Genomic DNA, 72089 nt, shown 5'->3' with positions numbered 1-72089 from the left:
TCAGTGTTTTTGGGTTAAAGGTAACTATACATGGGCTAACAACAGATCAGATCACTCTTTCACAAAGGAAAGCTTAGACAGAGCTATAGAAATATCTGAATGGTGTGCAGAATTTGCGGGTGGCGAGGTTCATGTGTTGGCATCATCCATATCTGATCACTGTCCTATTTTAAGCTAATTAAACAGCCAAAATGAGATGGCAAAGAAATACAATTATGTGAGTAGATATGAGGATAGATGGTCAACCTTCTCTCATTGTAAAGAAATAATTTCTAAGGCATGGCAGCAAGATGGGACTCATACAGATGGATTAGGAACAATAAAGCAGAAATTGGAAGGTTGCATGAGGGAATTAAAGAAGTGGAGCGACAAAAAGGAATATGATTCAAAAGGGAGATTAACACAAAAAATTCAAAGACTGCAGGAACTGTAGCAATCAAAAATAGCAAATACAATGCACCAAGCCAAACAATTGCAATAGGAAATTGAAGATATGCTTGAAAGGGACCATTTGACATGGAAGCAAAGAGCAAAAGTTATATGGTTACAACAAGGAGATCGAAACACTAAATATTATCATTTACGTGCAAGTCAAAAAAAGAAAAGGGATACAACTAAGCATATTACAAATGAGAATGGGGGTATGTCTTTCAGATCCTAGACTAATAGGGAAGGCCTTAACTAATTACTATATAGGTCTGTTTATAACCTCTCAACCTTGCAATATAGAGGCTTCTCTCAATGCAACTCCCAAAAAAGTTACTCAAACCATGAATGAAGAACTGCTTTTACCTTTCAGCAAAGAAGAGATCAAGAATGCAATCTTTTAAATGGGTCCGCATAAAGCACCTGATCTAGATGAATATGGGGCCTGCTTTTATCAAAAGTATTGGTCAATAGTGGGAGAAGAGATATGTCAAGCATGAATTCTATCTTTTTTAAACTCTAAACAAGATATGGCAGCCATCAACTTCACATACCTAGTGATGATTCCAAAGCACTCTAATCCACAGAACATTACAGAGTATAGACCTATAAGCCTTTGTAATGTTTTGTACAAAATCATCACAAAAGTGTTGGCTAATGGACTGAAACAGATTCTTCCATCAGTAATCTCACAAAACTAGTGTGTCTTTGTCCCAGTGAGACTTATTTCTGATAACATCTTAGCTGTATATGAAACACTTCACACAATGAGAACAACGATGCATGGACAAAAAGGATACATGGCATTAAAGTTGGATATGAGCAAGGCATATGATAGGATATAATGGATTTTTCTACAAACAACATGTTGAAAATGGGGTTTGATGTAAGGTGGACGGATCTAATTCAACGGTGTATAAACTCCTCTTCATTCCCAGTTTTGCTTAATGGGGTTCCTCAAGAAGTGTTCAAACCTTCAAGAGGATTAAGACAAAGATGCCCTTTATCTCATTTTCTATTTATAATATGTGTTGAAGCCTTAATTACAAAGCTTCATGAGGTAGAAATGAATGGCATAATTTAAGGGGTTCTATTGATAAGAGGAAAAGAAAGAATGAATCATGTGTTCTTTGCAGATGATAGTTTGCTAATTTGTCAAGAAAATATGCAGGAGTGGAAGGGATTTGTAACGCCCGTCCTTGTGGTGGGACTTTTTACAAAATATTTTTATAAAAGGACGAGGGGAATTACCGTCCGATTTAAAACTTTTCACTTGCATACCCAGGGTACGAGATTCCATATTTATAAATAAAATGTGCTTTGATAATAAAAGAGGTTTACAGCGGGAAAACATAAATCTTGAAATAAAAAGGCCTCTTGTACGTTTAAAACTTGTGCCTAGACTTCCATGCTCTTCCCCATGGGCCGTGTCCATCCTGATCATGCAGTTCCTATGAGGGGAGGGACATGCATAAAAACTAAAATGAGTCGAAGACTCGTAAGCATTACTTCATACAGTTAAAATATAACAATATAGGTTTTCATTCATGCATTCATCACTCATACATACTATTACATGCATGCATACGTGCGTTCGTTTGAAAACTTCACTAGACGGGGTTTTTCTCTTTTAAACATGGGCATCCTTTTCGTAAAACGTTTCTCCTGTCAGTGCCTTCATTTCTTCAAGAGTTCGTGGATGTTTACGCGCATACGTGCATTCTTTTGAAAACGTCACTGGACGTAGTTTTTCCTTTCAAAAGGCTTTCCTTTCTTTAAAACGTGTCCCCCATCAGTGCCTTCATTTCTTAAAGGTTCGTGCATTCGTGCATTCATACATACATGCATACATTCATTCATTCTTATTACTTTCATAGGCCAGTACACACTATTACGCCCCGTGTGTTGGGGTTAGCGGTCTTCCTTTGGACTCGGGATTCTGCCCGTGGCCACGAGTTGGGAATCCATTTCATAGGGGGCAGCACTGGGTGCACTTCCAGTACTACTTACCCGGCATGGCAATCTGCCCAGTCATTGGTACCCTTTTCATTCATTCATATGGCTGTTACGTATCTTCATACATTCATGCTTTCATTTCTTTCTTTCTTGCTTTTCATTCATTCATGTCAACTCGAAAGAGCTGGAGCTTTCATTCAGTTCATTCTTTCATTTAACAGTCCTTTCATGAGAAAACATTTCTTTTCATGAGAAAACATTTCTTTTCATGTATAAACATCGTTCGAGGCGTGAGCCCGAAAATCATCTTTTCATTTTTCAGTTCATTTCAGTTCTATCATTTCTTTAACAGTTCGTTCGTGCATACGTCATTTAAGAAGATACATGGGCTTAAACGTCAGCTTTCATGGCATCCCATAAGTGTCACCTTGAACATCGTCAATCATGGCATCCACAAGCATCACCTCATAGCGCACATGAGAGCGTCGGTTCATAGGATCCATAAAAACATCCATTGTCATGCCTTTCATGCATTTTCATCAGTTTATAGATTTTCTTAGAAAATACATACAATAGATACAACGTATAGTTATCCATTCACATGCGTACAATTAATACTTTGGTTACGTAAATAGGGTTGTCAAGGAGGGGCCGTACATACTTATACCTTTGAACATTTAGCATTTTCTTTCTTAAAGCGTCTTTCGTTTCTTTTCGTGAGCATCTTAAAAGAAAATCGTTTCTTGTATCTTGGAAAACTCTAGAAGAGTATGAACGTAACACTTATCTAGACTCCATGCTATTTGCATGTCATGCAGTCCATTCATGTGCTTGTCAGATGGCAACCTACATGCATACACATACCTTAGCATCATTCTCTATCTAATGCATAAGCAACTTGAACTATAAATAGAACTACGCTATACTTGGAACACTCTCCTTCTATCCCATGCACTTACGTGCCCTTTACTATGTTAAACCCTTCGAGGACCACTTACGGTTACCACATCTTCCAACTCAAAGTCTTGCCTCGAGTGCTCATCCACTAAAGTGAACCCATGATTCACTTTAGGATTAAGACACTACGACATCCGTCTTACTCTTCTTACAACCACATTCTGACGCATGATTCCGACCGATGGACTCACGCATCACAATCCTAACAATACGCCCATCATTACCTTCTTGCATCTTAGCCGACACTAAATCCTCATTCCTATCCATACAAGCCACACGGCTCTAAGCCAACTCTGAGGCTCAAGCACCGTGTAACTGTACTTAGGATAGATTACTCATTACATATGGTGAATCCGTCCGGCACATGTGCCTCACCATGTTATACATGTACCTTACCCCTTTATCAACTAAGATCAACATATAACATGTTGATCACCTGCTTGTATAAACAAGCATCATACTCTGATACCAATCTTCTCTTAACCCGGCTAGCATGACTCTTCATGCTACCCGTCTCTTTTGACAGTTCATCCCAGCACTTGACATGATAGGACTCCATTCACAACTACGCCTTATGTCATGTCATATAGCTCGAGATTTCTCCCAAGCTACATCATGACCTTGTCACATCACCTGATATCCCGTTACATCATTTCTATGCCAACTCCTAACCCATCACGAGTACGGTTCCTCACGTACTCCTGTCACATCGTGACATCTCATCACGTTTCTATTACGCCATTTCTACATTTTAACACTTTATCCATCATAAGCATGACTTCCAATAACCACATCACTTCGTGACGTTGCCCAGTCATGCTTCCGCTGCGTACTCTTATACTTGTTCCACTACTTTGCCCATCACAAGCACGACTGTTAGTAGTCACGTCACTTCGTGACATTCCTCAATCATGCTTCCTCAATCTGCCACTTCACGTATACTCATAGCCATAAGTCCATCATGGTGACACCCGTCACCTTAGACTACAGGTTTCGCCATAACTTCTTCGGGACACTGTTCCACAGTTCCCGACACTACCCATCATGTTCCACGCCCATCAATCACATAACCATCCTTATCTCTACGACACGCCACACGGAGTGTCGCTGCCACGTGGAGTACATTCCACGTATACTCCCTTCACATATGCCACATCACCACTATGACATACTCGCCATATAGTGCATTACTCCATCACATGGAGTACACTCCACGTGTACTCCATTTACATACGCTACATCACCATTATGACATATCCTCCACATGGTGTATCACTCCATCAAATGGAGTACATTCTACATGTACTCCATTCATACACATCACGCTACATCACCATTATGGCGTACCCGTCATATGGTGCATCACCATACCACATGGAGTACATTCCACGTGTACTCCATTCACATGTATTACGTCACATCACCATTATGGCATACACGCCATATGGTGCATCAATCCACCACATGGAGTACACTCACGTGTACTCCTTTTACACGCACTACGTCACTGAGTACACTCCACTCGTACTCATCCTGTTCCACAATACGCCAGGAGGGTATATTTTACATATACTCTCCTTATCTCACATTACGCCACACACAAAGTATACCCAGCGTGTACTATTCCTATTCCATCTGCCACGTCACCAATACAACACATACTCCACAACCACACTATACGGCACAGCCCACAACACTTCCCATCTACACCCAACACATCACAGCGCACTACACGGCACAATGCACCTCCATACAACACAGATATGCCCAACACTTCACTACACAGAATGCCCAACACTTCGTTACACAACACCACATCACAATACCACAACTCCACAAAACCAACAGCACAGTCCACAACCTAGTCAACTAATCAATATCTAACATAAATACAAGGGATAGAGAGTTATACCATCGACGGAATAACCCATGCGTTGCCCGTTGACCGTCACGGTCGATGCCTTCGGAAGGGTCGTACGTGGTGGCTAACCCACGTACGTTAACTCTTTAGGCATTTGGATAGCTAGGTGTGGTCTTGGAATGGCTCATGGTGGCCTTGTGATGGCGGTGAAAGGTAGTACACAGCATATCTAGCCTTGTACAGTGGCGGTCAGTCACGCGTAGTGACTGTCCATCACGTGCAGTGGTTACCCACCACATAAAATGGTGGTTTGGACCTAGGGCTCGGCTAAGGGAGGTGCGGTGGATCTTGTGGTGGCGTCGAGGTGGCGCCACGGTGGCTCATGGTGGCGGTTCAAGGCCGTGAAATTGATGAGAGGCCGTGGGAGAGTGAGAGAGAGTGTGCATGTGTGGGTGGCAGATCGGGGCCATAGGTGGTTGGGATGGCTTAGTGGTGGCTTGAGGAGGTCAAAGGTGGCAGTCATCTGTCGTGGGTGGCAGTGCACGGCGGTGCATGGTGTGCAACCCGTGCGTGTGAAGAGAGGAAGCCCGTGCGGTGGAGAAGGGCTTCTGGCCAGGGGTCACGTGGAGGAGGAAGGGGAAGGGGAGAGGAGGTCTATGGCGTTGCTTGGTGGCCGTGGGTGCCGCGTACGGCGGCGCTAGAGGCCGCGCACGGTGAAGCTGTGCGTGGGTCTCCTTGTGCGTGCGTGTGCGCGACAGAGGGGGAAGGTGGCTGCATGGGAGGTGCTGGTTTTGCTGGAGAGTGGTGGCCGGTGGCAGAGGAAGCTGCCGTGGGAGTGGTGGCGCTAGAAGACGGCGCACAGTGGCGCTAAGGATAGCAAGCCCATTCGGGCTTTGCACTTCCAGCGGAGAGGAAGAAGGATCGTGAGGGAGAGGGGCTGAGCTAGGGAGGCTCGCTGGAGTGGGAGCAAGCCATTGGTGGTGGAGGTGATGTTCACCGGCGCACAGCGGTGCCAGGCTATGCGTGGAATCGTTCAGGCGAGAGGGAAGCCGCGTATTGCGTACGCTGGGGAGAGGGAGGAGAGAGAGAGAGAGCTGAGGGAAAAGTGAGGGGGTCTGGGTATTTAACCCAGTCACTTCATCCAGGGATCCACGTAATGATCTAACGGTGGATCTGAAATACTGATTCAAAATGCATGAACTATTAACTTAATTAAAAGCACTTAAAGGAATTAAGGTAGAATATTATTTTAAACTAACTTTAGTTTATAAAATAATATTCTTCATCATTAATAAAATGATAAAGTCTCACTTAACATATTAAAGAGAATAAAACCATTTGATTAATAAAAGTTTTCAATATAATTTAAATCCCATAATATCTTAAATAATTGAAATTATTTTAATAATAATATTAAAATGATTTCTGACCATTATAATATTTTTAGAGCTATTCAAGAATATTATGATTGTCGTATTTAAGATAAATCTTAATTCAATAACAATGGAAATATTTCTTATAAATATTTCCAGCATATTTAAAACACTGGGCGTGCCCTATAAGTCACACGATATCTTTCGAAACACGCCATCATGGTTTGACATGCATGACGAGTCTCGCAGTCGCTAGATAGAAGGGGTAGAAAATCACAAAATATCTGCCCACGGGATTTGCTTACGTCATAAAGACGGAACATACGTCAGAAAGAAGAAGCGTACGTAAGAAGGAAGGAGCAGGGTATGACAGGATTAAACCAGATTCTCTATGGATATGAGTAGGCATCTGGACAAAACTCAATAGGGAGAAGACAACTATTTTTTTAGCACAAATTCCAAGCAACCAGTAAGGAATTACATAAAACAGGTTGCTGGATTAAGAGATTCATCCAACTTGGAGAAATACTTGGGATTGCCATCTCTTATAGGCAGGTCTAAGGTAAGATAATTTCAAGGCATACTTGACAGAGTCAGCAAAAGAATAGGAAATTGGAAAACAAAATTACTCTCACAAGCTGGAAAGGAAATCCTGTTCAAGGCTGTCATTCAAGCTATTCCAACATATAGCATGAGTGTATTTCTATTACCAAATCTTCTATGTAACAAGCTCAACTCTTTGATGTCTAATTTCTAGTGGGGTTTTCAAGATAATCCTACTAAAATACATTGGAAAAATTGGGATAGTTTAAGTTTTAGTAAGACAAAGGGTGGGCTTGGCTTTAGAGACTTACTAAGTTTCAACTTAGCCCTCTTGGCGAAACAAGTATGGAGGATGCTCACAACTGAAACATACTTGCAACCAGAATTCAAAAAGCCATTTACTATCCACACACTTTTATTTTACAGGCTAAAGAAGGCTCAAGACCTTCCTTTGCATGGAAGAGTGTATGTTCAACAATTAATATTGTCAAGGAAGGAACTATATGGGGAGTTGGGGATGGAAAGAACATCAAAGTGTGGCAAGACAAATGGATCCATAGGGAAGGATCATGCACAGTTCAATCACCAAGGAAAATTCTATCAGAAGATGCAGTGGTAGCTGACTTAATTGATTAACAAGGAGGGTGGTGGAACATCTAGCTTTTAAAAGAAATATTCAATGAAGGTGAGGTACTGGAAATTTTACAAATACCTGTATCACAAATTGGTTCTCCAGATATAATGGTTTGGAAAGGCACATCAAATGGCCGCTTCTCAGTAAGGAGTGCTTACCACCTACAAAAATAGAAACAAGGAAGCAAACAAAGGTAGCACGTTACCAAGGGCATTTTAGTGGGCCTATTACCAAGTGTTATTACTTGGAAATTATGGCATCGACGCTGTCAAGCTAGGATGGAGGGAGTTCATTCCAGTGCTATGGAAATTTGGAGAGCTGTTCAAATATGGCTGGGTATTTTGGTTAATGGTTTGCATGCCAAGAAGGTCTCCAAAGTTGATGCACAGGTCTTGAAGGCTTTGGATATGAATATTCCGGAACAGGTAGCACGTAATCCACTGCAAGTTGTTTGGTTAAAACCACGTATGGGATGGTGGAAATTAAATTTGGATGGAAGTTGTCGTGGTAATCCAAGGAATTGTGGTGGGGGTGGTGTGTTGCGAGACCATAGGGGGCGGATGATAGCAGGATTTTCTGCTCACTATGGGTTTGGAACGAACAATGAGGCTGAGTTAAGAGCCTTACTTCAAGGGGTCCGGCTTTGTAAAGAGATGAATTGTCTAAATGTTATTTTCGAGTGTGATTCTAAGGTAGTGGTTGATTGGGTGAAGAAGCGAGGTTGTAATTTATGGTATCTTTGGGATTATTGAGATTTTCTCCTTCAAGAATTAGATGGATTTCAATTCTTAGTGGTGCATCAATTTAAAGAAGGTAACAAAGCAACGGATTTTTTGGCAAGGAAAGGTGAGGAGGGCCTCACTAGGATTTTTTTACCTGGTGAGTGCTTACCGAAGCTATTGAGGGGCATTATTGGGATGTCCTTCCTTAAGGAAGTAATGGTTTCAAAGTTATCTTTAGTTTTACATGGTTTTGGGGGTTGGGTTTGTGTTTTGTTGTTTTTTGGTGTTGGATATTTTTTGTTTGTTCAATGGTATTCCTCCGCCATAAGTGAGATTTTTCTTCAATAAAATTGGGACGGGGCTGCGGATTGAGTGGATTCCGGCTCTTTCAAAAAAAAAAAAAAAAAAGGAATCATCAAACACATGTGACAAAAGAGAAATGTGGAAGAATATATGGAACATGAAGACCACTAATGCTGTCAAAGTATTCATATGGTGTGCATGTAACGATGCTCTGCCTACCAAACAAAATTTATACAAAAAGGAAATCACCACAGATCCTTTATGTCCCATTTGCCACAATTCACAAGAAACACCAAGACATATTCTATGGTCATGCCCCTCTACACAAGATGTTTGGTTGTTGGGAAATAGAAAAAGGCAAAAAGCTTCAATAACATATGAGGATTTTGGGAATATATTTAGGCAAGTTTTTAACAAAATTGGTCCAGAAGAGATAAGTTTGTTTGCAGAGATAGCAAGGTCAATATGGATAAGAAGAAACAAGTGGATATTTGAAGATAGCTTCTTACCTCCATCAATTATGTTCAACAAATATATACAAGCACATGAAGAGTTTTATCTATCCCAAAGACAGATGATAAGCGTAAGCATGATACAAAACCAGCAATCAAGCATACAATGGCAACCTCCACCATCAGACTGGCTAAAATTGAATTGGGATGTTGCTATTAGGAATGCAGAGCAGAAGATAGGTGTTGGAGTGGTTTTAAGGGATAAAGAAGGGGAAGTTTTGGCTACACTAATGCAACCAGTAACATTTTGTCTACAACCTATTCTTGCAGAAGCTATGGGATTAGTTACAGCAGCATTTTGGTGTAAAGCAATGGGACTGCAAAATGTGATTTTTGAAGGGGACTCGAGCAAGAAAGAATCATAAAGAGTAACATGGTATCCTAAGGTGCTTGGTGAAGAATGCAAAATCCATCTTGGCTGATACCAACTCAGAGTCAAATACACCAAGAAGTAGGCAAATAAGGTGGCACATCAATTGGCTCAACAAGCAGCTTCACTATATACTAGAATCATAGACTTAGACCATGTACTAGAATCATAGACTTAGATCATGTACTACATGTACCTTGTCTCTTGTAATTGTTAAATGCCATGTAACAGTTTGATGAAATGAAATTTGAATGGTTTCCCAAACAAAAAAAAAAAATATGGTTCACTTTATAAAAGCAATGCAGTTGGGGCGTATTCTAGAAGAGTCTTTCAACGTCTTATAAAACCCTACTGCTAACTGCTCCAGGGTTTTATCCTCTCAAACTGCTACAGATAGACAAAACAAGTTTCTGATTCCCTCTTCTTACATCCTTAAAAAGGTATAGACTAGATGTTCGTATCTCTGTGTTTCTGTGCATTTGGCAAGCTCAATTCTAATCCATAGACTGTCGGATTCTACTTAGTAATCTGATTCTCAAGTCTTTTTTTTTTTTTTTTGTCTTTTTCTTTTTCGGTTTTTGCTCTTATGGCTCTTCAGAGTAGATCCAGAAATGGCTACAGCTCAGTTGACGGTATCGTCTATCTCAACGAGGAACTTGGCGTCGTTTCAGGGACTTCGGCCTACTGAAGCTGCGAAGTTCGGCCCTTCGGTGGGGCATTTGACAGTAGGGCGTGGTCTCTCTCAGAGGTCGTTTAAGGGCCTGGTTGTCAAAGCCGCAACAGTTGTCGCACCCAAGGTGCTAAATTTCGAGACCATTTCTGCTTTCTTGTTGATTAGTGTTATTTTTTTGCCAGTGCTTTGGTTTTGCCACGTATATTTTGTCTGGTGAATATGGGGCCATTTTTTGTACCATGTAGGGTTGCTGTGACTGTAAAATTCTTTAGAGCTGTGTTCTTATGAAAGTATCGTTTCGTTGAAGTTTCTTTTTCATCTTTCTTGTTTTACTTTAATTAGGGGAACACTTATTGATGTAGCGATATCATGGTTATTTTTCGTGATATCTCTGCTGATTCTTTGATACTTTTGCTTTTGCCATCATCTGTTTGATTAAAGTCTTCAACCAAGATTCGGGCTCTACCTTTCATTCACTTCATTCTCGGCAATTCAACTGCGAGTAGCTATGGTTGAATGATCTGTGAAGATTTTGGTGATCTTCGGGTCATTATGTTGTGGAGTAGTTGTTGTTTAAAGTTAGATGCATTGCTGACTACGTAAGAAGAAGAAACCCGCGTGTGGTCACGTCACAATGCATTTTTTTAAGTTTGAAAGATTTCTATGGTGTTTTTCGGCAATCTTCATGGTCTTTCATGAGTTTCTTGTGGTTGCTACGGCAGGTTATGCGGTGATTGCTGCGGTTGTTGTGATACACCCTTTAGATAGGGATGGGCTTAGTTGTTACAAGCTTTATATAAATGGGTTTAGGTTTGTTATGGACCTTGTGGTAAATTTTGATTGTAAGGTCCAGCCCATAGTTAGGATTAGTTAGGTCCATGTGGTTGAATAAATACTAGCCTGAGCTCTGTAATGAGGCATTTGAAAAGTTCATGAAATTTCCCAGTATTCTCTCAATTCTGGAGTCGGTTATCTTCGAATTTAACCAAATTTTTCCTCATTTACTTTCATTCTCCATCCATCCAAACACATTCCATCGGGTATGTTACAGTTGTAAGGGCTGGAAATTGTGATTGGAAATATCTCAAGGTAGAAGAAGAGTGGTGTCTGGTTGCAGCTGCAGGTGCATAGCGTTATCTTGGATAATGATAGCCTTGTTTCATTTTTTAGGTTAAACCCATTCCCATTCAATTTGGACTCACTATTAGTCATTTAACCCAGCTCGGTTATATTAAGCCCACAGTAGTTGTTCAGATCCAAGCCTCAGAGATGGTATTTTTCTATACTTAATTTTGTTTTACTTATCGAAAAATGTTTTCTTAACACATCTTATTCAGTAGCCATCTTGTTTAAAAGCCCATCTAGTTCAATTTGCATAAATCTGGTTTCAACTTCTCTGTTAAATCTATCTTCAACTTCATTCTTTCTTTTGTCAATTCAGTACAAGATCAGAATATACAAGATTCTCGCTTCGATTTTCTCTCTTCTTCTTTCTCTTTCAACTCTGTTACTTCTTTCTTTTCCCTGCTCAGTAAATTTATGACCGATACAGGCATGTGCTTTCCGGTTCAGGGCATTTTCTGCAGGTTTAGCATTATTCCAGCTATGTTATGATGTTTTTCAGATAATTTCCAGCATAGTTATGGTGAAATTTAAAAAAAAAAATATCATTGCTTTCAGGTGTCACCTGGCCTTTTCTGGTATTTTCTCAACATTTTGCAGTACTTAAAGTGCTCCCCTCCCCCTTTTTTTTCCTCTCTTTTTCTCCAATTAACTAAATTGGTTAATTCCTTTTTCCTGTTCTCTTTCTCTGTTTCAACAAGAATTTATTTGTTTCTTGTTTTTCACTCATTCTCTATTTCCATCAGTATTTTTCTATTTTTCATCTTAAAGCTATGGGCTTCAATTCATCAAGGCCTTCAGTGGATTCACTTCCTTTTCCTTGGGCTACTGAGTGGTTTCTCTACCTTGTCATTTTGTCACTTCTCAGCTTCAAGCTATGGATATTTCTGTTCTTACTTTGTCTACTTCAAGCTGTTGCAGCTTGATGGGGAAGTATTAGAGAGTATTATCAGTTGTAATTTCTGTTAACTGATTCTGTTAGTATTATTTTGTTAACCAATTGTAATTAACTATTGGATTTGTCAGTTTTTTAGCAAAGAGCTACAGCTCTAACACTTGTATAAGTAGATGTACTAATTGAGTGAATAAAAGCATCCAAAATTCCTTTCCTCCATTTCTCTTCTCTCTCCTGGCATCTCCTCTCCCCAACTCCATTTTTGACATGATGCAATGTAATTCTGTCAAACATCTGCCTTGATCAAGTCTAGTACAAATAAGTAATCTATCTTTCATTGTACCTGCAAATTTTAGACGGTTAAATATTTCTAGTTGTAAGGTTGTGTGCTAATGAAACCTTAAAAGCTGCAATTCAGCTCCAAAGTGGGGAGAACAGAATTGCTTTGCATGTTTGGTATAGGCACTTCAATAGTTAGCTCTTTGTGCTTGGAGGTATTGTGATTTATTTGGCTTGGTTAGAAGGCTTGACTTATGATCAAACCGCTATTTATACACAGTAGTGTTGTATCTACATTTTTTTTGTTTACCATTAAAAAAAAGTTGTGTACCTCTATTTTGAACTCTGATAAGTTCAAGTACTTATTGGATTCTTAATTTGCTGGCTTATCTAAAGTCATGGTTGTATGTTCTCATTTCTGCAGTACACATCGATTAAGCCTTTGGGCGATAGAGTGTTGGTGAAGATCAAAACTGCAGAAGAAAAGACTGAGGGAGGAATTTTACTTCCAACAACTGCTCAAACAAAGCCTCAAGGAGGTGAGGTGGTTGCAATTGGAGATGGTAAAACTGCCGGGAAGAACAAAGTGGACCTCAGTGTCAAGGTAACTTTTTCTTTTTCTTTTTTTGATCAGTGAACTTTTTTGTATATATATCATATATGTGTGTGTGTGGGTGTAGTTCCAAATTCCATTCTATTTTGGCTGGAATTTTCTGTTCCGGTGTACTACCTGATACACTATACCTCTTCATTCCATTTTGTTCCAAATTCTAGCAATTCTGTCAATTCTGGCCAGAATTTGCATTATGGACCACATTCCATTCTGGACTATTTTAATGATAATTTTGTAATTTTCTTGAGTTTGGAGGGCACTTTTGTAAATCTCAAATTTAGATGGCATTTATGTAGTTTTAAAATCTAAAAGACATTTATATAATTTTAATTTCTTTATAACTTTAAATATGTCCCCTCGTTCTCTCTTTTTTTAAAGCACAATGTTGGTGTGCACTCCAAATATGCACACCAATGCAAATGATTTTTTTCTTTTATTTTTATTTTTCTTTTAAGCATTCTTTAAATATCCTTAACCATTAAAAAAAAAATACAAATTCACTAAGTCACTTCCTTAACCATTAAGAAAAATAAATAAAATATATGAGTGGGCACATTTGGAAGTCATACTAGCATTTTCCTTTCTTAAATCTCATTTATAATAATTTCTCAACTCTTTTACTTTTTTTTCTTTGTTTCTTTTTGTGTCTCAACTCAAGTTTGTGATTAATATTATCTTTTTACACCAATATCTCTACTTTTTTTATTTAATGTTTTCAACTTATATTCATTTTATAAAAATATTCAATTCTTCCACACACACACATGCATGATGCATACTTACATATACATGTATTTATTTATTAATTATCAGTATATATATATATATAACTAATCCCGGAATGCACCGGTACTGAAATATTATGTTCCAATGCTTAAACCAGAATGATCACCTGAACGGAATTTAAAAAATTGGTGGGTGTGTATCTGCCAGTTCCCATTGTTTATTCCTTTCTGCAATTCATCTTTTTTGTAGACTGGCAACCAAGTTGTGTATTCTCAGTACGCTGGGACTGAGCTGGAGTTCAATGGTTCAAAGCATCTTATTCTGAAGGACGATAATATTGTTGGTATTCTTGAAACAGATGATGTGAAAGATCTCAAACCCCTGAATGATAGAGTTTTAATCAAGGTTTGCATACCTTTCATGTCCATTACACATATTTTCATAAACTGTATATTTTCGATTTTGGAAAAGCATAAATCATAATGTCCATATGACAGTTCTAATCCTTTGTTGTTATCAGTAAGCTGCCTTTGGCATATACTGGATAAATAATCCTGGAAATGGGTGTAATGGGGTTTTGCACTTGTATGTACGTTGTCGCTGTAAGTAGGAAGTAGGTACCTGCACATGAGATGTCCTGCCTGTTATCTCTCATTATGTTTTGCTTTAGTTCTTTTTCTGGTTCTTGCGTGCTTCTCTTAGTACCTAAAGGTAATTCTGGCATTCTACATTCTACGTTTGAACTTTTGTGTGCAGGTTGCTGAGGCTGAAGAAAAGACTGCTGGTGGTCTGTTGCTGACAGAGGCATCTAAAGAGAGACCTTCCATTGGCACAGTAAGGGGATTATAGCATCATCCTGCATTCTTCTTCTTCTTCTTTATTTTATATTATTTTATTTTATTTTATTTTTTTCTCAGTCAATAATTGCCTACTCATGAAAGGATTGTATTAGGATGAGATTGATATCTGGTGTGTATTTTGCCTTGGGATGTGATAGGTGGTTGCAGTTGGGCCTGGTACTTTTGATGAGGAGGGCAACAGGAAACCATTAACCCTCACCCCAGGGAACACAGTTATGTACTCCAAATATGCTGGGAACGACTTTAAGGGTAAAGACGGATTGGATTACATTACTTTGAGGGCTTCAGATGTTATTGCTGTTCTTTCTTAGCTGCCAGTTAAATGTGCTTGGAATGTTACGGGAATTTCTTTTGGTGAAGCTGCCCCAAAAGCATATGGATTTTGAATGTAGTTGCCCATAGAGTATGTTTTGATTGCGGTGCTCTGTCAAATTACGGTATTTTTTGGTTAAGTGCTTAGCTAGGTAAAATGCCAGGTCCATTTGGTATTTTGAATGCATGCATCTCTAGACTCTAGACTGGCCAATCCATCCATGCAAGGCCCTGCATGATCAAGGAAAACTCAACCTCCATACACTCCAGATGTCTTCCTCAGTCCTCTCTCACGTTTTTATACAACTAACAAATGATTCAAGATACACCGTTTTTTACTAAAAATACGAAACACATCGCCGTTTTACTAATTCTCTGCACACCGTTTCGTTGCCTCATTAATCCATGAGCACTATTTTGGCCTCAGGTCTCTGCATTACTTCTTCGATCATTTCCTCCTCAATTAACTACATTAACTACTATTTTTCTCCACACATAACATCTCCCCTTTTTCAAAGAGCCTTGACCACGAGGCTGACTGATGGCTGAGCTCCTTCTACGCTACAAGACCTTGCCCACAAGGTGAGGTAAAGATATCTCAGTTTCCATAAGGATTCCCAAATACTGTCCTAAGTAAGAGTGCCACTCCACTTTATTAGAACTTCAATCATTGCATGATTTCCGACTTTTTTCATAAACCTATCCAAAATAGCTTCTGGTTCTAGCTGAATCCTGCCTTCCTTGTCAATAGACGATAAGGATGGTAGATGTGTAATGTTCTGGCCCAACTTCTTCTTGAGGCATGAAACATGAAAAACAAGATGTATCTTTGATGTTGTTGGTAGATTATGCTTATAAGCTACAATCTCTACCTTGGCTATAATCTGAAAGGAACCATAATGACGAGGGGTCTGCTTCAAATTGTGGCGCGTAGATGGGGGTGTAATCAGTTCGATTTTGGACAAATTTTAGAATCGAACTAGTATACATTAGTTTTGAAAATTTAATTATCGATACAGATCGATTCATCACTGAAACTAGAACTTTTGATTTTTTCTATTTTTGTCCGGTCTAGTCTGTTCTAGTTTTCCAGTTTAAAGTTTAATATTATAATTTTTTCAATACTAACTTAATTGTTAGAATTTAATATTTATTATTAACAACTACTAATTCATTAATGTTGAATTATATGTAATATATAACTCATTATTGAGATTAATAAACTTGAATAATAAGACTAGAATAATATAATTAGTATCTAATTATACTAGTATAAGTAGGTCACATAAAATGTTATATTAATTTAATGTTAGACTTTAATAATAAGATTATAATTTCATTTTATATTAATTACCAATTTAGCAATAAATATATAAAAAAAAATTATATATAATATAAAAAAACTTCGTTTGGATTATTAATTCATCTCAACTCATCATTACAACTTTTGCAAATTTCAACATAAAATATAATAAACAATTCAACATTTTTAAATCTCAAAATAAAAATAATATTAAAAAATAATATTCTAATAATATTTTATCATCTTAACTCAACTCAATTCAACTCACTTCAACATCCAAATATATAAATATATACAGCAATCCAATTTGGTTTAAACCAATTTTCAAAATATAAAAACTCGTATCGCACCTGACCGAATCCACCCCTAGGCTCTAGAGCCATTGTTTTCTATCCATAAGGATGCAACCTTAGAAAAATCCAATCTCTCTCTTCAAAACTTATGTCAACTCTCTTCTTATTTGCGAAAAACTCCATTCTTTGTTGTGCTCTATGTAAATTCTCCTTCACTCCTTCAATAGCCTCATTAGCTTATCCCTGGTCCTCAATTCTTGATCCACAACCTCATTGGTAGTTGTCCCATGGATATATGACAAAAGCCTTGGGGGTGGACAATCAAACAATGCCTCAAAAGGGGACAATCCAGTGGAAAAATGGACTATGATGTTGTAGCACCATTCACCCATTGGAAGCCACAAACTCCAATCTCTTGGTCTGGACCCAATGTAGCATCTCAAATAAGTCTCTACACACTTATTAAAAGCCTCAGTTTGGCCATCAGTCTGCGGGTGATAGGCAGAACTGAATGCCAAGGTAGTATTCTATAGTTAGAACATCTCATTCCAAAACGAACTTGTGAAGATAGGATCCACGTCTGAAACTATAGACTTAGGCATACAATGGAATTTGAAAACCCCAGCAAAGAAAGCCTAGGCCACTCTCACTGTTGTATAGGGATGAGCAAGTGTGAAGAAATGGGCATGCTTGTAAGTTTGTCAATCACAGAAAAAATACACTCGATTCGTGAGACAATGTCAGACCTTCAATGAAGTCCATTGAAATGTCTATCCAAGGTAAAACTAGTATAGGCAAGGGTTGCAGTAGCCCTATAGGGTGAAGTGTCTCATGCTTTATAGTTTGACAAACATCAATCTCTAACAAACCTCCTTATGTCTCCTCTCATTTCGACCCAATAAAAATCCAGTTTGGCCTTTTGTAGAGTTTTATGATACCATACATGTCCAGACTATGGGTTGTTGTGTATATGCTACATAATTTTGTCTTTGAAAGGGGAAAAAGGTACCACCATCATTTTTCCTTTCCTAAGTAGAAAACCTTGTTGCACAAAATAGTATTTGTCAGATTCCACTCCAACTTGCAATCTATCATATATCTGTAGTATCTGTGGAGATGGTGCATAACTAGCCTTAAATTCATCAAAATCCATAAAGGGGTAAGGAAAAAAATAATGCCAAAGTGGCATTATGCTCCTCTCTCCTTGAAACCCCATCAGCTATTTCATTATCTCTCTCTTTCTTGTAGTCCTAGCAACTTTGTGATCCACTTTTGCTATGCTTCTGTACCCACCTTCTGCTCTAATAGGAACTTGAATGCTTGTTGGTCAGTTTTAATTTGGAATGACTGACCCAACAAGTAGGGTCTCCACTTCTAAACAGTAGTGGCCAATGCAAACAGCACTTTTTCATAAGTTGACAATAATAAACATCTTCCCTAAAAAGCCTTGCTGAAATAAGCAATTGGTTGATCCTCTTGCATAAGGACTACTCCCAAATTAGTACCACTAGCATCACACTCCACTGTGAGAAGTGCTTAGAGAAATCTGGTAGTCTCAACACTAGTGGTTGTGTCACAGCTTGTTTCTATTCTCTAAATGCTATTTCTGCTGATTCGCACAAATCAAATGCATTATTCTTCAAGAGGGTCATCAAAGGTGCTGAAATAGATCCATATCCTTTGATAAATTTCCAATAATACCCAATAAGTCAAAGAAAATGAATTTGGAATTGGTCATTCCCTCATGGAAGTGATTTTAGCAAGATCAGTTTTAACCCCAGAACTTGATATGAGATGCCCCAAATAACCCACCTCAACCACCTCAAATCTACACTTGGACATCTTAGCAAATAGTTTGTGCTAAATCAATGTATCCAATACTAGCCTTAAATACTTCAAATGGTCAGAATAGGACTTGTTATATAAGAGTGATGCCATCAAAACATACAAGGACAAACTTCTTAAGATAGGGCTTAAAAACATCATTCATCAGCCCTTGAAATGGCTCTAATACCAACTATTAGGGAATTCTAGATATACGAAGAAATAAGAGAATGGAAGATGGAAAGAAAGAAAGAAGAATAAAGAAACTAAGTTTTATTCGAGGAAAACTCAACCTCCACTTCAGGAATCACAATACACTTCAGATGCCTTCCTCAGTTCTCTCCCATGTTTTTATACAACTAACAAATGACTTAAAATGCACCGATTTACTCAAAATACAAAACACATCATTTAACTTCTAATAAAAATACTAAGGCTCCGTTTGGATTGAGAAACATTCTCAACCATCTCATCTCATTATTACAATTTTCACAAATTCTTACACAAAATACAATAAATAATTCAACTTTTTCAAATTTTAAAATAATAATAATATTAAAAAATAATATTCAAATTGTTAATATCGTGTTTCGTATGCCTTTGGGTCAGGTTATAGCAACTCAAGTCTTCAGGACTAGGCTTGTGAAAATAGAGAAGAAAGAAACTGTGAGAAGGTGGCCTTGGGGCAGGGGAGTCTCCGATGCGAAAAAAGTATTTTGGAAGTTTGTAAATAATCAGAGATTCTAGAGACGAGAGCTTTCTCGTACCTGAAAATTACTATTTATACCGGGAGCCTGGGGGGATAGATCATGCATGCCCTCGTGGAGTCTATGCCCTCTTTACTGTTCATTTTGTCAGAGTCTTTTAATGCGGCGTGCCTTTGCGACGGCATCATTAATGTGGCGTGTAGGTCAGGTAATGGTATCATTAATGTGGCGTGGTTTCCCTATTTGCCTTATCCTACTGGTGTCCTCGGTGGTCCATCGATATCACCTTGTCAAATGATCAAGGGTCCTCCTTACTTCCCGCTTGTTTACGTAGGCAGAGATACTCAAGGGCTAGACCTTGTTCGAGTTTTCAGGATGGCGAGTCTCATCCCTTGCAGTAAGCTCCCATATGGGGGTTGCGTCCAAGAGAGTCAACCTGTGGGCCGAGCCGAAGAGTTTATTTATTCTGGGCTGGGCCTTTGTTTCTTATTCTCTTAGTTGCTCGTCTCAGGCCCATCAAGAAAGTGGGAAAAAATCCATTTACACAAATAATATTTTATTCAACTTTCAGCTCTCTTCTCATCTCAACTCACTGTCTAAACTTAATCTAAAATCAACCCTTTCCAAAACTCGTCGTTTCACTAACTCGCTACGCACTGTTTTGTTGCCTCGTTGATCCATGTGCATCGTTTTGGCTTCAAGTCTTCTACATTACTTCTTTGATGGTTTCCCCCTCAATTAACTACTTTAACTATCATTTCCCTCCACACATAACAAAAAACGGCAGAGTAACAGAACAGAGAAGATGACCGTACTCTCTCTCGTTTCTATCTGTGCGTGAACGCTATATCAGTTTTAGCCAGCATACTCTCTTCTCAACTTGGGTGTGATGTAGCAATCTGGTCAACGTTATTTTGCTTCTAGAAGAGTTGAAACGCATTCAAGTCATGATTGTACCGAGATTAAGACCTCTAGGAAAAGACTTACCCCCGAGGAAAATGCAGTGATATATGGCTTATGTTTACCCAAGTGCCCCCATCGTTTTTGTTAACGCAAGCTATTATAGTGGGAAAATTTCAGGTGTGAGAGAGAGAGAGATCAGTACTATTAGTATGTTTATCTCCTTTTTGTTTTTTGTTTTTCTAGGATAGCATTACTATATTGGAGGAAGATCACAATGGCAATTTCCAGGTAATTATAACTTGGGAAAAGAGCAAGTAGTGGCTACAAAACTTACAAATAGCACTAAAGCATGGTGCATGATCTACTCTTAAATATCCTTTGCAAGTTCCAGATGGGCCAATTACAAGATCAAGGGCCAAGAAGATCAAGGAAGCAATGCAAGGATTGGTGCAATCCACCTGGGATGAAGCCAGCAAGAGCCCAACATTGAAGATGGGTCTGAAAGAAGAAGAACCAGTTTTGATCCACTTTATTCAAGCTGTGGAAGGCATGACTTAAAGATACGGCCTATTGTTATTGGAGGCTTCCAATTTGGTTAAATGATTTATTTTATTAGTTTAGAATAAGTGGGCTTGAAGATGCTTGACTCACATGTCTTATTTCTTTTGAACTATGTTTTTGGGAAGGCCTTGTATTTTGGCCAATGGCTTATTTGGAAAATTACATTTTAGGAACTAGGGTTTCATCAATTTACTGTTGGGGTTACTGTAGCCGCGCGTACTGTAGCTGCTACTGTTCATCAAGGGTAATTTTGGGTAAAAGGGGCATTATTTTGGCTAGGATTTTGATTAGGTTTGGCTTTAAAAACTCTTTGTAGCCTCATTTGAGATGTAGACAATATTGAATTTTATTTGTGAGTTCAGTTTTCTCCTCTTGTTCTTGATTGAACTCTTGAACTTATCAAAGGTAAATCACAACCTTTGTGGCGTTCCTCCTTTGTAATCTGGGTTCTTGAGACGGGTTCTTCAACGGGTCTAGATTTTAATATAATCTAGGTTCTTGAAACGAGTTCTCATTGGGTCTAGATTCTCCATCCTTGACTGGATTTTGGCTTTCTTGGGGAGTTTTCAAATTGATTGTGGGTTCAATGGAATTCATTCCCACGGGTTCATATCATTTGGTATTCAGAGCAAGGTTTCCAATCAGGTCTTATTCTATTTTTTATTTCTTGCATATTTAATTCTAGGGCGTCATTGTTCTAGGATTGATTACAAAAAAAAAAAAAAAATAGTGGTGGTTAGTAGGGTTGCTGAAATTCATTGTTCTAGGGTTTGTGTTGGCTGAAATCTCTTGTTCTAGGGGCTGCCGTATATCACTTGCCCAAGGGTTTTTGAGTTATTGTTAGGGTTTTTCTCAACTGCTTATTCTTGATTGTGATCAAATCAGTTGGTGAAAGGAAAAGAAAAGAAAAGAAAAGAAAAGAAAGAAAAAAAAAAAAAATCGTGAAAAAAAAAATTCGAGATTTTTTTTTTCTTGATCCTTATCATCAAAGGGGGTGATTCTAGTTGATATCTTGTCTTATTGCTACTGTTTCATTCGTATAATTTCCTTGATTCACGTGCCATTTTTTTTTTTCATTCCTTCCGTGTTTCTCTTGTTCTTGTTTCTTGGACTTAATTACTAGTTGGGATAAAACAAGGTTGCTTTGTCTTGATTGAGTCAATTAGTTCTTAAAGAACTTGAGTGGGAAAACTCTTGAGGTAAAAGGCAAAGAGAGTGTGAGACTATTATCGAAAAAAGCCAATTAAGAGTGAAACACGAGTGGAGTGTCATTATTCGAGTGTAAACACGTGAGGGAGTGTGTGAGGTTTACTTTTTTTTTTTTTTTTTGCCACTAACTTTCTCTTGTGTAGCGCCTGATAATGTCTCATCGGAGTAGCGCATCACCAAGGGGGAGAGCAGATAACTCATCATTTGTGTTGCAAGCCATGCAACAACAGTTTGAGCGGTTGAACATGGTGTTGGGTGAAGTGAGGGATAGGATGGATCATCAAGAAGCAGCGATTAGAAATCTACAAGATAGGAGGGATAGGAGGCGACGTGAGCATAGAGTTGAAAATCAGTATGAGAATGAAGGAGATGGTGAGGAAGAGGAAGATATAGCATCTGACGTTGGGTCGGGTAGAAATAGAGGAGTTAGGCATGAAAGAGGACTTGAGGGGAATCTAAGGGGTCGGGATGGTGTAGATAGAGACCTTGGTAGCATCAAAATGAAAATACCATCTTTCCAAGGTAGAACTGACCCTGAGGTTTATCTAGAGTGGGAGAAAAAAATAGAGTTGGTGTTTGATTGCCATAATTACTCTGAGGAGAAGAAAGTGAAGTTGGCGGTAATTGAGTTCACTGATTATGCTATTATTTGGTGGGATCAATTAGTGACCAATAGGAGAAGGAATTATGAGAGGCCTATAGAGACATGGGGAGAGTTGAAAGCTCTCATGAGGCGGAGATTTGTTCCTAGCCATTACTATAGAGACCTTTTCCAGAAATTACAAAATCTTACACAGGGGTCTAGGAGTGTGGAGGATTACCATAAGGAGATGGAGGTGGCGATGATTCGGGCTAATGTAGAGGAGGACCGAGAGGCCACCATGGCTAGATTTTTGAGTGGGTTGAATAGGGACATAGCCAATGTAATTGAATTGCAGCATTATGTGGAGATAGAGGACATGGTGCACATGGCTATGAAGGTGGAGAGGCAATTAAAGAGAAAAGGGACAGCAAGGTACACTACGGTTTCTAGCACTACTTGGAAATCAAAATGGGATAGGAATGATCCAGCTGAAGCAAAGAGAAAGACCGAACCACCTAAGGGAAAAGATGAGGGAACTAGCAACAAACCCAAGGTAGAATCCCAACCTTCACGGAATAGAGATATCAAATGTTTTAAGTGTTTGGGTTCAGGGCACATTGCTTCTCAATGTCCAAATAGGAGGGTGATGATTATGCGTGACAATGGGGAGGTGATGACTGAGAGTGAGGATGATAGTGATGAGGTGCCCGAGTTGGATGATGCTAGTGATGATGATGGAGTGGTATACCCTGTGACAGGTGAGTCTCTTGTTGCCAGGCGTGCTCTTAATGCACACATTAAGGTGGATGATGCAGAGCAACAGAGAGAGAACATTTTCCATACTAGATGCCATGTCAACAATAAGGTATGTAGTATGATCATTGATGGAGGGAGTTGTACTAATGTGGCTAGCACTACTTTGGTTGAGAAATTGAATTTACCAACCTTAAAACACTCTAGACCATACAAATTGCAGTGGTTGAATGATTGTGGAGAGGTTAGGGTGGATAAACAAGTGTTAGTTACTTTTTCTATTGGGAAGTATCAAGATGAGGTGCTTTGTGATGTTGTGCCTATGCATGCGGGCCATATTTTGTTGGGGAGGCCGTGGCAGTATGATAGGAGAGTGACACATGATGGGTTCAAGAACATGTACAGCTTTGAAAATGAGGGCAAAACAATTAAACTTGCTCCTTTAACTCCAAGCCAGGTCTATGAAGACCAATTGAAATTGAAAAGTGAGGTTGCTCAAAAAAGAAAGAGTGAAAATGAGAGTGATCAGAAGAGAAAGAGTGAAAATGAGAGTGATCAAAAAAGGAAGAGTGAAAAAGAGATTGAGCAAAAAAGAAAGAGTGAGAGTGAATATGAGCATAAAAGAAAGAGTGAGAAAAAAAGTAGAGAGGTGGCTGAGAGTAAAGAAAAAATAGTGGAGCCACGAGAGAAAAAAGAAAGAGAGTCTTCTGAGAGAAAAGGAAAGGCAAAAGTGAGTTTCTATGCAAGAGAGAGTGAGGTTAAGAGGGCTTTCTTCGCAGATCGCCCTATGATTTTTCTTGTCTATAAAGAGTCTTATCTTACTCTTGATGAAACTAACCAGTCTCTTCCTAGTTTGGCTGTTTCTTTGTTGCAGGAGTTTGAGGATGTATTCCCGGAGGAGATGCCAAATGAGTTGCCACCCATTAGAGGCATTGAGCACCAGATTGATTTTGTGCCCGGGGCTGCTATTCCAAACCGACCAGCCTATAGGAGTAATCCAGAGGAGACAAAGGAGCTTCAGAGGCAAGTTGAGGATTTGATGAGCAAGGGGTACGTGAGGGAGAGCATGAGCCCTTGTGCAGTACCAGTGCTACTAGTGCCAAAGAAGGATGGGACGTGGAGGATGTGCATTGATTGCAGGGCGGTCAACAATATCACGGTAAAGTATCGCCATCCCATTCCTAGATTGGATGATATGCTTGATGAATTGCATGGTTCATGTATTTTCAGTAAAATTGATCTTAAAAGTGGGTACCATCAAATTAGAATGAAAGAGGGTGATGAATGGAAAACTGCTTTTAAGACTAAGTATGGGCTTTATGAATGGTTGGTTATGCCATTTGGACTTACAAATGCGCCCAGTACTTTCATGAGATTAATGAACCATGTCCTACGTGCATTCATAGGCAAGTTTGTGGTTGTGTACTTTGATGATATCTTAGTGTACAGCAAGAACTTAAATGAACATATTGAGCATTTGAGATATGTGTTTGATGTGTTGAGATGTGAAAAGTTGTATGCTAATTTCAAGAAATGTGCCTTTTGCATGGAAAAAGTTGTTTTTCTTGGTTACGTTGTTAGTACAAAGGGTATTGAGGTGGATGAAGAGAAAGTCAAGGCCATCAAGGAGTGGCCAACGCCAAAAAGCATCACTGAGGTAAGAAGCTTTCATGGGTTAGCTAGCTTTTATCGGCGTTTTGTTAAAGACTTTAGCACCATTGCTGCACCACTCACTGAAGTAATTAAAAAGAATGTTGGGTTTCATTGGGGCGCTAATCAAGAGAATGCTTTTGCCACTATTAAAGAAAGGTTGTGCTCTGCACCTGTGTTAGCATTACCTGATTTTAACAAAGCTTTTGAGATTGAATGTGATGCCTCAGGAATAGGGATTGGAGCCGTTTTGATGCAGGATAGGCGGCCCATAGCCTTCTTCAGTGAAAAGTTAAGTGGGGCATCCCTGAAGTACCCTACTTATGACAAAGAGCTTTATGCTCTTGTTCGTGCATTAGAGACTTGGCAGCACTACCTATGGCCAAGGGAATTTGTGATCCACACCGATCATGAATCATTGAAGCATCTCAAGGGTCAAGGTAAGTTGAATAAAAGGCATGCTAGATGGATGGAATACATTGAGACCTTTCCCTATGTCATCCGTTACAAGCAAGGTAAGGAGAACATTGTTGCTGATGCTCTATCCCGGAGGTATGTACTTCTTACTTCTATGAGTGCCAAAATGCTTGGGTTTGAATACGTGAAAGACATGTATGCCGATGATGCTGATTTTTCAAATGTGTATGTGGCATGTGATAAGGCGGCATTTGGTAAGTTTTACAAGCATGATGGTTATTTGTTTAAAGAAAGCAAACTTTGTCTGCCAAATTGTTCTATGCGTGAGTTATTGGTGCGTGAGGCACATGGTGGGGGATTAATGGGACACTTTGGTGTCAAGAAAACTTTAGACATTTTGCATGAACATTTCTTTTGGCCTAAGATGAAGAGAGATGTTAACCGTATTTGTGGAAGGTGCATTACATGTAGAAAGGCCAAATCTAAGGTTTTGCCACATGGGTTGTATACACCCTTACCCGTTCCTAGTGAGCCATGGGTAGACATATCTATGGACTTTGTTTTGGGGCTGCCTAGGACCAAAAGGGGTAGAGATTCTATTTTTGTTGTTGTGGATAGATTCAGTAAGATGGCACATTTCATTCCATGCCATAAAACAGATGATGCAACAAATATAGCTGACTTGTTTTTCAGGGAGATAGTGCGACTCCATGGTGTACCTAGGAGTATTGTTTCTGATAGGGATGTTAAATTCCTTAGCTACTTTTGGAAGGTGTTGTGGGGGAAATTGGGTACTAAGCTCTTATTTTCCACTACTTGTCATCCACAGACTGATGGTCAGACTGAAGTAGTTAATAGGACTTTAACTCAGCTTTTACGCACTGTTGTTCATAAGAATTTAAAAACTTGGGAGGATTGTTTGCCATTTATAGAATTTGCATATAATAGGACGATGCATACTACTACTTCATACTCTCCTTTTGAAATTGTTTATGGATTTAATCCACTTACTCCTTTGGATTTGATGCCTTTACCTGTTGATGACAGGAGTAGTTTGGATGGACAAAAGAAGGCGGAGTTGGTGAAGTCACTTCATGAGAGGGTACGGCTTCAAATTGCCCAAAAGAATGAAAGGGTTGCTTCCCAAGCCAATAAAGGACGAAGGCGTGTCATCTTTGAACCAGGAGATTGGGTTTGGGTTCACATGCGCAAAGAAAGATTCCCAGCCCATAGAAGGACTAAGTTGCATCCTCGAGGAGATGGACCTTTCCAAATTCTTGAGAAAATTAATGACAATGCATATAAAGTGGATCTTCCAGGTTAGTATAAAGTTTCTGCAACTTTCAATGTTTCTGATCTTTCTCCTTTTGATGTAGGTGAAGATTCGAGGTCGAATCCTTTTGATGAGAGGGGGAATGATAGGAACCAAGGTGGGCCTACTCTTAAAGATCCTTTGCAAGTTCCAGATGGGCCAATTACAAGATCAAGGGCCAAGAAGATCAAGGAAGCAATGCAAGGATTGGTGTAATCCACTTGGGATGAAGCCAGCAAGAGCCCAACATTGAAGATGGGTCTGAAAGAAGAAGAACCAGTTTTGATCCACTTTATTCAAGCTGTGGAAGGCATGACTTAAGATACGGCCTATTGTTATTGGAGGCTTCCAATTTGGTTAAATAATTTATTTTATTAGTTTAGAATAAGTGGGCTTGAAGATGCTTGACTCACATGTCTTATTTCTTTTGAACTATGTTTTTGGGAAGGCCTTGTATTTTGGCCAAGGGCTTATTTGGAAAATTACATTTTAGGAACTAGGGTTTCATCAATTTACTGTTGGGGTTACTATAGCCGCGCGTACTGTAGCTGCTATTGTTCATCAAGGGTAATTTTGGGTAAAAGGGGCATTATTTTGGCTAGGGTTTTGATTAGGTTTGGCTTTAAAAACTTTTTGTAGCCTCATTTGAGATGTAGACAATATTGAATTTTATTTGTGAGTTCAGTTTTCTCCTCTTGTTCTTGATTGAACTCTTGAACTTATCAAAGGTAAATCACAACCTTTGTGGCGTTCCTCCTTTGTAATCTGGCTTCTTGAGACGGGTTCTTCAACGGGTCTAGATTTTAATATAATCTAAGTTCTTGAAACGAGTTCTCATCGGGTCTAGATTCTCCATCCTTGACTTGATTTTAGCTTTCTTGGGGAGTTTTCAAATTGATTGTGAGTTCAAGATAATTCATTCCCACGGGTTCATATCAAGCATGGTGCATGATCTATATCTGGTCTGGTCACAAACTACACTACAAATTCTTCAATTCCACATTTGTCTCTATTTTTGTTAGCATATATACAAACATCCATGAAAATAGTAATACTAGATACAGTCTTATGATATACAAGTTCTGCTCACTCATTTCGAAAAAAGTTAAACCTGTGGGTTTCATATTTGAGGCCACTTTTCTTTTTAAAAAATTAGTACATAGAACTTGCACACCTTAACACCGTATAAATCATTTCTAAATAAGGTGTGCTACCATTTTGAGCTCCATCTCACCCAAGAACAATAGCATTTTTAGGATCAACATCACTCCAAGACTAGCAACATATTTTCTCCTCTCTGCCTTTGTTATTAGCAGCATTCTCCTGTTACAGAATAACACTTCACCGCTCTCCTTTTTCATCTTCTATTAGAACTAGATGAGGCCAACTAGTCTCAGATGGTCTTTAAGAAACCCAGAGTTAAGTCAAAGAAACCACTTCATTTTCAATCTTGGAACCCTCATAGATTATATGAGGCAGCAGAGTTATCGTCATACCCTCCATGCACCACCAGTCCATCCCATTACAACCGACAGGCTTGATTTTGAACCCCTGGGATGTGACCCAGATCTCCATCCAAACTCATCTGCTCTACTTCAGCAGATGACAATATCTTTATGCTTTGAACACAGCTTACGAATTCCCTGAGACCAATTAAGAATGTGTAGTTAAAAAACACTGATAAAACAAAAGAATGTATAGTTAAAAAAAAAAAAAAACTGGAGAATCAATACACACTAAAGCAGATTTGGGGGTCTGCACTTACTCCCAAGGATCATCACCAACAAGAAGAATATCATTTTCATGGTCCACATAAACAAGTTTCCAGTCATTACGTTGTGGATCGTGTAGTTGCCCTTCAATTCCAAACATGAGGGCAAGATCATGCTTGAGTTCATCATACCCTTTGTAACGGGTTACATCAATACATCTTCCCACAGAGCCACGCTTTTGAACCTTCAAGAGTTTGAATCAATATTAGGTATCTGAGAATCTCATTAAAAACACGCCTTGTGTATAATAATGATACATTTTTCAATTAAATGGTTGCTACGTGGACAATAAAATGGTAATTGCAAAGCATTCTCTCTTATATATAAATGAAAAACCTGCCTGAATAATTCTAAGCATATAATCTTGAAAGCATGAAACTTTGCTCCTTTGAAGCAACATCAACCTTCAGAGAACGCACCTTGTGTTATTTCTATGAGACATTTTTCAACTAGATGATTGCTAAATGAACAATAATTTCTTTTATAGGTGAAGTAAAATTTTATTGATAGAAGTAAATAGGCATAGTCAAAGTACATAGGGACAAAAATGGACGATAAAATGGCAATTAATAAGCATTTATCTTTAATATGAATGTAAAACCTGCCTGAAATAAAATCTATAATAAAAGTATATAATCTTGAAAGCGTGACACTTTGCTCCTGCATGATATAGAATCGAAAACGAAATAATTATGACCACTTCAATCATGAACCCTAACTGATAAATTTAGGAAGTTTCCTACTTCAAGTTGATATTCCTCCATTCGGCAAAAATAATTTAATTTAATTTACAATAAATTATATACTATACATGTGCAAAGTCATATAAACTTATGTTCATCCTATGGGTATAGTTTCTTGCTAATACCATTATATATTCATCCATAAAAGTCAATCCGAATCACTATTGTTCCAGAGGACAGTATGCAATACTTACTCAACAACCCCTTGAGAAGATGGGCAAGATAGGAGGACAATGGGTAAGAAAAATGGAGGTTTGGGCTCTAAAGGGGTTTTGGTGTTGCTCGTATATTCGAAGAAATTCTTTTAAATTTTATCATATAGAGCTACCTCACCAAGAAATGCTTGGAACGATAATTGGAAGAACAATACCTAAACCTAAGGATGCTACAAACTCTTTTTGATTGCTCACGTGAGAACTATGATCTTTGGCTTTAGGATTTAATCATTTCCTTGTATTTTGGAAGAACTTCCAAAGTAATCTGAAGGAAGCTTAATCAATATGAATCAGGATTCTCCTTCGATGATTGATCGGTATAAACATCAACAATTTCAAATTGGATCAGTTTCTTCTCAACAAATAAATACTTGGGCTAATACAATCCTGACCACCGGGGTATAGGATCTATTCGAAGCTGCCACTGGCATGAGAATGATGCAAATCCCAAAATTCTCCAGAGGGGAATACGTTCAATAAAATAATTTCTAGGAGGTATTATTCTCACTATTAAAGTCATGGAACCAATTCAATGCAGTGGGCTACACTTGTAATAAGGCAAATATATTACCTTTGGAAAAGCATGAACATTCTAGAGCATTGGAGAATGGCTCTGCCGAATCACATTGCAACAGAGAGAATAAATAGACTTGCTAGGTGTCACAATATTAGTGGTCATTCAATTCAATTTTGTTATGTACATATTCTATAAATAGTCACTACTGTACAGAGCACTGTGTGTGCGAAAATATATGAGAATACAAAAAAATGTTCTACTTTTTCACAAGCACTTGGCGTGCATTTCTTCTCTGTTTTAGCATGGTATCAAGAGCTTAAAGGACCCACGTCCTTCATACATATTTTTTTTTTCTCTCTTCTCTTCGTCTTACAGATTTACACTCATGGCTCCATCAAAATCAACCAATACTTCTAACTCTCCCTCCCTTCTTAACTCTGCAAGTCATTTTGTAAAAATACAACCCACCATTGAAAATTTTCTTCTCTGGAAGGCGCAAATAGTACCGTATTTGAAGGGGCATCAAGTCTTCGGACATGTTGATGGTTCTCTTCTCATGCCGCCTGCTACTATTGATAATCTTCCTAATCCTGCCTATCTTCAATGGCTTCATCAAGATCAGTTGGTGATTTCGGCCATTAACTCTTCCTTATCTGATTCGGTCTTAGCCCAAGTTATCGATTGTTCTACTGCATCTGAAATCTGGAAAACTCTCACCGATCTTTTTGTAGCAAAATCGTCTGCTCACCTTACTCAAACAAAATTCCAACTTGCTACTATAAAAAAGGGATCTGACTCAATCACCGATTATTACAACAAAGTAAAAGCTCTTGCAGCTACTCTGAATGTTGCGGGCCATCCCTTAGCCAATTCTGAAATCTCCATCATTATTTTAGCTGGTCTAGGCACAGATTATGAGTCTTTGGTCACCTCTCTCACAACACGACCTGACTCTCTCTCTTCAAACTAGATCTACAGCTATCTCTTAAACTATGGGTCTCGCCTTTCTCATCAAATCAACACTCTCTTATCTGGCACCTCCATCACAACTAATACCACTGTCAAAACACTACCATCGAGTCACTTTAATTTCTCTCGTGGCCGTAACAACTTTTCTCGTGGTCGTGGCCGTGGCCGTGGACGTCATAATGGACGTGGAATTCTACTTGGACCCCGACCTCCCTTTTCTCCTTTCTACAACAGATCTGTCTGTCAAGTGTGTCAAAAAGGGGGTCATATTACGGTTACCTGTTCCTATCGTTTTGATCAGTGCTATCAATCTCCTCCACCTCAATCACTCACGGCTAATTATACGGCCATTACTCTAGCTCCCTCTCACATGAATACTTGGTTTCCAGATTCAGCTGCTTCACATCATTTTAAATCTGAATTACAGAACCTCAATTTGGACTTGTCTACTTATCAGGGCCCTGAAACAATGAGCCTTGGTGATGGTTTCAGTCTTCCTATTCACAACACAGGCTCGGCTCAATTTTCTTCAAACACTGGCAAATTTTCTCTTACATAATCTTTTACATGTTCCTTCCATTTCTCTTAATCTACTTTCTGTTCGTCAATTCTGTGAGATAATAATGTCTATTTTGAATTTCAATCTTCTTTTTTCTATGTGAAGGATTCAGGCACCCAGGCAGTGCTTCTTCAGGGCCATGTTGAGAACGGTTTGTATGTGCTTCAGACGGATGCAGAGCCTACACCACCTCAGTCTTCCATTTCTCCTCAAGCTTATGTTGGTCTTCGTACAACCGCTCAGCTCTGGCACTCCATGTTGGGCCATCCTTGTCCTTGCACAACATCTCTCATCCTACGTCAATATTCTCTACCTCTCAGCACGTCAACTTCCCTTCAACATTGTTTTGCTTACACTTTGGCCAAAGCACACGCACTGCCTCATCCTTCCTCACCAAGTCGATCCAGCTATCCTTTTCAATTATTGTTTTTTGATGTATGGGGGGTCCTGCGTCTACCTTGTCCACAAAAGGATCTCGTTATTTTCTCTCTATTGTAGATGATTACTCAAAGTTTATTTGGTATTTTCCAATGCAATTAAAGTCCAATGTCTCCACTCTTGTTACTGCCTTTATTCAATTTGTGCACAATCAATTTCCCTACAATATTGTCTCGGTCCAAACAGATGGATTTGCCCCCTTCAATCCATTTTTCACAATTTTAGAATTTATCATTGCATTACATGTCCATACTCTCATCAACAAAATGAGAGTGTGGAACGTCGTCACTATCACATTGTGGAAACGGGCCTTGCCTTACTCTCTCATGCCTCAGTTCCTCACACTTATTGGGCTGAGGCTTTTCTCACTACCACTTACTTAATAAATCGCATGCCCTGTCCACTTCTTCAAAATAAATCTCCATTCCAAATCTTAATGGGTCAAGTCCCAGATTACTCTTTCTTAAAAGTTTTTGGATGTGCTTGTTGGCCCAATTTATGGCCCTTTAACACTCATAAAATGGACTACAGGTCTAAAGAATGTTGTTCATGGGTTACAGTCCAACTCACAAAGGTTATCTCCGTCTCCACACAAATTCGGGCCGCACTTTTATTTCCAGGGACGTCATTTTTAATGAGACTACCTTTCCCTTCTCTCAAGGGCCCAAACTCGATTCTATGCCCATACCAAAATCTTCATCGTCTCTCTTGCCGTCTGACTCTATTGGACTTCAATCTCATATGTCTCTTAGCTCACTCACAATTCCAACCACGTCTTCTACCCATAATCAATCTTTGAGCCCACAACTCACTCCTCAATTAGCCTATACACCTTCCACAACAAATATTTCGGACTCAATGATCTCTCGACCATCATCTAGGGCTTCAACATCTCCTTTAGTCATCTCCTCTACATCAAATACTTCATCCGCCGCCAGCATATCTCCCATTCCAGAAACAGAGTCCTCGTCCTTACCTCTCAATCACAGCATGATTACTCGAACAAAGACCCACTCTCTTCGTCCTCATCAGCGCACGAATGGGACCATTCCATGGCCTCCACCCAAGCCAACTGTTTCTCTCACTGAGTCATCCTCTATTCCTTCAGTTCCAGAGGAACCCACATCATTCACAGAAGCCTCTAAACATCATGAGTGGCGATCTGCCATGGCCACTGAAATAGATGCTTTGCTTCGAAACCGAACATGGCATCTTGTTCCATCATCTACCTCTTATAATCTGCTTGGCTCAAAATGGATTTTGAAAACAAAACATCACGCCAATGGGACCATTGAGCGGCGTAAGGCCAGGCTTGTGGCTCAAGGATTTCATCAACAACAGGGTATTGATTACTCTGAGACATTCAGTCCAGTGGTTAAACCCACTACCATTAGGCTCCTTCTCTCAATTGTTGTCTCCTCTCAATGGGCTCTTCACCAACTAGACATACAAAACGCGGTCTTGCATGGAGATCTTGAGGAAGCAGTATACATGAAACAACCTCTTGGGTTTGTAAATCCAGACTTTCCTCTTCATGTCTGTAAGTTAAACAAGTCCATCTATGGTTTGAAACAGGCTCCTAGAGCCTGGTTTGCTAAAATTAGTGATAAATTACTTACTCTTGGTTTTCGGTGTTCTAGAGCTGACCTGTCGTTATTTATCTTCCGCATTGGCTCTGATTGCATTTATCTCTTAATATATGTAGATGATATACTTGTCACTAGTTTGAGTTCTCTACTGATTTCGCAATTTATTGCTAGCCTGAGTAAATATTTTCCAGTCAAGGATCTCGGTTTATTACATTATTTTCTAGGTATTAAAGTTCATAGAACATCCTCGGGTTTATTCTTGTCTCAGACTAAATACATTACTGATTTACTCAAAAAAACCAATATGCACAACTGTAAGGCAGTCTCTACGCCCATGTCTAGTTCGGAAAAACTCACTACTTTGGATGGTTGTACATATGAGGATCCACAATGGTATCGTAGTGTTGTTGGGAGTCTTCAATATCTTTCCTTCACTCATCCTGATATTTCTTTTGTTGTAAATCGTGTCTGTCAATTTATGCATAATCCTCGTCTTCCACATTGGTCAGGTGTTAAACGTATTCTTCTGTATCTTAATAATACACGCCAGCTTGGCTTAAGTTTCTCTACATCCTCTTCTATTAAACTAACTGCATTTTCTGATGCTGATTGGGCTGGGTGTCCTGATGATAGACTGTCCACTGGAGGTCTCTGTATTTATCTTGGAAATCATTTAATTTCATAGGGCTCTAAAAAGCAACCCACTATTGCTCGGTTTTCTTCCGAAGCCGAGTACAAATCAGTTACTAATACTACTTGTGAGATTCTTTGGTTGCAGTCACTTTTAAAAGAACTTGGTGTTGGTCTCTCGGAACCTCCCACTATATGGTGTGACAACATCGGGGCCATATATCTGTCAATGAATCCGGTATTGCATTCGAGGACAAAGCATGTTGAACTGGACTATCATTTTGGCCGTTAAAGGGTTGCTGCCAAAGCGCTACATGTTGCATTTGTTTCCAGCAAAGATCAAGTAGTTGATATTCTCACCAAACCGCTGTCCACGACTCGCTTCACACTTCTTCGATCAAGTCTCACACTTGCACAAGTGCCGCTTGAATTGAGGGGGGGATAATAAGGCAAATATATTACCTTCGGAAAAGCATGAACATTCTAGAGCATTGGAGAATGGCTCTGCCAAATCACATTGCAACAGAGAGAATAAATAGACTTGCTAGGTGTCACAATAGTGGTCATTCAATTCAATTCTATTATGTACATGTTCTATAAATAGTCACTACTGTACAACGCATTGTGTGTGCGAAAATATATGAGAATACAAAAAATTGTTCTACGGAACTTTTTCACAAGCACTTGGCGTGCATTTCCTTCTCTGTTTTAGCAACTTGAACTTGTAGCAACCTCAACTCTTTCACATGAGCAAAATCAGTTATAATAAGACACCTCAGCTAAAACTAGGAATTTTATCATGATATGGAATCATATGTCTTGGGTATCAATGCCACCGGTTAAGTTATTTAATCCACGAAACTTGATATGATTATCCTAAGGATCAATTACACAATCTTTACCACATATTCTTTTTATCATGAAATGCATCAGGAAATGCACAAAAATAAAATGTATGGGAACTAATAGCATTTAGTTGGCAGAATTTTAGCTTAGGTTGTCACTTAAGATCCATTAGAACTCAATTTTGAAACTTATGTTTCATTATTCAAAATGGCTGCCAAATCATGGCGACTCAAATTCTTTTACACAAGCAGGGTGACATTACAAAGCATGCAGATGTTAAATTTGAAGAAGGTTAGAATAATTGGGCATAAAACAGTCTCTTTTTGGCAATAAGGCTGTTGACATGGACGTATTTTGCCAATGTTAAAGGGGAAAATATACCTCGCTTTGTAAGGCATTTCTAAAGCAAAGATAAGAGCAGATCAACAAACCTTTGTATAGGTTCGCATACGTTGAGTCTGGTTAGCCCACATTCCACTGCCAAAAGCTCCAGCTTCATTGATAGCAATATCACTTGAACACCCTGGCTTAAAAGGAATGTTTGGCACCCCAAATGACTGAGAGCTAATTGCAGTAGCGGGCAAATCTGCCTCAATATCACTTGGAGTACCACCATAACTAGAAAGTAAGTTCTGAAGATCTTTTTGCGAGTCATACCCCCTTAACAAAAAGGTGTCAGGTGCCAATCCATCAATATTAGCTGCCAATGGATGATTATTCCGAGGATTTGACTGGACATCACCATCTAAACCAAATGTGGGGATTGGGAAGTTCGGCTGGATGGTACCAGCATCCAGACAATACGATGTTCCCGAGGAAGACGCCTCCAACTGATCAGTGATGTTACTTCTATATTTTACCTGGTCTGGTCCTTTTGAGCTGGACAACTCTTCTTTGATCTGCATAACAGATTTGCAATGCAGCTCCTGAATATTATTTGCAGGCTCAACCAATGAGTCACTCACCAATAAGGTTGGTCCTTGATAGTTTCTGCTCAGAAGGTTGGATGGGGAAACCTGGCAATTATTAGAAGACGGTGAGGTTGAACATGAAGGAGCATCTCCTTCTGTAAGACCAGAATGGGCTCTGACAGTTGTAAGTGGCTTGTGCTGGCTCTGGGCATGGTTCAAAGGAATCTGTTGTGACTGCATCAGTGCAGAAGTTGATAAGCTATTACCATTAATATGCTTCGTTGAGAAGCTATTGCTGCTTAACTGTTGAGGCTGATGCTGAGATGAAGGAAGGAGTGGTACTTGCTGGTTTTGCAGATTGGGCTGCTGTTGCTGCGCCAATTGGGGCTGCAAAACTGGGTTAGCTGGGGAGAGCAATTGCTGCTGATGTTGCAACTTCTGTAGCAACTGCAATTGAAGTTCCTGCTCTGAAAGACCTAGTTGCGACAACTGTTGCAGTTGGGGAAGCTGATGTGCTCTCTGTGACTGGCTTTGTTGCAATTGGAACAACTGTATTGAGGACTGTTGCAATTGTGCTTGCTGCTGCTGCTGTCTTTGTAAGAGACAGGCTTGCAGTTCAGTTTGTTGCAGAAACTGAGAATCTTGTGGTATGGATGTCAACTGCAATGAACTCTTATTATTAGAGTGGATACTCTGCTGAGTTTGGCTATTTCCCATCAGCATTTGCTGTGGTTGGAGCTGAGAGTATTCAACTGGTTGCTGCGAACTTTGGTTTGGAACCTGCTTAGGGGCAACTACAGCATTATTTACAAGGCCCAGATGACATATCTGCTGGTGCTGGTGCTGGTGCTGGTGCTGGTGTTGTTCCAGTTGTGGCTGCTGTTGTTGCTGTTGTGGCTGCTGTTGCTGTAGTTGCTGCCGCTGTGGAAGCTGTTGAAGTTCTTGCTGTATCTGCAGCTGCTGTTGGCTAATAGGATTCTGCATTAATTGCTGCAGGTGCTGCTGCTGGGGCCATGTTATAGGTGGCTGTTGAAATTGACTGACTTGGTTTTGGGCGTTTGCTTTGTTAAACTGGAGACTTGGTGCGGACATGATGGGGGGTTGAAAACTCAACAATTTAGATCGATCATCAGCATTAAGGTTATTATGCGGGGCAGTAGAAGAAACAATTGATGGGAAAAATCCAGACTGAGCTGCTGAAAACTGATTATTTTGCTGCTTGTTCATCCACTGCACTAAGCTCATACCAGGGAAGATAGAGCTAGGGGCATCCTTCATGACAAAGTCATTGCCAAGCCAAGGCATGGTTCTCTTGAAAGCATTCTCTATGTCATACTCATCATCTGTAAAAACACTTCCAAAGATCACAATAAAGGAACATATCATACATGGCAGGGGAGCTTTTGCAAATAGATTTTGCCAAGTACTAGTCTTCCAAGTTCAATAGAACCCCAACCCACCCCCCCCCCACACACACACACATTTAACATTTGGAGGATGTGTCACATTTTTTTTTAAGAGTGTGCTTCATTCTAGTATTACAGTTATTACCATGTCACATTTTTTTTTAAGAGTGTGCTTCATTCTAGTATTACAGTTATTACCAAGATTAGGGCACCAACTTGGAAAAGTTGACTCAATTAAATGATGATTGGAAACATAAATTTGGGTCTTCTTAAAAAATTCAGCACAAAATGACTCATAACCAAAACTCCTTTCTTTCATCACGTTTGTCTAAACCACTTTATTCAGTTGTGTAAAACTGCTCTTAGATACATTGGATATTTAAAAAAAAAATAGTTTGTTGACAGTTTCCGTATTAGGCATATGAAGTCATACTTCTCTCAAGTAATAGAGAATCTAGTTACTTGGTAAACATGATTTACCTGGCGGTCTTAAAAATGGAGGTGGATAAATGTAGAAAGGAGTTACAACAGGCTCCGTTTCCCAGATTGAAACTCGGCTTGGCCTTTCACCGGCTGCTGATTCGTCCCATCCAACCTATCAAAAATGCAAATGTTGGTTCACTGTCTAAGTTGAGATTAAAAAGTTACGAATAATAGTAAATTTTGACTTCAACACATCAAGTAGGTGCTATTGGAATGGCATGCAGGGAGAGACTCTTGGGCAAACCCAGAAAGATTGCAACAGGACATTTTAACGCTAGGAACCATAATGTGCATGGCTCCGTCCCTAACTATAACATTCCTAAAACTGCCTAAAAATATAGACCACAATAATAGTCAGTATAACTGAATACAACTTAATTACCAAACACTAGCTTACATTTTGAGAATTCAGCCTGGAAGAGTAATTTTCATGTTTCCAAGTCCATATATTTAGATTATTAATGATTTCCACATGAATATTGCAACAATGAACCTAATTTCCAAGTGTAGAAGTAACACACGCCCGAAAAGGTGTTCCTTTCTAACATATTAAATATTTTATTAGAATCCAACGTGTGTTTACGGCTGTAGAATACCTGAAGATTGCGCCACTGTGAATTTTTCCATCCAACAGGATCCAAATCACTGATACCGGTAATTGTACCCATGTATCTGCGTATACTGGACTCCTCAGTCTCAAACATCATTCTAAATCGCATGCCGATTGAAACTTGGGTATACATTGCTTTATTATATTTGGATAAGGGAATCACGAACTCAGAGGGGCTAGCCCTGTTATAGTAAAATTTATTTTATCAGAGCCTGTCGGCCAAAAGACAACCTTAAAAAAAATCCTGCAAAAGTACCTTGGGTTGTAAAATATAGTAAATGGACTGTTATTTGCAGCAGCATGAGCTGCAGCAGCTAGAATCCCGATATGCATGCTATCACTGGATATGACCAATGAAGAAAGAGCTGGCTGTTGTCTATTAGCACGCTTTATACCCAGGAGAAGCTGGGTTTTTTCATCTCTACACAGAACCAGATTATTTCAGCTTGGTTATAGGAGGGGCAATAATCTAGCAGAACTCTTTCATTTTACCAAAAGTTCAAAACATCTATTTCATACCTTATAACAAGAACAGAATCTCCAGCGAAGAGTCTTTTGGTGCTAACAAATACACTCCAACCTGAGGTCAGCAAGTGCCTTTTTGGTTGGCCTGCAAGTAAAGCACTAAGCAATTTTAACATATTATTTATTAAACCTGTCTTCTGCAGTCCAACTCATACAAACATCCAATGCAAGTTCTTGGTATTAAAGAACTCATCTAAAAGAAACATCAATGGATTATATATTAGCAAAGAAAAGAATGACATTGAATGAGGGATAGAATGAAGTTTGTATTCTTTTGAAGGGATCAATACCGCGAAAAATATGCCTGAATGTCCATGAAGTGTCATGTAAATCTCTAGCTACTAGCTCCTGAGCTGGGGGCTGCATTGAGTAATCCTATATAGATGGATATATATATATATATATATTAAAAAAAACCCATGGTGATCTCTGAAAGAGGTAAAATTTACTAGATAGAATTTTCGAATTGAAAAGACATGAAACTTTCAAAAACAGGTACGAACTAGAGGCGGAAAGATCTTCTCAGCTGCTCGACGAGGTACTGAAAAACCACCATGAGTACTAGTGTCACTAGCTGTAAGAGTTTTGCAGAAGAATTCAGCTGGTTGTCTGCTTTGCTTGAGGCCCATCTCAGATGCCAGTAATGCTTCCTTGTCATACTGTAGAACAGATGTTTCAAACAATGTTCTATATGTATGCATGATTACATCTTAAGAGAATTCTGTCAATTATGTCTATATTAATTCCCGAATTGAACAGCTGACCTACTTTGTTTACAGGTTGAAGGGTCATCTGTGCATAGACCTCATCAGTTTCAAGATCCGCCTGATTCAAAATATAAATGATTTAAGACTCGATAAGATTCCATTAATTCAAAAGAATAGCATAATTGTGGAGACTCATACATGCAGTGTGACATTATGGAGCATGCAAATCAACTTTGATGGAAGGTTAGGATAGTTGGGTATGAAGTTGGTCTCCTGTTGCATGGATGCTGCAACCTGAAAATTTTAGTTGTCAAAAGTTCTATCAGAATCCAGAATCCAGAAACTGTTGCATTTCAAACAGATGAAAAAGAAAAAGAAAAGAAAAAAGTGGCATACTTGCTCGCTGTGGCCTTGAGGGAAGTAAACTACGAGACTTCCAACTGGAGGCAAAGAAACCAGAGGCCCCGCACAAGCATGCCATAACTCTGAATTAATATTCGCCCTCTCTCCTGTTCTCAATTCAAACAAATATTATCACCATCATACAAAACTTCAAAACTGTAGAAATCATGAGAATTAAAAGATATGGCAATGAAAAGGTCGAATGCTCAAATTCCATAATAGTTTATTTTCCAATGGAACTAGACAATATAATTTTGAATTTCAAATATGGCAATGAAAAGTAAACTCATTTAAATTTGCAAGAACCTACGAAGGTTACTGAAGTTTTGGAAATTGTTACCAAAGGTAGGGTTAAAACAGCTGGTATTAAGCTCAAGGTTAGAGAAACTGTACCATGCTTTCTTTTTACAAACATAATTGCAAGACTGGGAACAAACAACACCATGCTCTCACAAAGTTTTTGCAGACATCAATAGCAGCGCATTAGAATAACTGGGATCAACCAAAAACTCAAGAGAACCTTGTGATTGTTAACCACAAAGATAACATGTTCTGTTTTTCTCCATTAAGCACATGAAAATACTAGCAGATGAAAAACTAAAAAATCAGTTTCTACCACACTTTTAACAATCACTCAATGGATTTAGCACACACAAGTTAGTAAAACTTAGCTTTCAAATTTAAGAAGCCCTTTTCACCTTCTTTTTTTTTTAATGAATGAAGATACCCATCTACGTTTTCACAGTTTGCATAGCAAACCATGAAAAACATAACTCGAAATTTGATAATCATTCACATCAAGTTGTTCAAAGGCACACTGAATTTAGTTCATTGAGTAATAACTTTTGGCTGAAAAGGAACAAGTAATTAGAACAGAGAGAGAGATCAGCTTAAATAATCAAATTTATATGTTTTCTAAACAAAAAAAAAAAATGGTAAATTTATATGTTGGAACTCAAAGAATTGATGGCTAATAAATATTCTCCCCGCTTAAAAAAAAAAAAAAAAGCGAAACCATCTTTTCTTCTTTTCTTCCTCCTGACTCTGCAGAAATGGTGAAATGAACCTATATATATCAACCCTCCACACCTGTTACTTACGATTTCTGGACACAGGCAATTCACAACTTTATATCACCACTCATAACCGCATGAGATATAACTAACTTCAACAACAAACCGGTATACACATGTATAGAGTTCATGCGTGCAGCAATACATTCTTTTTTATTTCTAACATAAGAGCAAGAGAAAAGTAAACTCTACTACTGAAAGAAACTAAATAGGAAACAACCCACAACTAAATTGAAAACGCAAAGAAATTCAAATAAATTTAAAAACTGATAAATTTTATTGAATAGTTGAGTCGTGTGTATATATTTTTGAAATAGAAAACAACCCATAACTCTATATCTTAATATCTAATTTTTATCACTTAAGAAGCTGAGAAAATAGCACTGAAGAATCAAAATCAGTGTAAACCACACAAAAATAGTTTCAAGCAGAACAATTCAGACAAAAAGATGTAAAATAAAATATGCTTTTATATAGAAAAAAGGGAACTTTTGCGGTGGAATCAAGTAACTAGACCTTGTCCTGAAATTGGCAGAAACCCATTTAAGGGAGCTTTCATGCTGACAGATATGAAGGCACCAACCGAATTCCGAGAAAAAAATTCAGTCACCTGCTTAGTTTTACTAAGCGATAAAGCATCCCAACAGTTCTAGCTGAAACCCGTGCCAAATTACCAGCAAGGGCTTTAACCTCGCAATCAAACCCCCAACTCCGTATAAAACGAAAAGCACTACTAGGTTCGTCTCTGAGCATTAATTGTGTAAGTTCAACAACCAAATGGAAACAAGCATAGAAACCGAACCACCTTTTTCAGCTATTTCCATTTAGTAAGCGACCTCAAAGAGTCCACAGAATCCATGGCTGCTTCTCAAAGCTCATCTCAAAGATATTCCCCCAATAAACGGCAACAAAAGTGAATTCCCATCAAAGAGAACCTGAACATCAGAGATTTCTGCAACCGAAGATTCGAATCAGCAACTGAATAAACACAAGGAGATTCCAATTCCAATGCAATCCCAACTCGGAATCCAAGTTCCCAAACCTCAGGGACCCGAAAACGTCTGAAAACAACCGGGCCGAGACTGTCACCGCGGCTGTGACCGAAAAAGTTACCGGCCGTGAGAAATGGATTGAAAGCTGAGAAATAAAAAGGAAGAGACGGGGTTATAAACTTCTCGGAGTCCGAGCTCGAGAAGATCAAGTCAGAGACTATCTGAGTTGTTGCTGAAGAAATCAGAGACCGAACAAAAAGCAATGCAAAAACGATGCTAATCTAAGCAAAAGGCAGCTTTCTTCTTCTCGTATGAACAAGCCGACAGGAAACGAAACTCTCGAGCACGGTTACATTAAAGTAATAATAACAATACCAATTTAATTAATAATAATTAAAAATTACAAAACTTCTGTACACTGAAAAAATACTAAATAATACTATTAACCTAATGAATATTAAATATATCTAACAAATTTATAAAAATACTTGCTTTAATTACATATTCACGTCAAATACATAATGCGAACCTTTAAATCAAGTGTCGACATAGAACTCAGAACACGGCATTCCTTAATTAGGATGTGATTTTGAAAAATTATTTTTATCGGTTATTATTTATTATTTTATATTTTATATTTTATAAAAAAAATATAATTATATATTATGTTTAGAAGGTGTGATGTAGATAGTTGTTGAATTGCATTAAATTTTTTTTATTAGACTGGATTGGAAGCATAATGCCACGTGGCTAAGCATTATGGTTGACTGTCTTTGTGGTGGTGTTTGAACGATGACGTTTCCCCTCACGTTCTTTTCTCTGCACCCACCGAACCGCATCTTTCTTATCTTTTGGTTAATTTTAGGATAGGGTCAATATTTATGTAATTGGATTTCATATGAACTTGACTAAACCAAATAGATTAAACAAATAAAAAAACTGAGTGTCATGTTGAGTTCAATAGTTCATAACAAGTCAATCCGAACAATATAAGCAATCAATTTGTAGAACTCATATCGGATAACTAAAACAAGCCAGAGCAGGTCAACCCACATAATAAATAGGTTGGATTTATGTCAAGCGCCTTGAGTGGTTTAGTTATTTGGACCAAGTATAAGTCGACTCATATATGGTCCAAACTAAACTAGACTTGATCTGATAAGGATGTGTTTCGCATTCTTGCAATTGCGTCCGCGTTGGTTTTGGATGATCCCTATTGTACTTGAAATCAAAAAGCAAGATGGGGCTCGACCTCCTTGGCCTAGGGTTGCCTCCGATACTTAAGTTAGTTACTACCAAAAGAATTCTTCTCGATTACTCAAAAGAGAGGGAGTACGAGTGTACCTCTAGATCTTCCCTTTGTTACTTATTTGTATTCCTTTTTTGGCAGGAGTCTCATGTATTGCTTTCGACAGTTTGGCAATTGTACTTCCTTGAAGGAGCATGTCGTCGCATTTAATGTAGTAACTCTTATGGGCCTTAAGACCACTCCTGCTTGTCTCGGACTTGCCCTCTCGAGTGGGCACATCGGCACATTTAATATCGCATGCCCTCTAAGGTTATCAGCAAGCTCCTTCCTGACACAAACAAGTTAGCTTCGCAGGCCAATCGATATTCTCTTTGTGTGGGCTTCTTGTGCGGAGGTTAGCTATCGCTTTCTCCTGGTGGCTCTGCCCCTGTCTCTAAGTGATGGACTCTTGGGCTGCTCGCTTGACCTTTTATTTTTTAGGGTGCGATATGGGCCCAATAGTTACCCCACAAATTCTTGTTGCACACGCGCGACGGGGATTCCATTTGCTTCTTTCTTTTTTTCTCTTTCTTTCTTTTTTTGCACGGCCCTTTCAATCCGATGTCATAATTATCTTTCCCTCAGGTCGAGCAACTTCTATATGTTGCCTTTCCCCACGTCCACTCAGGCCACTTGCTTTGCGGGATTTGTGTGTCCCATCCTACAATAAATAACATGTGTTGCCCTAGGGGAAGCTTAGGTCTCCAATCATCACTTTTCTCTTTAAAAGTGTCACTTTTGCTCCATACATTCCCTTGTTCTACCTTTCCTTTGGTCCCACTAGTCCTTGTGTAGATTTTCATTCTAGCTTTTCTCCAGTACCCTTCACTATCATCTTCCTTTGTGCTCCCAACCTTTCAACACTTCATAACCCTAGATGACGTGGTGTGGTCTTTGGCCCTAGAACCTATGAATGATGAGAACCTGAACCTTATAATTTGTTAATTCCCATGACTTTCGGCCACAACTGGGCAATTTGTGCAGTCTTCGCTCACGGACGGGTCATAAGGTGGCACATTTGGAATATCGCTTCTCACACATCAAGGACTAGAATAAGAAGTTTTTCTTTATTTCTGGGACATGCTAGGAGTTCCCTATGGGAGAAGCAAGGCTTGGTGAGTTCCTGGTTCATGCCATATGGGGGAGCATTATGGATGGGAATTCTCTCGACGTGACCCTTTCTCCAAGGGAAATAGGTTGTTTGGACTTCGTTTACTCATGGGTCAAGGAGAACTCAGAGGCTACTTGGTCCGATGCTCTCTTTACTAGGGAGAACATAGACCATTTCTTGGTTTCTCCAAATCGGCAACGATTTGTCAGATGCCCGTCTTGTAGTGTCCGAGAAGAAATTCCTACTCGCAATAAAAAAGGCTTGCTTTTTCCCCTTCAAAACAGGAACAGAAGAAGCCCCGTCCTTCGCGAGCATGTACTTGTGAATCTGGAAAGGCTCGTTATCAGGCACGTCTAGAAAGTGATGTCGTTGGCTCGAGTGGGCATCTGGCATTGCTGCAGTGGCCCACTGTACCCCCGCAAAGGAGTCCAGCTCCGAGCAGGGTCCTAGTGCCCTTCTTGACCACTTGATAGAAATACTTAATCAAGGGGCAAAAGATATCAGGGCAGAACTTAGGTTTTCTCAAAACCCGTGACTGAGTGGCTTTAGAGTTGCTTGCAACCGATCAAGTTCTGGTCGTGAGCTCAGTACCCTGGAGGAAGGGGCTTCGTGCTACCTCGAACAAGCACCCTGCCTAGACCTAACACTCAAGCACATGGACAATCACTACCACCAAGTCCTAGTCATATCGTTGGGGTCTCTCGCAAAGGAGAGGGGGGGGACATAGGTTCGATGTATCCCATGTTTTTCATTTCTATTCTCGGCTTGGCTGTCGGGATGTCATTATGGGAGTTTGGGACCCCGTCTTCAAGGTCAAGCAACTCAAATGAGGTGGGTAGAAATGGCAGGGAAGAAGAACAAGTCCTTCCTGCAAACCGCCTTCTCCTCGAGGACCTAAGGTCGTGTCAGACAAACTTTCCTCAGTTCTTCCTACCATTCCCAGGTTGGAGATGCAAGAGGTGTATCCCGATGTCTGCACTCCTTCTGTGGAGGCCTCACCAATTTTTGGGTTCGGTGGGGGAGATGTCATCAATGCTTTTGTCATTTCCTCTGGTTCAGTGTCCCTTTGTAGGAAGGTCCTTTGAAGAAGGTGGGAGGCCAAAGAGTGGCCACAAATGGAGTGGATCCCACGTTTCTCCTTGCCTAGAACATTATAGGAGTATGTTGCTTCCTTCCTGGCCGTGTTGGCAACGAGTCCCTAGAAGGCGCCTATTTCTTCTCGCAAGGCCTCCTCTGTATCTACCCCGCAAGAGGGCTACTCCTAAGACCCGCTCTTTTAGTAAACTATGCTCAATCTCCATGGCTTCCTTTCAACGGTAGGTTCCTTTGTTTTCGTGTCGCGTCCTTCCCATCATACCACCTAAATGTTGTTTTGGTGTCATAGGGGGTTCACCCTCTAGCAGCTTGGGTTGTCCGCTGCCATGCTCAAGTGAAGAAATAGGTTCTTTCCTCCTATTTGTTTATGGAGGGGGCTAGGTGAGCCGTTGAGTGGTTAGAGACGGAAATGAGGAAGTGGGCAGCCACTTGTTCTGAGTTGGGTGCCCTTCTTCATCTTCTAGAAGCGGAGTTGGACAACCTCTATCATCAGTTCATGGTTGAGTGAGAGTAGTTGGCATGGGACTCCTTTGAGGAGAGTCTTCTGAGGGATAGGCGGGACTACGAGCTTGACCTTAATGATGGTCTGATGAATGATCTAAGTAGGGAGAAGGATCATGAAACTAGGTACTACAAGAAAGCCTTGCGAGGTGAGGTGCTTCACCGTGAACTCCAATCAGAGTTCCAAGCCAACCGTAGTGAGGTGACTCTTAAGAAGACTTGACTCGAGGCCGCTATAGAGGAACTTAGGATTCATAAGGAGGAGCGATCTCGTCATGATGCGGACTTGGCAGACTTGTGAGGGGAGCTCACTGTGTCTCGGAAGGAGGTCATACAACTCTCGTCCCAAATTATGGCAACTCATCGTGTCCGCAATCTAGCATGGGGCAATGGGTTTAGCTCTTGGTCACGAGTTTCCAAGGGATCATTTATTGGATTAGCTAGATACTAACTTGAGTATCTTGTAGTTAGAGACTGTGTAATCGAGCACCAATGCTTATCAATGGTTAGACTCTATAGGCACCGAATTGATGCCTGATGTCTGGGCTCTGAACTCAGGCAATCGTTTCATATTTACTGTACTTTCATTTGTGTCATTCCCTGGATAGCTTTGCCTTGAGTCATTGCTTTTGTTTGAACCTCTTTTGTTGTCCTTTTATTGGTTGTATTAGATGGGCATTACTAACACTCGACTTTGATTTTGGCAGGAGAGTTGTTGGACCATGCTGGCGAGGGCTAACACCTTTGTGTGAGTGGTGTTGTAACACCCGGACCCAAATTGGTATAGTTGGACTTTAGATTTTTTTAGATTTTTATTTATTTATTTATTGGAGCTTAATATTTAAAGTTTTTATTTTACGGACTTGAGTAGTGATTTTTTTTTATTTTTGATATGATTTAGTCTATTTAAAAATAGTTATGGTTTATTTTAAAATATTTTGGGATAATTATATTATCCAGTATTAAACTTCATAAGTTGTTTTCATTAATAAATAAGTTAGATTTTTAAATGTTTTTAGTCGAAGTTATCAAATGGACATTGACGATTTTAGAAAAAGATGATATATTTTAAGGTTATGGAATTTTAGGTTTTGAGGAATTAAGTAGGTTATTTTAGAAGTTTATGATTAAATATCGAAATAAGTGGTTGATTGGAAATTTACGGGAATTACTTGATTATTTGATAGGTGACGATTGTTAATTGTTCGACATTTTGAGGAAAATTCTGAAAAGTTAAGAAGTCTAGGTAAGCGGGGTTCCTATGCTAGACTTTGCATTAAATAAAATGAACTGAGGTCCTTTTTGGAAAATGTGCATGTTCTGCTATGAAAAGAAATTTGAAAACAACCTCAGATCTTTGTTCTGCATTACTCATGAGATTCTGTTTAAGAAGAACGTATTTTCTGTCATGACTGGTGTAGACATGAGCTTATTTTTTTGACATTCTGTTTCTGAACTTTGAAAAAGAGAGCGAATATTAAATTTTGTGCATAAAGTATGTTTTGTGATCTGATTCTGTTCTGTTCTGTACTCTGTTATGATGTGGCCTCTGAAAAACTTTGGCATGACTCTCTGATTCTGAATTTGATTCTGTTTCCACTCTGTTCAGTTACGGCCCTGCTACGGGTAATAATAGTGGATACGGCCCAATCACGGGTTACAATAGTGGATAGGGCCCAACCACGGGTAATAATAGTGGATACGGCCCAACCACGGGTTATAATAGTGGATACGGCCCAACCACGGGTAATAATAGTGGATACGGCCTTGCCACGGGTTAGAGTAGTGGTCTCTGTTTTGAGTGCACACCTTGGTGACAGAGTGTTTCATGTTCTGCTTGGCTATCCGCAGATGCACAACCCTACTACGGGGATTATACATGGCCTCTATTCTGATATAATGTTCTGATGATGATGATGATCATTTATGCTATGCCAAAGAATATTTTGAATGAAATTATTTCTAAATCTTCGCTTTGCTATTTTGATAACATGTTCTGCTTCCGCACTCTGAAAATGAAAATGTTTTGTTCTGCATTCTGATTTCTGTAACTGCTCATGTTTATACACTGGTATATGTTCTCTGCTTACTAAGTTATTGATAACTCACCCCTTATCTCCATATATTTTTCAGATAATTTTGATGGTTCAGTTGGAGAACAAGAATAGGAAGTTTTAGCAAGGTGTGATGATCGAAGTGGAATAAGTACCTGAGGATACAAGTGCTTATTTGAGAGTCGTTGTTAGTAAACTGATTTTATTTTTAAGTTATTTTTTTATCTGATGAGTTAAAGATAATTTCGATGGACTTTATAGTTGTATTATTTAAGTTGATTTTAGGTATTAAGAGTTAACTCTCCGGACCTCCGGGAACGGGGCGTTACAGGTGTTGTCCTTTGTGTTGCCAAGTACAAGTGTAGTGACCACTCGGCTTTAGTTTGGCGGGAGAGTTGCTCTGCATAGCTGGAGAGGAGTAACACTCTCGTGTAAGTGGTGTTATCCTTTGTGTTGTCAAGTGTGAGTGTAACGACCACTCGACTTTGATTCAGAGGGAGAGTTGCTCGATCGCATTTAAAAAGACTAACATTCTTGTGTAAGTAGTGTTATCCTTTGTGTTGCCAAGTAAGAGTATAGCAACCACTCGGCTTTGGTTTAGCGGGAGACTCGACCGCACTGGTGAGGATGAACACCCTTGTGTAAGTGGTGTTCTTCTTTGTGACACCAAGTGCAAGTGTAGTGACCACTCGACTTTGGTTCGGAAGTAGAGTTGCTTGACCTCGCTAAGGAGGACTAACACCCTTGTGTATTTGGTGTTATCCTTTGTGTTGCTAAGTGCGAGTGTAGCGACCACAAAACTTTAGTTAAGTGGGAGAGATGCTCGACCGCATTGGTGAAGACTAACACCCCTGTGCAAGTGGTGATGTCCTTTTTGTTGTCGAGTGCGAGTCTAGCGACCACTAATGCCCTTGTGTGAGTGGTGTTGTCTTTTGTATCGCTAAGTGTGAGTGTAACGACCACTCGACTTTCTTTCGGAGGGAGAGATGCTCAACCGCACTGGTAGATTCGAGTGCAATGGTTGTCCAGTTCATTGGGTTGCCGAGCGAGAGACAATATCTGAAAGAAAGTCAACTTCATTACATTTTCAAGTTACATTTGATGGCTTAAGCAAAATATTTCCTGAGATGTTTGTTGTTCCACGGGCGAGGCAACTCCTTTCCTTCCCCGTCCTTAAGGCAGTATGATCCTGGTTTGTGACTAGCTGTAACCACATATGACTCTTCACACCGAGGGCCGAGCTTTCCTTCTGTCAGTGTTGTTGCTCCCATTTCTTTTAGTAACAGGTCTCTTACCTTGAACATCCTAGGATTGAGTCTCTTGCTAAAGTAGTGCTTTGTCTTTCTTCCATGGGCAGTCGTCCTTATTTTTGCCTCTTCCCTCCTTTCCTCTTGCAAATCCTGGTTCTCTTCTAGCCCTCTGTTATTCAACTATTCATCGTAGTGTTAGACTCTATAGCTTGGTTTCCCGATCTCTACTGGTATTACCGTTGCGCTTCCGTAGGCCATAATGAGTGGGGTTTCCCCCATCGGGTCTTTGTGATCATCTTGTATGCCCACAAGACTCCTAGGAGTTCTGCGGCCCATGCTCCTCTTTTACTCTCAATTCTTTTCTTCAAAATACCAAGCATAGTTTTGATAGTAGCCTCAACTTGTCCATTAGCTTAGGGATGACCCGGAGAAGAGTATCTGACCTTGATTCCGAGTTTCGTGCACCAGTGAGGATAATGGTCGAAATCAAACTATCGCTCGTTGTCTAAGATTATGTTCCAAGGTATCCCAAATCTTCACACTATGGTTTTCTAGAGGAATTTAGTGATGTTGCTCGGCGTGATTGTTGACAAAGCTTTCGCCTCCACCCACTTCGTGACATAATCCACAGCATTGATAGCGAACTTTATCCCGCCTTTGCTACAGGCATGGATCCCACGATGTTGACCCCCCACTATGTAAAAGGCCAGGTTGTGGTGATTGACGTTAAAGAATTCTTCTGCGTCCCTAAGGGCATTTTGCGCACTTCTTAAAGAATTCTTTTGTCCCTAAGGGCGCATGCCCAATGGTAGCCCACCCTCAGGACCTTTCTTGCTAGAGCCCTTCCCCTAGAGTGGTTCCTGCATACCCCTTCGCGTATCTCTGTCATCATGTATTGCGCTTCTTCTAACGAAATGCACCTTAGAGGAGGCTAAGCGAAACTTCGCTTGTATAATATCCTATTCGTGAGAGTGAATCGAGCTACCCTACTCCTTACTTTTCTCCCTTCCCACTTCTCTTCGGGGAATTTTCCGCTAGTCAGATACTTCATAACACCAAGCACCCTTTCAAGGGTTCTTGAACTTATCCTTGATATTACGTGTCCAACTGAGGGGGTTTTTAGTGTCTTCGTCATCACTTCCCATGATGGGTTGACTCATACATGCCCGAAGTGAATCTTGCTAATTTGTCTGCCTTCTAGTTATCTTCTAGTGGCATCTACTTGATGTCAAACTACTGAAAGTGGTCGCTCTTTTCCCATACTTGCTGCTAGTACATCTTCAATTTTTCTCCTTTTACTAGGTATTCTACCATTACTTGGTTGACTTCAACTTGTGAATCTACCCATACATCAAGGGATGGTCCTCATCAAATTTTGAGGATGAAATTCCTAATAAGGAAGGGAGGATGTGAGAAATGCCCAATGCAAAGGGACAAACCACATTCTAAGGGCAAGTGGAAGGCAAAGAATAGAGCATTTCCTTGGAAAGATGGAAAACGAGGCAGTGGTAGCCTACAAAGTGCTGCTAGTTCCAACAGGACGAGCAGCACTATGTGGAAGGCCAGACTGAGACACCTCAGCACAGGGTGAAACAAATGATTTTTCACCCGGAGTCTGTCAAGCAAGAAAAGGCTAGTAACTTAGGTGAAAGACGAGATATGCGCCTAGGGTGAGTAATGGTCAAAGACAAGACCTATACGGATGTAAGGGCTTTCTGGGATAACATGAAAATACTCAAAAGGTAGCAATGTTGTATGTAGAGGCTCATAGTCCACCTGAAAGGTCATATATGGAGCAAATTTGCGGAAGGAAAATTACGACTTTGCAGGCCATATCATCTAAACCCAAAGGTATGGGACTGCAGACTGTACTAAAGACAAACTGTAGGAATGTGTGTGCCTTGTTCTGTTAGCTTGTCTCTATCATCTTGTAGATGGATGGCTGAGACTGAAGGGGTTATATTCAAACATGCCTAGAGTTAGAAGTGTGTCAGAAGGACATCTGACTATCCCACCCAATAAAAGAGATTAGACAAGAGACAAAATCTCACTTTTGAGATCATACGCATTGGAGTTTCTTTGTTGTCAAAGTCTTCAAAGAAAGCAAGTAGCTTCAAATAGGGCAGTGGAGGGAGCTGTATCAGCACCACCGTAGTATTTTTAATATTGTTGAGGTAGGTTAACTTCTAAGACAATACTAGGAATGTGGGGAAAACGTTGGGGGTATGTTGTAAGGTCTAGCCATGCATATTATATAACTTTCCCTCATTATTTTTATGAAATTAATATACATTTTCTTCATTATATTTATGAATTATCTTTACACTGTGACTTTGAGATGAAGAGTTTGAATGGTTCAAATTGATGGTGTTGTGGATTTCGGGTATGTGAGTCTTACCGTATGTCAATCATCATGGACGGGTTGAGGAGCCCCCGTGCCATTCCTATGACACGTTGCCACAAGTTTCACACGAAGAGTAATGGTCCTTGTGATGATCGAGGTGGAACACTTTCGTATTGGCCTCACTTGATAGATAGGATGATAGATTCTCTGGACGTATCCTGTGTGGTTTCTTCGAGTCCGTTGACTAGGTAGAATGTGTCCCCGAGCCAATCTAGTATATCTCGGTGTGTGTGATGGACGATTTGAAACAGGCAAGTCAATTTGCACGTTGGCTGAGTGGGAGTAAGTCTCCGGGTCGAGCGGTGAAGTGATTCCTTGTAGAATTTATATGATTAGTTTTATGTGCTTGAGAAGAGGGTGGTTCCTCGCCTCAATGGTAAATATGTGTACTTGAGATTTGTACATAGGGTAACTCCTCAGAGAGTGATTCCTCACCATACTTATATACTCGTATTTTATTCATAGAGTAGTTCCTCACCATAGCTATGAATGCATGTGTTTTTTCCTAGAAGGTGATTCTTCGCCATGCACAAATATATGCATTCACAGATCCTTTAAATGAAACCGTGTATTACATCTTCATACGCATTGTCTTTCATTAGCAGTTTTTTCATAGCTGTTTAACCTACTTATCAAAACCATAGACTTTGATGCAACGGTAGCCCCTAGAGTGGTCCCCAAGGAGGAAGGACCGATCCTACCCAAGCAATAGTAATGGAGGCCTACCTCTGTTAGTAGTCATTTGTATTATTTTTGGAGATGTAATATGTAGTCAGGCGACAAATTATGTTTGGTTTGTCATATCTCGATGTAGAAAATGAATAGATGGTATTATGTAATATTATTTTGGAAGTGGTAGTGACATATGGATATTTGTGAATGACTGAACCAACTTATGGTTTAGACCTCTGGTACAAATAGAATTTAGTCTTCGACTAAACCTTTACTTATTCCACTGCGATTTGTGCATACATGTTTATTGTGCTTAGACGTGCACTTTCTTGTAAAAATTGCCTATTCCTAATCTAAATTCGGGGTGCTGCCAACCAACTGGAACCCTTGGCACCACGGATTCTCACCAAGTCCTTTACTAAGGAATGGGGCGCCATAGGGATCTACGTGAGACGACTATAGAGCTTTCGGCCATGTGCCCATTGGTCACACTCATGGGTACAGGTGGGGCAAGCTCTCAAACTGTTGGTGCATTTTTCTGTTGAGGTGGATGCCAACAGTTTGGTCCAATGAGCCACAATGGTACTCGAAGGGTGCTATGTTCCTTAGAATGCTCATCTATGGCTTTGTACAATAAATGAGAGAAAGAGATACAAAAAGCGATAGACACTAGAATTTATGTGGTTGTGCATTAAGAATTATGTCCATGAATCTTTTCGAGGTAAAATCCACTATATGAATGGTGATGATGCAAGCTCTCATGACTTTTTATGCTCTCTATTATAGTGCATCAAAGGGTGGACTAGAGGTTGTAGAAGATGAAGATGGCTCTTGAAGTTTGGAATAAATCCCCTTTACTAATTGTGTATTCCACCTTTGTGGATGGCGTGTTCTCCCCTTTAGTCTAGTTTTCCCTCTGCTTTATGTTTACCTCCTTGTCAAATTTAGTTAAGTCTTATCCTTATGTGTCAACCCCAACTTTATTCTTGTCAATTGGCTAGCTTTAGGGGATGTTTGAAAATAGTTTTCATTTCATCTCATCTCATCCAATGACTGATAGTGATGCTATTTGTATTATTCCTTCCGCTGAAGAAATTCACGAAGCATTGGTTTCTATTCCCTCTAACAGTGTACCGGGTCTAGATGGTTTCAGCTCAGCATTCTATAAGAAATGTTGGGATATTGTTCAAGCTGATGTTATGGACACTATATCGGAAGTTTTTCAAGAAGGTAAGTTGTCCAGATTTTACTCATCTTCATACTTGGTTTTAATCTTGAAAATTGATAATCCTACGGGATTTGATAAATTTAGACCTATTAGTCTTTGTATGGTGTTTTACAAAATTTGTTCAAAAGTGATAGTGAATCGGTTAACTCCTCTCCTTTATAAAATGATATCTCCAGAACAAGGCGCATTTATCCTTGGTAGAAGTATTTTTGAGAACATAAGTCTTACTCAGGAAATAGTTCAGTCTATTCATAAGAAGGTCCATGAGGGGAATGTGATGCTAAAATTGGATATGGCGAAGACATATGATCGTGTTAATTGGCCTTTCCTATTGGAAGTTCTTCGTTCATTTAGTTTTTCTTCACAAGTCTGTGCGTTGTTCAGTGAATGTATTTCTACTCCCTGGTTTTCTATCATGTTGAATGGCACTACTAAATGTTTTTTCAAAAGTGGGCGCGGCTTGAGACAAGGGGACCCTTTGTCTCCTTATTTGTTTATTATTTTGCTGGAAGTTTTATCTCGACTGATTAAGCAAAATGTGGTTGAGCATAAATTTGGCCACTTTTCACAAACTCGTGGCACTTATTTGTTATCTCACCTCATGTATGCGGATATGCTGTTATTTACACTAATGGTGGTCGAAGCTCTATCCATTAACTTTTAAAAATTTTGGCTACATATGAGGAGTGGTCTGTTCAAGCAATTAGCAAAGAAAATATGGCTATGTTTTTCTCAAATAAAATATCCATTGCTCATAAACGACATCAGAAGAGAATTACTGGTTTTTCTAATGGGAGTTTTCCTTTCAAATATTTGGGAGTCCCATTATTTTGGGAAGGCTTAAAATTGCGGACTTGGAGGATCTTGTTAACAAAGTGAGTAAGAAAATTAGTGTCTAGAAAAAGAGGTTATTGTCTATGGGTGGTAGATTAATTTTACTACGACATGTTCTTGCCAGTATGGTATTGCATTCTTTTGCGTTTTTACAGGTTCCAAAAGCCATAATTTCTTCTTTAAATAGATTGATGAGTTCTTTTTTTGGGGGAGAAAGTGAAGGAAGAGGCAAGCGAAAATGGGTTGCTTGGAATCAAATTTGTCGTCCTATTGCGGAAGGGGGTTCAAGAATTAGAAACTTGGATGATATGCATAGAGCCCTTCATTTAAAATTTGCATGGAAATTGATTGTAACGCCCCAATAGAAGACCCAAATCACATGGCCTATACCCCAAAAGGACTAGTCAATGATATAATTGGAGCCCCATTAGAACCTTATAAAGAGCAAGAACTTCTCATTCCCAAGCAATGTGGGATCCCATACACTACCTACCCTTATCCATATCATATAGGGTATCACAATCTACCCCCCTTAAATTCCAGATATCCTCGTCGGGCCTGTCCATTGTAGATGACATGGCTCAAGTCCCACATTTCTGGTTGGGATAGGCTCTGATACCATTTGTAACACCCCAATAGAATGCCCAAACCACATGGCCTATACTCCAAAACGGCTAGTCAATGATACAATTGGAGTCTCATTAGAATCTTATAAAGAGCAAGAACTTCTCATTCCCAAACAATATGAGATCTAATACACCACCTATCCTTATCCGTATCATATGGGGTATCACATTGATGAATGAGGATTCTCTCTGGGCTAGTTTTTTCCGATCCAAATATCTTGGGAATAGGCCTATGATATTGTTAGGCCATCAAAAGGGGTCTTGATTTTGGCGGATGATAGCAAATTGCATTCCTCTTGTTTTGAATAACTCCAAATGGAAAATAAATGAGAGGCATGTGTTCTTTTGGTATGATATGTGGTTGGATAAGGGGATCCTTGCTGATAACTTTTTGGTGGAGGAGCAACCTCTATTAAAAGTAAAGGATTGTCATATCAATAATGGCTGGAATATGGATTTGATAGACAGTATGGTGGGAATAGAAATTGCGGATAATATCATAATTGTGGTTAGCAAATGTAAGGAAGGAACATATGTGTTAATATGGACTAAATTTGAGAGTGGTGCGTTTATGACTAAATCAGCTTGGGAGTGTATTCGGTTTTAAGGTGCAATTTTGGAGGAACATAAATGGATTTGGAATAAATTACTTTCAAAAAAAGTCTCGGTATTAATGTGGAAGGCCTTCCATGGAGATTTGGTTGTGGATGATAGAGTTAGAAGAGTTGGGATTCCTTTAACTTCGAAATGTGATTTCTGTCGACAAGGTCAATGTAAAGATCAGAACCATGTATTATTCGCTGCTGCTGTGGTATGGAAAAAATTGGTTCATTACTAGGTTTGCTGATTAGTAGATCATGGTGTGAAACAACTCTTAGCTGGTTTCAACGTGCGTCCAATTCATCTCAGATGGAGATTATTCTAGGATTGCTGCCTTCAATCATAATATGGAAACTTTGGGAGCGTAGGTGCCTAGCACGTATGGAAGGTAGATTGGTTTCAGAACATGCTAAGTGGCACTCTATCATACACTAGATTGGCGTATTTGTCATGGTGTTTCTCGGGTGCAGAGGATTTCTCAAACCGACAGATTCATTTTATACAGTCTAAAGATTCCTCCAATTCCAACTCAAACCAACCAAATTCAACTTGTTTCATGGACAAAGCCTACTTGTGATCGAGTAAAACTAAATACAGACGGAAGTAGTGTCAAAACCCAGGGCCTTTGGGAGCAGGAGGGGTGGTTCGGGACATGCATGGTGCTCTGATTTTTGCTTTCTCTGTGAATATAGGTTATGGCTCTAGTTCATGTTCTGAGCTGATGGCTTTGTTGGAAGGTGTTAAATATTGTATAAGCGAAGGAATTTCCATGCAGTAGATATATAGATTGATTCCAAGGTGCTCCTTTCTTTGTTGCAACATGAATGATGTGGAATTCGGTATTAGAGGACTTCTGGGAGGAGCTTCAAGCTTTCCTTCTTGCGTTAAACTTCACAATATCTCATATATATATAGGGAAGGGAATGCGCCTGCTGATTGGTTAGTGAGGAGGGGAGTAAGGGGAGGTGATTCGGAATGGTCCCATATGATAGAGGTGCCAATTCAGCTACGGGGCTTACTGAGAGTTGATAAATGGGATCTCCCTATGATTCGATGTATAAGCTCATCTAGAAATGTTTGGCGTTAGCATGCCTTTGGTTTTGTTTTGGTTTAGTTTATGTTTTTAGTATTTTTGTGCGTACTAACCTTTTTTTACAGGTGCTCTACCGAAGTGTCGTCTGTATCTCGTTGTTTATCATTTTTGGTCTTTGGATTTGGTCTTTGTTTGGGCTTTATTTTGTCTATGAGATTTGTGTCTTGGTTGTATTTCCTCAGAGTCCATGACTGTACCACAGTTTTCCTTTGCCACAAGTGAGGATAATTAATAAAATTGGGAATGGGTCCCTCGTGGACATAGGGCCCTAATTCTTTAATGAAAAAATGTCATTTCCTTCCCAAACATCATTCAAATACAAACATTTTCAAATTAATCATTACAACTTTCTCAAACTTTCAAGCACAAAATAAAAAACTATTCAACTTTTTCAAATCTCAAAATAAAAATTATATTAAAAAATTATATTCTAATAATATTTTAACTTTATAATATTTTTTATTTAACTTTTTTTCTCTCCTTTCTCAAAACTCAATAAATACTTAACTTAAACTATCTCACTACTATTTATAAACCGGCTTTTTACTATTCACAAAACTTTTCATCTCATCTCATTCTTCAAGCATCCCCTTAATCTCTTCCTCTCCTCTCTCCTCACTTGTTGTGGGCTTCAAATATATTAATAGAGTGGGCTTACAATATGTGAGGATCACTTCAGTGCAAGGGGACAAACCACTTTCCAAGGGCAAGTGGAAGGCAAAGAAGAGTCTTTCCTTAGAAAGATGGAAGACGAGGCAACGGGGGCTGCAAAGTGCAACTAGTCCAACAGAGCGAGTAGCACAATGTAGAAGGTTGCGCTGATACACCTCAGCATATGGTAAAACAAAGGACTTATCACCGGAACCGGTCAATCAACAAAAGGTGCCAACAGTACAAAGGTGAGAAAGGTTGGTGCAGAAGACGAGAAAGAAGAGCTAAAGAGGTTGGTACCGAAAGGCGAGTTACGAACTTAAGTCTAGCAATGGTGAAGGACAAAACCGAAGGCCTCTATGGGATAACAAGAAAATTCTCAGAGGGCAACATTACTGTACGTAGAAGCCCATACTCCATCTAAAAGGTCACATCTAGAGTGGGTCTACAGGAGAAAGGTCACGACCCTGCAGATCATATGATCTAAACTTAGAGGTATGGTCTAGCACCACGTGGGAGACCCTTACTTCAGGAGAGACTGTGGATTGGACACAAGGCATGCTGTAGGAACATGTGTGCCTTATTCCGTTAGTTTGTCTCTGTCATCCTGCAATGAGAAGACTGAAACTAAAGGACTTCCTATTCAAGCATGCAAAGAGTTAGAAGTACATCAGAAAGACATTTGACGATCTAGCTCTGTAACATGGAATGAACAAGGAACAAGATCTCACTTTTGAGATCGTAAGTATCTGAGTTTCTTTGGAGTCAGAGCCTTCGAAGAAAGCAAGTGACTTCGATGGATCGACGGGAGGAGCAATGTAGTGTTGTCGTAGTATTTCCAATACTGTTTAGGTATGTTAGCTTTTAAAACAGTACTGGAAAACGTGGGGTAAATGTTGCGGGAATGTTATTAGTTCTAGCACTGCATATTTTGTAAATTTTCCCTTTTGTTCATAAAATAATAATTATTTTCCTTATTATGTTTATAGATATCTTTACATTGTGATTTTGAGATCTTGATATTTGAATGGTTCAGATGAGCCACACCATTAATAGTAATGAAACTCTATGCAAAGTTTCCTCCGTGACATGAGTTACTACCCCTTAATTACTTATACTACCACAAGCATCTGACTGCATTTTTCAACTGAAATGGAAAATGAAATTGTATTATACATCTAGAATGCCCTGAAAAGATATGATCCCAAGAGGATACTTGGCATGTCCCCCCCCTCTTCTAGGTCCATAACAAGGAAAACAAAAACCAAGATTTGCTTTATCCAGAATCAAACGCAAGCTACGAGCAAATAGAACTCCTTTAGGAGTATCAATACCATCACATGAATTGTAAATGCATGAATGTGATGTACCAAAAAATCTGCGGTTCCTAATGGAATAGGTAACAAAACAACTTTTCTGCTCACTGCTACTAAATCAGCACCTGTCCAAGTCAAACTTGTTTTTTCAAGTTTCTAACCTTTTTTTTTTATTAATTGAATCGAAATATCTAAAAAATAAGAAATTCACTCTTGAAAATGATATATGTTGTATATGTAAATCCTAGATGCGAAAATATGCAGCCTTCGCCATGAACAACATGAAAATAAAGGCTAGGCATAAATCACTCGATAGGCTGAAATATGAAATAAGAAATAAATGCTAATAAGATAGAAAAAATAATTCGTAAATAGAATTCCATTCAAGTTCAATAGATAATATGGATGGTATTTGTCTACAATGATAGTCAAATGAAAGAATTTCTCAAGACGTTTATTCATCCGCTTGAGATTTTGAAAATGGGTTGTTGAACATGAAAAATCACTCATTCAAATTGAATAAAATTGATTAAGTAAACAATTAAATTGGATTCGATTGGACGATATTAACGGAATCGAGTGCAGTGCTAAACCCTATTTCATTTCTTATTGATTTAACCAATCAACTTGCTTTGCTATCGAACTTTATTTTGGATTTCGATAATTTTCGCAAACAAATTTAGACATATTATAAGAATAAATTCTACTACTTCTAGTCCTGGGGTTTGCGCCCTTGAAAAAAAAACCTGGGACGTATCGGTCAAATCATTGGTCTGGTACTGGATGTATCTTTTCCTCCCCAGCAAAATGACTAATATTTACAATGCTCTAGTAGTTAAGGGTCAAGATACTACTAGTCAAGAAATTAATGTGACTTGTAAAGTACATAAATTATTAGGAAATAATCGCTTGGAGAGCCTATTGACAATTTAGGTCCTATAGATGCACAACATCTCCTATTCATAGATCTGCACCTGCCTTTATACAATTAGATAAAAAATTATTATTTTTGAAACAGGAATTAAAGTAGTAGATCTTTTAGCTCCTTATCGCCATGGAGGAAAAATAAGACTATTTGGGGGAGCTGGAGTGAGTAAAACAGTACTCATTATGGAATTGATCGACAACATTGCCAAAGCTCATGGGGGTGTATCCATATTTGGTGGAGTAGGTGAACGTACTCGTGAAGGAAATGATCTTTACATGGCCTGTAAGTCTTGACACAAGGTTAGAATTCTAGCTCTTCCTGAGTGGTATCTCACTTACAGCTCAGGCCCCCCGGAAGGAGGCCTTCTTTGCCCTCCACCTAAGCTGCGCAAGTGTGGTGATTTTGGGTGTGTGAGTCTTATAGTGCGTCAATCATCATGGACAAGTTGAGGAGTCTCTAGGCCATTCTTACGACACGTTGTCACGAGTTTCATACGAGTAGAGATAGTCCCTTTGATGATCGGGGTGGAACGCTTTCACATTGGTCTCACTTGATAGATGGGTCAAGAGATTCCCCAGGCGTATCATGTCTTGTGTCTTCGAGTTGGTTGGCCAGGTATAATGTGTCCCTAGTGCAACAAGTATATTTCGAATTATTTGAAACAAGCAAATCAGCTTGCACGTTGGTCGGGTAAGAATGATTTCCTGAGTCGAACAGTGAAGTGATTTCCCATGCTTGGCATTTTATGAGATGAGAGTTTATTTGATCAAATTCTATATGATCTGATATGATGAGTTTTGCGTGCTTGAGAAGAGAGTGATTCCTCACCTAGGTAATATATATATATGTGTGTGTGTGTGTGTGTGTGTGTGTGTGTGTGTGTGTGTACCTGAGATTTGCATAAAGGGTAATTCTTCGACATGTTTATGTACTTATGTTTTACTGAAGAGAATTTTTACTTGCCATGACTACAAATGCATGTGTTTTGCTTAGAGGGTAATTCCCCACCAAGCACAAATATATGCGTTTACATATTTTTTACATGAAATTGTACATTACATCTTCATGTACATTGTCTCTCATTAACAGTTTTGTCATAGCTGTTTAACCTACCAACGATTTCGTTTATCAGAACTGTAAATTTTGATGCAGAGGTAACCCTAGGAGAGGTACCCTAGGAAGAAGGACTAATCCCACCCAGGCAATAGTTATGGAGGCCTATCTCCGTTAATAACATTTGTACCGTTTAGTCGGGTGACCAATTATGTATGGTTTGTCATACCTGGATGTAGAGGACGAACAGATGGTACTATATAATACTATTTGAGAAATGTAGTGACATGGATATTTGTGTGTTGATAAATGAACCTATGTATGGTTTAGACCTCTGCTAGAACTAGTATTTAGTCTTTGATTAAGCTTTTACTTATTCTGCTGTGATATAAATGTCTATTTACTTACATGTACACTTCCTTGTGAATATTGCATGCATATTCCTAATTTAAACCCTGGGTGTTCCTGACCGACTGACACCCGCATACTGCTTAAGTCCTTATGAATGTAATTATTGATATACGCCTATATAAACCATATAAAGTTTTTTTTTTTTATAAAAAAAAATCAACTATTAAATATAAACCATAAAGCCAAGTAAAAGGAGATACGGTGGGAGCTTCGGCTCCCTTCCCCTCCCTCCCTCCTCCTCCTCCTCCTCCTCCATCCCTTCTCTTCTATGTAGTTTTTGTTTTGTGTTTTTGTGTATTTTCAGGCGAAATAAGAGTGAATCGCCGATCTGGGTCTTCCCGCAGCCACAGGCCAGCACACGCCCCGCCATGGTGATGTCTTGCTGCCGATCTTAAAGACTACCAAATGCCGCACCAAACGGAGCGGCGAGTAGCCCGCACGCGCGGCTCAAAGTTTCGGCGTCGTTTGGCGCGTGGCCTTCACACACCACCCGGAAGCCCTCTGCCAACACCACGCGCAATGTTTTTGGAGTCTGTGAGTCCGGGATCTCCAAGGTCGACTGGCGGTTCCCTTCCCAGAGTGGCGCGTGAGTACACGCGCCACAGCAGCCTCTGTGTTCCGTTTTCTTTTGTTGCAGTGTTTTTCTTTGTAGTTTTCTTTGTGTAATGTAGTTTCTAGGTTAATAAAAATCTTAAAAAAATTAGTACCTTCGGACTTTGGTCCGAATGGAGTATTAGTCCCCCCTCTGCGTTGACGGGGTTGTTGGGGTTTGGTATATCCTACCCAGATTAGACGGGGTATGGGGCTTTGTAATCTCTATCGTGGACAGATGTGGTATTTTCTCTAAAGATCTAGGTCTTTAGAGATTTACTGTCTGGATTAGACCATGTCGGTCATGAAAGTGTACTAGGAATATATTAACGATTGTAATTGATTTATTTTTTAAATCAACTTTATAAATTCTCTCTTAATGAAGGTTAACACTCGTTTACTAAAAAAATAAAAAAAGTAAGAGGAGATACCACGTAACTAACAGCCCACAACAGCCCACGTCAAGGACTATTGGCCTATTTATGCAAATTGTATTTTCAGAAATTACTGTTTCCATTAATCAATTTTCATTTCATTCTTTTCCATTAAAGAGAATTCGTACAGGATAGGACCATAAACTAACAGATCATTAATGGAATTCGATTTGTTTAAAATTGTAAATTCTGTTTCCAACTCGGTTTATTTAATATATTAGCTATTTATAAATATTAATATTAATTTGAATATTAAACGTGTCAAATTGGTATAAAGTACTCAACTAAATTCAATTTAGATGTATAAAAGATGATTATTATAAGATAATCACCTTACCTTCTATATTTTATCTGAAACATCCTTCGCTATCTCGACCAGTTTTTTAATGAAGTGACACAATTACATTAGTTGATTTCAAGTAAGTAGTAAAATATGTATAAAAAAATTATAAGTGTATCATTATTTTTGTCAAATATTATACATGCTATTAATATCCCAATTTTTATGAAATAAAGTTGCTACTATTACTCAAAAACACACTACAAGAAAAATTGAATATTTATGACGGATTATTTGTGATAAAAATGATTATTTATGAAGAAAATAGACTCATTTTGATAAAAAATAATCATTTTTACTGAAAATAACTAATTACAATGAAACAATTTTCTTATAGTAACGATTAAAAGATTCCTATATTTGTTAAAATTCTAATAATGTAAGTACTAAATACATAAGATGATCAATTTTATGACTCAAATTTATATATTTTTAAACATGTATATATAGTTTTGTCTAAAATTAATACGACTCAATTTTATAATGACTATTTATTGGGCATGCATGGATAGAGAGTCCAAGTGATTCAGATCTCGTTTGAATTCAAAACCTATTTTAATTCATATCAATTTATTTCACTTCATCTTCATAATTTTTTCAAATTTTTACACAAAATATAATAAATAATTCAATTTTTTTAAATTTTAAAATAATTTTTCTAAATTTCTATACAAAATATAAAAAATAATTTAATTTTTATTTTATTATTTATAAACCATCTCAATTTATCTCTGAATACAAACTACTCGTAACTTCGGAAGATCAATTGCCCATGGCCGCCGCTCGATATTCCAACGGATAGGATTAGGAATTTAGGATACACATGGCGTGCCAAGTTCTCAAATGATGTTGAAGCGATAATTAAAGAGGGAAAGGGACAAGCGAGGAATAAACTCATCAAGTTGTCTGTCTTCTCAATGGTAGTACTGATCATTAAGCTACTCATGGGATTAGCTATAGATAATTTAATTTATATATTTTTTTATCAATTTATTTTTTTGAGTATGTTTTGATTTGGCACAATGCTAGAGCGATCGAGAAAATTCAATGAAGAATGTATCGACAGTGTAAATTTTTTTAAAGCATTTTTTATGTATTTTAAAAAAATAAAATAAATAAAAAACGCAATACTAAAAGGTTATCAGACACAAATCTTAAAAATAAAATATAAAAAAAGTATAAATAATAGGTACACTTTATCGGTATAATTTTAGAACAGTAGTATTGGATTGACTATCATAATAGAGAACTTAAGTTTTTATTTTTATTTTGTGGAATCACTTATTAAGATAGAGTCTCGTTCATTCCTGACAAGATAAAATATAAATAATTAAAATGATCTCTTTCCCTTTCACTTAAGGTTCGGTTGGGATACAAGAAGTGTTTTATCTCATCTCATTATTATAATTTTTTTTAAGTTTATACACAAAATATAATAAACAATTCAATTTTTTTAAATTCTAAAATAACAATAATATTAAAAAATAATATTCTTATAATATTTTATTCAATTTTCAGCTTTCATCTCAATTCATCTCATCTCAACTCACTATCCAAACGACACTTAAGAGAATTAGTATTGGATTGGCTATTTCATTAGTCAAACTTTGCTTAAGATTACACATTTTGCCTTTTATCTATTTCATTCAAAATCTAATTTCACATTGAATTATCTATTTAAATTCTATAATAATAAAATATTATTAATTTCATATTTTTCTAATTATTTTCTTCTATAATTTATTTTTGTTATAATTCATAACATTCAAATAATGCGATTAGTCAAATAGAGAAGGGCAGGCTTTCCAAACTTCTCTCGTCTCTCCCGAACCCGCCCGCCTCCCTCAGCGCCTCGAACCCGTCTCTCTCGAGGGGGTGGGAGCTTCGGCTCCTTCCCCCTCTCCCCACCTCTCCCTCCTCCGTCCGCTCTGTGCACACAGCCGCTCCGTTTTTGTATTTTTTTGTTTTGTAGGCTAAATAAGGGGGAACACCGGATCTGGTCTTTCCGGCGACAATAGATCAGCACGCGCCTCCCCATGGTGTTGCCCAGCCGCCGATCTTCAAGTCTATCGAAGGCGATGCCATCCGGAGTGGCGAGTTGCTCGCACGCACGGCCAAAAGACTCGTAGGCGTTCGGCGAGTGGCCTTCTCGCGATGCCGAGAGGCCCTCTACCGTCGCGACGCGCGGCGCCGCTGGGGTCTGTGAGCCCGGAACTTCCAAGATCGGTCGACGGTTTTCTCCCAGGGTGGCGCGTGCTCTGCACGCGCCTCCGCAGCCGTTCGGAGCTTTTTTTTCTGCTGTTGGCTTTAGTTGTGTTCCAATGTATTTTCTTGTTTTCTGTTTTATAAAAAAAAAATAATAATAAAAATAAAAAATTTAGTCCCCGCGGACCGTGGTCCGAACTGGTTGTATGTCCCCATCTCCGCTTTGGCGGTGTATGGGATTGGTGTACCTTACCTCGCGTAGTCGGGGTATGGGGTTTGTTTACTCTGTCGGGGACAGAGATGTGTACGACGAATCTCTTAGACTTCGGTCTTTAGAGTTCTGTCGTCTGGGCTAGACCATGTCAGCCACGAAAGTGTGCTGAGGTGCTATTAACGTTTGTAACTGACTTTTTAAGTCAAAGTTGTATGTCCTTTTTTATAAATAGAATGTGATCCTTTATTATCAAAAAAAAAAAAAAAATTAATGCGATTAGTCAGTTTTAAGAGTAATGCTAGTACTCATATTTTTAATTCTCATCATTTTATGATGTGACATTATATGATTAGAGATTATTTATTATATTTCACTTGTAAACTTATCATCTAATATCATATCATAAAATGATGAGAATATAATAAAAAAATAAATGATAAATAGATTTTTTCGAGTTTTAAAACCACCAGATTTTACAACAACACAACAACATCCGGAGTTCTTGCCGCATCAGAACCAAAGACGGTACATCTATTACTAACAATTGGAAAATATTTTATACATAATATTTTTACAATATATTTTATAATAATATATTAAATCAAGGATAATTTTATAAACATTTTATAAAATAATATAAATTTATAAAAAATATCTTTATTTTATAATATTATTGTGAAATATATTATAAAAAATATATTATGTGTTTCTATACTCTTAACAATTTAAGAAGCTTTGAGGACTTTCGGTGTTGAGTTCAATTGTTTCTGCCTTGTCGATCTTCGTGTCTGACGAGCGAGAGGGAAAAGGGAGAAAAGTCCGCAAGATTGGACTGCGGTGAGAGTGGAAATCGCAATTCTTGTTGGGCTGTGTTTGCGAGGTGGCTGGCGACAATGCAACTATGCAAGAATTGAAGGCAAGGGGAGGGAGATAGCAAGCCTCTCGTTTGAATGTTGAGATGACATAGTTTGAAATGTAAAATTTATAAATAGTAATGAAATAGTTTAAATTGAGATGTTTTATGAGATCTTAAAAAATAATAAATAAAAATATTATAAAATTAAAACATTGTTATAATGTTATTTTTGTATTAGAATTTAAAAAAATTGAATTATTTTATATTTTATTTGAAAAATTGAAAAATTTATAATAGTTGGGTAATGATTAGTTCAAAAAATTAAAAATTAAAAAATATTTGTATTTATGATATTTTACTGGTGAGATGAAATGAAATAATTTCATGCAATCCAAATGGTTTCTTGACAGTGGGAGATGAAGACATTATGCGAAGTCCCGAGGGTAAGAAGAAGAGTAAGACGGCGAAAAAGAAACCGAAAATGGGAGAGTGAAGTAGGATTCACAGTTAATTGAAATAATATTATAAAATTAAGCCTCGTTTGGATTGAGAGATGAGATGAGATGAAATTGTTTTAAATGAATTGAATAAAATATTGTTAGAATATCTTTTTTTAATATTACTATTATTTTAGATTTTGAAAATGTTGAACTGTTTATTATATTTTATGTGAAAATTTGATGATGTTATAATGATGAGATGAGAATTAAAAAATATAAAAAAATTCACAATTTTTGCATTTTTAAATATAAACTATTTAACTTTATTTGCACATTTTATACTTGAAAATAACCTAAAAAAAAGTTAGAAAAATTATCCATATATATCCATCCATGAGAATTAGCAATCATCATAATAAAGTTAAAAATATAAAATATAAAAAATGAAGTTGAAAAATACAATATCATCCAAGCTCCAAATACATGTGGTCAATTGTAATAGGTTAGATGAAAATTACATAATCAACTTATATAACTACTATATAAAATAATATATTTATAAAATATTTAAAAAAACTATATATACTTCAATCGGTCCAGTCTGGTTCAATCCAAAATAACCACATCCCAGGATTCAACTGAAAATTGAAATTCTAAGACTATATGTACCAAAACTGTTCAATATACTTATCGGTCCGGTCTGGTTCAATCTAGAAAATTTTGAAATTACTAGTATTAAAGTATTTTAAAAACTTAAGATTATATTTTAGGGTTTTATAATTTTTTTAAAAATTTAATTTAGCGTGATTTGCTTAGCTGTAAAATTGATGAAGTTGTGATGCAGTTGGTATATGATGGAGGGTGTATATCATCTTGACAAAAGCTATTGCCATCAAATAACTACTTGCTATTATTGTGACTCACGTGGAAGAGTGATAATTAATGGTGGGTTTTATTAGTATCGGCTCCTTTCCAAGGAATATTATAGGTAGCAAGCACTATTTATTGCAAGCAATTTGTTTTCCTTTGACGTGTAGTAGGGCCGTCATAATTAGCTGACCATTTATTAAAGGAAAAGTATGTTTAAGACTGTTAATCCTTATCATGAAATGAGATAAATGCATTCCAATAATGATTCCCCCCGTGCTTATTATAATGAGCTCCAAATATGGATTGACGCCCTCCTCAATCATAACTATGTAGTAACTTCATGTTTGAAGATATACAAAACGTCGACTTTAAAATGAAATTTAAAAGGAAAATGCTCTAATCACAAAAATATTACATAAAAATAATCTCACATACTGATGTTGTTTGATGTGATTTGTCAGATTATAAAGTTAATTTTATTGTAAAGTAGATCTAACAGATCAAATGAAGTCACATCAATTTGTTGGATTACTTTTGTGTAATTCGTTTGTAGATGTAGCAGTGCTCTATTTAAAATACTGACGGGACGTCTCCTAGCATGGGCTAAGGAGGTTTTTTTTGCTCTAGGCAAGACATGTCTCCTAGTTAACTCTGAGGAGGAGTGCAATTTTCTTTTTGTTTTCTGTCTAAAAAATGAGGTGCTGGTGCAAATGGATGACGAGATTATAGAGAAGTGGAGTGACTTTTGTTTAACTGAAAAGGAACAGACTGCATTATCACAAAGGAGAGTATGACAATAAGACAGTGAGAAACTATGCCTCATTGGACTCATTGTGGTCGAGAAGAATGTCAACTTTGAAGCTTTTAAGGCAACCATGCAGACGGCATGGAAGCCAAGGGGGAGAATCCAATTCAAGGAAGTTGGTGACAATTTATACATCAACTTCCAGTATTTTACAATATTTTAGAGTTGTGAACAGTATCTTCTGCATCTTTAATAAATTACTGTAGTAAAGTGTAAAATAAAGATCAAACGCACAATCCATTGGAGGCTACTTTTGATCAAATTTCTTTATATTTTATAGAAAATTGTATTTTACAAAATCCATTGCGAATGCTCTAAGAGTCCAAGAGTTTATATCTCTTGCAGGTGGATAAGGTTACAGTCCAAGAGGAAGGGTCATGAGAAGAGGATCCTGAGCAAAAAAGGAAGATGGAAAGTGTGGTAGAAGGGGAAGAGAATCTAGTAATATCAATACATGCTATTTCTGATTCTCCTAGCTCTAACACTACGAGGCTGATGGGCATCATTGGAGCAAGATTAGTGGTTATTCTAGCGGACTTAGGAAGCACACATAACTTTTTGGATCCCTTGGTGGCACAATTAGCAAGGTTGAAGGTGGAAGATGGGCCCAAATTGCAAGTCAAGGTAGCAAATGAGGGGAAGTTGCTGAGTATGGGAAAGTGCGAAGATACTAGTGTTAAAATCCAAGGAAATAGGTTCCCTGTATCTTTTCATATATTAACACTAGGTGGTTGTGACATAGTCATGGCAGTTCGATGGCTTAGAACTTTGGAGTCAATCATATGGGATTTCTGGCAGATGACCATGAAGCTTCAATTACTTGGCAAGGAGATCAGATTGAAGGGGCTATGTTCTAGTGACAGAACAGTGGAGGATGGGAATCAATTTTTTGAGGCATCAACTATGAGGTGGTCTAGAACGTTTACTACAACTTGTACATGAAGATGAAAAGGGCAATGAGAGTGGAGACAAACATGAAGTGATGAAACACATTCTGAATGATTTCCAGGATGTGTTTGAATAACCTTCTGGGCTGCCACCAACCAGAGATTGTGACCACTAGATCAACCTAAAGGAGGGAATCCCTCCTATCTCAGTAAGACCATACAGGTGTCCTCATTACCAAAAGAATGAGATAGAGAAAGTTGTACAAGAATGTCTGAAATTAGGGATAGTTAGACCAAGTCAAGGTCCTTTCTCATCTCTTATGTTGTTGGTGAGAAATGATGATGAGAGTTGGAGGATGTGTGTGGACTATAGGAGCTTAAACTTAGGAGAAAATTAAAGATAAATTTCCTATCCCTATTATAGATGAGCTCCTTGATGGGTTGCATGTAGCAAAAGTTTTTTCCAAACTCGACTTAAGATCTAGTTTCCACCAGATTACGATAAGAAGTGAGGATATTCTAAAGACAGCTTTCAGAACACATGAAGGCTATTATGAATTCTTAGTGATACCTTCTGGGCTCACTAATACTCCTGCGACCTTCCAAGAGTTGAAGAACGAGGTCTTTAATCCCTTCTTGAGAAGATTTGTTCTAGTATTTTTTGATGATATACTAGTGTACAACAAGAATTTCAGTGATCACTCGAGGCAATTGCAGACTGTTTTGAGACAGCATAACCTAGTTTCTAAAAGGTCTAAGTGCATATTTAAGGTGACATAAATTGATTATTTGGGCCATCTGATATCAGTTGAAGGGATAAAAGTTGTTCCATCAAAGATCTCAGCCATGTTGGAGTGGCCTATGCCAACTTCTTTGAAGTCACTTAGATGATTTTTAGAGCTCACAGGTTACTATAGGTAATTGCAGCTCCTCTCACATTTCTGCTCAAGAAGAACTGCTTTAAGTGGACTGAAGAGGCTGTTGTGGCTTTATAGAACATGAACAAGGTTGTTACACATCCTTTTGTACTAAGGCTTCCAGACTTCTCTAAAGGGTTTACCATTGAATGTGATACTAGTGGGAGTGGGTTGGGAGCTTTGTTGATGAAAGAAGGTCAACATATTCCCTACTATAGCAAGGCCCTTAAAGGAAATGCTTTACTACCATCAACTTATGAGAAGGAATTGTTGACCCTTGTAACTGCTGTGCAGAAGTGGAGACCGTATCTCCTTGGTCAGTCCTTTAAAATCAACACTAATAAGCAAGCCCTCAAGTTTTTGTTGGACCAAAATGCAAGAACTAAGGCACAACAGAAGTAGGTTACTAAATAGATGGGTTATGATTTTTTCATAGAGTACAAGAAAGGAAAAGAAAATAATGTAGCAGATGCGTTATCAAGGAAATTGGAAGAGGGAGAGGGAACATTGGATGTCATATCACTTTCCACCCCACTGTGAATTGAGGAATTGAAACAAAGCTATGCATTATCATAGAAAATTCAGAACTTGTGCTCCAAAATTCAAAATGGGGAACAAGTGGATAAACATTATACTCTCCAGCAAGGAATCTTGCTAAGGAAAGGCAAAACAGTGTTGGTCTCAGATTCTGAGTTCAAACACAAAATTTTACAACATATTCACTCTAACCCTCAAGCTAGACATGTAGGATACTGTAAGACTCTTAAAAGGGCTAAGATGGGTTTTTATTGGGAAGGGATGTGTGCAATATGAGGAAGTTAGAGAGGGAATACGATACCTGTTAGACTACCAAATATGAAACTATACATCCTGTTAGATTGTTGCAGCCACTTCCTGTTTCAGTTAGTCCTTGGTCTGATATTTCCATGGACTTTTTTATAGAGGGATTACCATTGTCAAATGGGGCTAGTATGGTGTTTTTAGTAATTGATAGATTGACTAAACATGCCCATTTTTTTCCCTCTGGCTCATCCTTACACTGCAACTAAAGTGGCCTAAGTAATTTTTTTAGGGGTGTTTAAGCTACATGGGATGCCTAAAACAATAATTTTTGACAAGGATGTTATATTTACTAGCACATTTTGGAAGAAGCTTTCCATGTTGTAGGGAATTACTTTAACATTCAGTTATGCGTATCATCCACAAACAGATGGGTAAGTTAAAGTTTTGAATAAATGCTTGGAGGGCTATCTGAGATGCTATGTGGGGTCTAGGCCAAAGTAGTGGAGTTTGTGGCTTCCTATAGCTAAGTGGTGTTATAACACCACATCCCATTCTTCCACCAGGATGACTCCTTTTGAAGCCTTGTATGACCATGCTCCTCCCAAGTTGTTGTCTTATGTTCCAGAGACAACAGTCAATGCTGCTATGGATCAACAACTCAAAATAAGGGAGCACATTTTGCTGGAATTAGGAGAGAATGAAGTTCTTTGCTAACAATAAGAGGACTGACAAAAGTTTTGAGCAAAGGGATTGGGTATTTCTGAAGTCGCAACCATATAGGCAGAAAACAGTAGCACTTAAGACATAATCTCAAGTTGGCACCAAGGTATTATGGTCCTATGAAGATTGTGGCTAAAGTTGGATCAATAGCTTATAAATTGGTTCTACCAGCCTCTTAAAGAACACATCCAATATTTCATGTCTCATGCCAGAGGATAGTTCTTGGGAGTCTTTAATCAAAATTCTCAATATCATATAAAAATTGTTATTTCAAACCAACTACCTCAATATAATCAACCTCTCAAACCAAGTCATCAGAACACGACAAAATTACTTAATATAATTCGTCAATACTCATAAAAACCTTCTATATTTAATCCACTATGTTTAAATCATCTCACTCATGCTCCATAATCTTGATCTCTAACTGAAATATTCATATTATCTAAAAAATATTGTGGAGATAAGAGGCGAGTTATCAACAACTCAGTAAGCAGAGAACATATACTAGTATATAAACATGAGAATTTACAGAGTTCAGAATGCAAAACAAAACATTTACTTTCAGAATATAGAATCGAAACATGTTACAAAATATCAAAGTGAAAGTTCAAAAATATTCTTATTCAAAATTCATTTGGCATAGCATAACTGAACATTACATTAGAACATAATTCTATGTTTAACCCCTGTGGTATGGTTGTGTAAACCCCGATGGCAAACCGAGTATAAACAAAATGTGAAATCTTCCCTTTATTATTTTCGGAGCCTCGAGTGTGCACATAGGAAAGACCACGTAGAAAATCACTTTGCTTCCAAAGTGGGTGCACCGGAAATAGAAAAGTTGGTACCAACCCGAACAGAGGCCACTAG

At 38.5% G+C, this 72089-nt stretch overlaps 2 protein-coding genes across 2 annotated transcripts; one reads left to right on the top strand and one right to left on the bottom strand.

Annotated features, from left to right (window-relative positions):
• The first annotated feature begins 9967 nt into the window (after positions 1-9967).
• Positions 9968-15313, top strand: LOC109022107 (20 kDa chaperonin, chloroplastic-like). Its single transcript, XM_035695024.1, has 6 exons — positions 9968-10097; positions 10256-10454; positions 13051-13230; positions 14215-14370; positions 14722-14799; positions 14963-15313. The coding sequence occupies exons 2-6, from the start codon at positions 10269-10271 to the stop codon at positions 15134-15136; spliced, it is 774 nt and encodes a 257-aa protein (XP_035550917.1). The 5' UTR covers positions 9968-10097; positions 10256-10268; the 3' UTR covers positions 15137-15313.
• A 12304-nt stretch (positions 15314-27617) lies between these two features.
• On the bottom strand, positions 27618-42372 carry LOC109022187 (auxin response factor 19-like). Its single transcript, XM_019005051.2, has 13 exons — positions 41564-42372; positions 39969-40081; positions 39771-39866; positions 39634-39690; positions 39369-39524; positions 39156-39240; positions 38860-38950; positions 38597-38761; positions 38327-38522; positions 37728-37842; positions 35362-37184; positions 28418-28608; positions 27618-28295 (listed from the first exon to the last, which is right to left on the bottom strand). Exons 1-13 carry the CDS (start codon positions 41604-41606, stop codon positions 28175-28177), a joined length of 3252 nt encoding a protein of 1083 aa, XP_018860596.2. The 5' UTR covers positions 41607-42372; the 3' UTR covers positions 27618-28174.
• Between the last annotated feature and the right edge of the window lie 29717 nt (positions 42373-72089).

The sequence above is a fragment of the Juglans regia genome, chromosome 10, assembly GCF_001411555.2.
Source record: "Juglans regia cultivar Chandler chromosome 10, Walnut 2.0, whole genome shotgun sequence".
In the NCBI taxonomy this organism is placed as follows: Eukaryota; Viridiplantae; Streptophyta; class Magnoliopsida; order Fagales; family Juglandaceae; genus Juglans; species Juglans regia.
Note: the sequence above shows the minus strand (reverse complement) of the source record. Positions and strands in the feature narration are given on the sequence as shown.

Bases quoted from the DNA above. Each gene is read 5' to 3' on its own strand.
- LOC109022107 (XM_035695024.1), top strand. From the start codon at position 10,269: ATGGCTACAGCTCAGTTGACGGTATCGTCTATCTCAACGAGGAACTTG. The intron at 13,231-14,214 runs GTAACTTTTTCT...TCTTTTTTGTAG, and splicing joins AAGTGGACCTCAGTGTCAAG to ACTGGCAACCAAGTTGTGTA. The intron at 14,371-14,721 runs GTTTGCATACCT...TTTTGTGTGCAG, and splicing joins ATGATAGAGTTTTAATCAAG to GTTGCTGAGGCTGAAGAAAA.
- LOC109022187 (XM_019005051.2), bottom strand. From the start codon at position 41,606: ATGAAAGCTCCCTTAAATGGGTTTCTGCCAATTTCAGGACAAG. The intron at 38,762-38,859 runs GTATGAAATAGA...GGTTCTGTGTAG, and splicing joins GATTCTGTTCTTGTTATAAG to AGATGAAAAAACCCAGCTTC. The intron at 28,609-35,361 runs GTTTGTTGATCT...AAACTCTTGAAG, and splicing joins GTATGCGAACCTATACAAAG to GTTCAAAAGCGTGGCTCTGT.